The sequence below is a fragment of the Bos taurus genome, chromosome X (assembly GCF_002263795.3).
Source record: "Bos taurus isolate L1 Dominette 01449 registration number 42190680 breed Hereford chromosome X, ARS-UCD2.0, whole genome shotgun sequence".
Taxonomy (NCBI): Eukaryota; Metazoa; Chordata; class Mammalia; order Artiodactyla; family Bovidae; genus Bos; species Bos taurus.
Window position 1 is genome coordinate 50,702,034 of NC_037357.1, and position 72,089 is coordinate 50,774,122.

At 41.6% G+C, this 72,089-nt stretch overlaps 1 protein-coding gene and 1 pseudogene across 1 annotated transcript; both read right to left on the reverse strand.

Annotated features, from left to right (window-relative positions):
• Nucleotides 1-10,033: 10,033 nt before the first annotated feature.
• Nucleotides 10,034-23,012, reverse strand: ARMCX4 (armadillo repeat containing X-linked 4). Its single transcript, XM_003588124.6, has 6 exons — nucleotides 22,557-23,012; nucleotides 21,998-22,066; nucleotides 20,929-21,006; nucleotides 20,508-20,587; nucleotides 20,136-20,226; nucleotides 10,034-19,794 (listed from the first exon to the last, which is right to left on the reverse strand). Exon 6 carries the CDS (start codon nucleotides 19,647-19,649, stop codon nucleotides 12,696-12,698), a length of 6,954 nt encoding a protein of 2,317 aa, XP_003588172.1. The 5' UTR covers nucleotides 19,650-19,794; nucleotides 20,136-20,226; nucleotides 20,508-20,587; nucleotides 20,929-21,006; nucleotides 21,998-22,066; nucleotides 22,557-23,012; the 3' UTR covers nucleotides 10,034-12,695.
• A 34,804-nt stretch (nucleotides 23,013-57,816) lies between these two features.
• LOC100140043 (sodium/potassium-transporting ATPase subunit beta-3-like) lies at nucleotides 57,817-58,800 on the reverse strand (annotated as a pseudogene).
• Nucleotides 58,801-72,089: the final 13,289 nt, after the last annotated feature.

A 72,089-nucleotide genomic window follows, 5' to 3' on the forward strand; every position in this document is an offset into this window, starting at 1 on the left:
TATATAAACTCGCTGAAACATTGTTGCTTATGGTACAATACAACCAGAAAAATTACATTTAATAAAACCAGGTTCTGAAACTGAACATAGAATAAGACTCCAATTCTGTACCAAAAAAACTCAAGGACTTTTATGGGCTGAATGTGTGTCTTCCCAAAATTTATACTTTGAAAGCCTTACCCCCAGTATGGCTGTATTTGAAAATAGGTCCTCTAAATTGAAGCTCCAATACTTTAGCCACCTGATGCGAACAGTCGACTCATTGGAAAAGACCCTGATGCTGGTAAAGATTGAAGTCAGAAGGAGAAGAGGGTGACAGAAGATGAGATGATTGGATGGGATCATCAATTCACTGGACATGAATTTGGGTAAACTCTGGGAGATGGTGAGGGACAGAGAAGCCTGGCATGCTACAATCCATGGGGTCTTGAAGAGTTGGACACAACCTGGTGACTGAACAACAGATGAGTCCATAAGAATGGATCCCTTATCTTACAAGATTAGTGTCCTTATAAGAAGGGGTATGAGAAAGCTCACTCGCTCTCCACACACATGCACCAAGAAAAGGCCATGAGAGGTCAAAGTGAGAGGGCAGCTATCCACAAGCCAGGAGGAAAGCTCTCATGGAAACTAAATTTGCCAGCACCTAATCTTGGACATTCCAGGCTCTAGAACTGTGAGAAATAAATTTCTGTTGTTTAACCACCCAGTCTGACTCTGTGCAATCCTATGTACTGTAGCCCACCAGGCCCTTCTGTCCATTGGGATTCTCCAGGCAAGAATATTGGAGTGGGTTAAAACTGACTATAAGACTACTTAATTTTCCAAAACATCTAGGAATGTTATCCATTTCTATCTTAGCTTCAGTGCTACCCCAAGAGCTAGACACAAGTCCCCCCTAAACCCCATGCTTTCAAGGGTCTTGCATATCACACACACACACACACACACTTATTAAAGAACATATGGGTGCCTGTGTCACATGGGATCTGGTGCTCATTGGTGGTAGAGTGCAGCTTATAAGCCCAAACATCTGTACTTTGACTAACACTTTCAGGCTTCAGGAAAATGCTTCTCCACATCTGTTTCCCCGTCTCCTCTAAACAATAGGCAACTGTGTCCAAATGCCAAGAAGATTTGTGGGTTGTGCCACTGCTGACATAAGAGACAGACATTAGTTCAAATTACAGGGAAGATTTTAGCAGTGAACCACCTAAGAAAGAGAAAAAACAAGCTAACTTATCAGAGCCTTCTTTTCAGATACATGAATTCCATAGGTTTTTGCCTACAAACTTTCATATCCCAATAGTGTCCATTTTCTGGCTTGTATTTATTTTCTGGTTTGTGGTTGCAAAAATGAATGTAATAAAAACTACATAAAATGTAATAAAAATGAATGCACTATTTGCAACTGTTGCATATAGAAACTAAAGAATATTTCACAGTATTAAACAACAGATATTACTTTTGATTTGGGGATTTATGAAAAGAGAGAGAGAGATGCATGAATCACTGTCACAGATTGGATCCCCAGGAAACAAATTCTAAGGCAAAGATTAGTATAGGAGGTTTATTGGTGAGAGCTCCTGGCATAAACATTTAAGAAAGAAAAGGGAGAAAATAAGAAGGAATGAAAAGAGGAAAAAAATCAAATGTCAGTGCACCAATGCCTCAGCATATCCTGTAAGGAATTCTGAAGATAGGATGAAATTTAAAAGCCATCTCAAGTGGGGCAAGAAGACCAGGTCTTTATACACAGCATCAATGAGCCACTGCATGTGGGACATGCTGAGAATACAGTGTGATCTTGAACAAGACAATTCTCAGCTGATGCAATGCCTGAATGGGGCTAGCAGCCAAGGGCTCTCTGATGGCAGCATTCCTAACAACTGAAGTAATAAGGTCTTTATTGCTAAAGGAAACTCTGGGCAGGGCATTGCAGCATCCTCCAGAGTCCACTCCTTGTGCCTCCCAGATTTGCTTTATATAAGTTCCAGGATCAGGTCTTCCAGGGGTCTGGTGGGTCTTTATTCCTAGGGGAAACTTAGGAAAAACTATAGCCTCCACATTGCAGTTGGTCTCAAAGCTGAAAATGACCATCTTGCTCTCCCACTATCAATTATAGATCCCAATCACTCTTACGGTCTTGCTGGATTGTCTGGTGATATGATCCAGACCCTCATTCCTGATCATCATGACTTTTTCAGGCTGGAATTGCTTTCCTTGTTGATACTCACACACCAAGCCCACCAATCTATAAATAATGCTTGGTTTTTTTCTTCTCAGTCAGCTTGTCAAAAAAGATTCCCTATGAGGCCACAGGTACAAGGTGAGTGAAAGATGCTAGTGCAACAGTGGTGGATATCATGGAGGGTCTGCTTTAGTTGATTGTGCAAGTGTGCAGGGAAAGAGCAAATTTGCGAAAATGGGGTGGTCAGGCTCTCTCATCCCACAGCCTCTCGCTCTTGCCCCACATTTTGTAGATAATGATTATGTAACAGCTGAGATCACTTATAGCACTGTGCATGCATGTCACAAGGTACTCGCTTGGTCACGGATGTGTGTGGTTATGGTGCGTTATGTTATGTCTGCTGCTACGGCTGCTGTGCCAGGCAGAAGAGAATAAATGGTCTGTAGTTCTTATGGCTACTTGCATTTTCTTCCAGCCTCTTAGCTCACACCTTGCCTACCATGAGTTCAGTAAACAGTGCCCACAGTGAGATACAGCGAAACAACTGGCACTGTGAGCAGGGTCAGCAATACAAGGTGCTTAAACACTCCATTCCTGCTTGTGTATAAAACTGCCATCTTGTTACTGGGCCTGCCCATCCTTATACCTTGGAGGATCTGACAGAACTCAGTTGAAAATGAGCAGTTCTGGCTGTATGGCCACTTGCATAGTCACTTGATGTCCTATGGCTGGGTATTCCATCTCTATCAGGATATAGTAGCATATTAGGAGCTGTTTTTTTTTTTTTTTTAATACTTTTAAAATATACTTTTGAGTATGTAATTCTCCACTGCATGTGGCATGACTTTGTTGCAGAATCTGAGTTCTGGTATAAGTGGTGACCTTCCCATCAGAGCTTACCAAAAACTCCACATGGTATCTTCTGCCAACACAGACACTTCTAATCCTTCAGTTCTGCTGCTCAGTCATGTCTGACTCTTTGCGACCCCATGGACTGCAGTACACCAGGCTTCCCTGTCTATCACCAACTCCCGGAGTTTTCTCAAACTCATGTCCATTGAGTCAGTGATGCCATTCAACCCTCTCATCCTCTGTCATCCCCTTCTCATCCTGCCTTCCATCTTTCCCAGCATCAGGGTCTTTTCAAATGACTCAGTTCTTCAAATCAGGTGGCCAAAGTATAGGAGTTTCAGCTTCAGCATCAGTCCTTCCAATGAATATTCTGGACTGATTTCCTTTAGGATGGACTGGCTGGATCTCCTTGCAGTCCAAGGGACTCTCAAGAGTCTTCTCCAATGCCACAGTTCAAAAGCATCAATTCTTAGGCGCTCAGCTTTCTTTATAGTGCAACTCTCACATCCATACATGACTACTGGAAAAAGCAAAGTTTCGACTAGACAGACCTTTGTTGGAAAAGTAAAGTCTCTGCTTTTTAATATGATGTCTAGTTTGGTCATGACTCTTCTTCTAAGGAGGAAGTGTCTTAATTTCATGGCTACAGTCACCATCTGCAGTGATTTTGGAGCACAAAAAAGTAAAGTCTGTCACTGTTTCCATTGCTTACCCATCTATTTGCTGTGAAGTGATGGGACCAGATGCCATGATCTTAGTTTTCTGCATGTTGAGCTTTAAGCCAACTTTTTCACTCTCCTCTTTCACTTTCATCCAGAGGCTCTTTAGTTCTTTGTTTTCTGCCATAAGGGTGGTGTCATATGTATTTCATATGTCATATTTCTCCCTGCAATCTTGATTCCAGCTTGTGCTTCCTCCAGCCCAGCATTTCTCATGATGTACTCTGCATATAAGTTAAATAAGCAGGGTGACAATATACAGCCTTGTCTTACTCCTTTTCCTATTTGGAACCAGTCTGTTGTTCCATGTCCAATTCTAACTGTTGGTTCTTGACTTGTATACAGATTTCTCAGGAGGCTGGTCAGATGGTCTGGTATTCCTATCTCTTTCAGAAATTTCCACAGTTTGTTGTGATCCACACAGTCAAAGGCTTTGGGATAGTCAATAAAGCAGAAATAGATGTTTTTCTGGAACTCTCTTACTTTGTCGATGATCCAAAGGATGTTGGCAATTTGATCTCTGGCTCCTCTGCCTTTTCTAAATCCAGCTTGAACATCTGGAAGTTCACGGTTCACGTACTGTTGAAGCCTGGCTTGGAGGATTTTGAGCATTACTTTGCTAGCGTGTGAGATGAGTGCAATTGTGTGGTAGTTTGCACATTCTTTGGCATTGGCTTTCTTTGGGATTGGAATGAAAACTGACCTTTTCCAGTCCTGTGGCCACTGCTGACTTTTCCAAATTTGCTGGCATATTGAGTGCAACACTTTCACAGCATCATCTTTCAGGATTTGAAATAGCTCAGCTGGAGTTCCATCACCTCCACTAGCTTTGTTTGTAGTGATGTTTCCTAAGGCCTACTTGACTTCACATTCCAGGATGTCTGGCTCTAGGTGAGTGATCACACCATCGTGATTATCTGGGTCATGAAGATCTTTTTTGTATAGTTATTCTGTGTATTCTTGCCACCTCTTCTTAATATCTTCTGCTTCTGTTAGAATGAAAGCCACAATCACAGAAAACTAATCAATCTGATCACGTGGACCACAGCCTTGTCTAACTCAGTGAAACTATGAACCATGCTGTGTATGCCCACCCAAGATGGACAGGTCATGGTGGAGAGTTCTGACAAAAGGTGGTCCACTGGAGAAGGGAATGGCAAACCACTTCAGTATTCTTGCCTTGAAAACCCCATGAACTGTATGAGAAGGCAAAATGATAGGATACTGAAAGATGAACTCCCCAGGTCGGTAGGTGCCCAATATGCTACTGGAGATCAGTGGAGAAATAACTCCAGAAAGAATGAAGAGTTGGAGCCAAAGCAAAAACAATACCCAGTTGTGGATGTGACTGGTGATAGAAGCAAGGTCCGATGCTGTAAAAAGCAATATTGCATAGGAACCTGGAATGTTAGGGCCATGAATCAAGGCAAATTGGAAGTGGTCAAACAGGAGATGACAAGAGTGAATGTCAACATTTTAGGAATCAGCAAACTAAAATGGACTAGAATGGGTGAATTTAACTCAGATGAGCATTGTATCTACTACTGTGGGCAAGAATCCCTTAGAAGAAATGGAGTAGCCATCAGAGTCAACAAAAGAGTCTGAAATGCAGTACTTGGATGCAATCTCAAAAATGACAGAATGATCTCTGTTCATTTCCAAGGCAAACCATTCAATATCACAGGAATCCAAGTCTATGCCCCAACCAGTAATGCTGAAGAAGCTGAAGTTGAACGGTTCTATGAAGACCTACAAGACCTTCTAGAACAAACACCCAAAAAAGATGTCATTTTCATTATAGGGGACTGGAATGCAAAAGTAGGAAGTCAAGAAACACCTGGGGTAACAGGCAAATTTGGCCTTGGAATATGGAATAAAGCAGGGCAAAGGCTAATAGAGTTCTGCCAAGAGAATGCACTGGTCATAGTGAACACCCTCTTCCAACAACACAAGAGAAGACTCTACACATGGACATCACCAGATGGTCAACACTGAAATCAGATTGATTATATTCTAATACCTTAGAGTTTATTTTTCACATGGTCCAAGTGGCGGCTGTTTGAAACCCCTGGACCTGCTATAGGCTCTTCTTTTGTTCTAGGCCCCACTCAAAGTTGGCAGCTTTTCGTGTCACCCAATATATGGGTCAAAATAGTAAATTCCAGATGTAAATGTGCTGCTTCCAGAATCCAATAAAGCCTACAAGATGTTGACTTTCCTACTTCATGGGATGACCCAGACCATTCAGCATCTGAAAACTGCACCTAATGTAGCCAGACCCTGGATCTTTGTAAGGTTTACTTCCCATCCTCCTGAGTACACATGTCTTAGCCTCCAGTGTGCTAGCCATTTCTTGGCCATTTGGTCCAATTAACATGATATCATCAACATAGTGGGCTATTAACAGTATTATATTCAGGTAGTCCAGATCTCTTCAAATTATGTAATGACAGAGGACAGGGAGTTAGTAGAGTCTTGAGGAAAAACTATAAGTGTATACTGTTGCCATCTATGTGAATGTGAACTTTTAAGATGTTCCATTCTGATAGGGATAGGAAAAATAATTTTCCAAACCAATACCTGATTACTAGGTACCTAAGGCCATAATGGAGAAGGCAATGGCACTGCACTCCAGTACTCTTCCCTGGCAAATCCCATGGACGGAGGAGCCTGGTAGGCTGCAGTCCATGGGGTCACGAAGAGTCAGACACGACTGAGCGACTTCACTTTCACTTTTCACTTTCATGCATTGGAGAAGGAAATGGAAATCCACTCCAGTGTTCTTGCCTGGAGAATCCCAGGGACAGGGGAGCCTGGTGGGCTGTCGTCTATGGGGTCGCACAGAGTCAGACACGACTGAAGCGACTTAGCAGCAGCAGCAGCAGCAAGGCCATATTATTCTGTTCTAGCAAAGATATTGTATCTGACATGAGAGCTGCACTTGTGCCACTACTTGGTTGAGTTTGCAGTAGTCTATGTCATTTACTGGACTCTGTCCACATTTTGCAGGGGCCCAAACTGATTTAATGGAGATATGATGGGGACCACAGCCCAGAATTCTTTAGGTCTTTAAAGGTGGCACTGACTTCTGCAATCTTCTCAAAGATGCTATCTATATGTTTTCATTTACTGTCTTTGCCAAGGAAGAGCAAGGAAATTTCAAAGCTTCCACTTGACCTCATCTACAAATAGCTCTGACTCCACATGCCAAGAAGGGGTTTACCAGGTGGCTCAGTGGATAAAGAATTCACCTGCACTGCAGGGGACACAGGATACATGGGTTCGATCCCCAGGTTGGGACGACCTCCTGGAGGAGGGCATGGAAACCCACTCCAGTGTTCTTGCCTGGAGAATCCCATGGACAGGGGAGCCTGGCTGGCTACAGTCCATAGAGTCACAAAGAACTGGATATGAGTGAAGCAACTTAGTGGTCATGCCACATGCCAAGGAACCAATATGGGACTTGTACCAACTATCGTAATGTCTATTCCAATTATATATTCAGAAACCAAGAAAATAACCATTGAGTGAGTCTGTGGACACAGTGGAGCTACTGTAAACCCAACAGAGACCAAGAGCCTATCTAATTTCTGGCTCCCATCTGCCCCTGTTCTAACAAGTTGAGGCATGATGACACGTTAGTTCTCTGGATATCAATAGCAACTCACAGCCAGGGTCCATCAGCCCTCAAAATGTTTGGGTATTCCTCTTTCCTCAGCACACAGTTACCTTAGTAGAGGGAAGGACTGGATGAAAGGGAAGAACTGGGATGCCCAGGACTGGGTACCCCACTCCTTTAAACAGTGCACTCTGAATCAAAAACTGACTTAAGGCCACAGCTGTACAAGGAGGAATGTAATTCTTATTGAGGCACATTCCCTCAGGCTCCTGAGCATCTCTAATTTTTTTTTATTGCATGGATTGAATAAAACCTGTCAGATGTTTTTTTCCTAGAGTAATGTGTTATATTGACCACCACATTCTATTAACTGTCTTAACCATCTCAACAACCTCAGATATGCAGATGATACCACTCTAATGGTAGAATATGAAGAGGAACTAAAGAGCCTCTTGATGAGAGTGAAAGGAGAGTGAAAAGCTGGCTTGAATCTCAACATTGAAAAAACTAAAACCATAGCACCCACTTCCTGGTAATAGAAGGGGAAAAAGTGGAAGCAGTGACAGATTTTATTTTCTTGGGCTCCAAAACCACTGCGGACTGTAGCCATGAAATTAAGACACTTGTTTCTTGGAAGGAAAGCTACAATAAACCTAGACAGTGTGTTAAAAAGTAGAGACATCATTTTGTAGACAAAGGTCTGTATAGCCAAAGGTATGTTTTTTTCAATAGTCACGTATGGATGTGAGAGATGGACCATAAAGAAGGCTGAGCACCGAAAAATTGATGCTTTAGAATTGTGATGCTGGAGAAGACTCTTGAGAGTCCCTTGGACTGCAAGGAGATCAAACCAGTCAATCCTAAAGGAAGGACTGATGCTGAAGCTGCAGCTCCTATACTTTGGCCACCTGACTCGAAAAGCTTACTCATTAGAAAAGACCCTGATGCTGGGAAAGATTGAGGGCAAGAGAAGGAGGCGGCAGAGGATGAGATGGTTGGATAGCATCATTGACTCAATGGACATGAGTTTGAGCAAACTTTGGGAGATGGTGGAGGACAGAGGAGCCTGACATGCTGCAGTCCATGGGGTCGCAAACAGTTGGACACGACTGAGTGACTGAACAACAACATCTATCGATCCACTGAGAGCACTGTGTTTGTTCTAATAATCCTTTCCAAAGCTTTCTGCAGATCAGGCTTCCCTATTACGCTGACCCAGTGGTGCATTATGGTATTTGCATCCACCTGACTTCTGACAGTTGAGTACAGTTATCTTGCCTCTATTGTTTCAGGTACATCACCATTTCTATCAGTGCTTTTTGTCCTGTAACACCCTCTCCTACACTGAGCCCTGATCTGCACGAGCTAGCCACCACTGCACTTAGTGATGCTGGTACCCCTTTAACCAGTGCATTCCTTATAGCTTTAGAAAATTCTTGCAGCACATAGTCCTCTGGAGGGATTTCTGACTTTATTCTATTCCTGCTTCCCTGAGCCTTCTCCCACCATTGATGTTGTTGTTCGGTTGCTCTTTGTGACTCCATGGACTGCAGCACACCAGGCCTCCCTGTCCCTCACTATCTCCCGGAGTTTGCCCAGGTTCATGTCCATTGAGTCAGTGATGTTAACCAACCACCTCTGACCATCTACTATTGCAACTCTGGCATTTACATCTCACTTAAAGTGGGGAATTTTTTTTTTTTTTTTCATTCTTTGAGGAGTCATTCTAGTAGTGAGCTCATATTAATCCCCTAGGGTCTTTTCCAGGGTGTTAAATCCTGTATCTTGGGAAAGGACTCTCAAATCCATTCTCCCTTATTCAAATTTTTATTCTAGCTGCCCTGATCAAGGCCCTCAGAATTCAGTCCCGTGCTTACTCCCTCAGCACCTGCTAAGTCCGGCATGCTGGCTAGGTCCTGCTGCTCCTTCCTGAGGTATTCCCTTTCCTTCCTTATTAAGCCCAGCACATCACCAATGCAGTAACGTTTTGATTTAACCCTAGACATAGACCCAGTGACCAGGATGGGAGGTGGGGGAAGATTCTGCAGAAAATACACATTATCTTACCCGGGAAAGGGCTCTGCATATTCAAGCAAGGTGAAGCACTAACCCTTAAAAGGAAGGACCGGGACACTTCTGAATGCTCAAGGGGCTCAGGGAAAGCAGAGGAAGTAAGACATCTAGGGACATCAATCCAGATGTCCCCATTCCATGTGTCAGGGTCATATTCCCTCCTAACGAGGGCCCTGATCTTGGAATATCAATAACCACTCAATTTTCTGGCCTTCTTTATATTTAATATTCCTCACAAATTTCTCAAACATCTACCACACAGCACCAGTTAATAATGCATTCCCTTCCACCAATGCCATTCCAGTTCACTACCAGTGAAAGCTCTAACAACTCCTCTGCTAGATGTTCCACATGCCTATCTACTCCACCTACCACAAATGATGGAATCCTCATTGCCAGCCAGGCAGCAGGTGATCCATCTCCAAAATTTCATCACAGTGTATGCTTTTCTGAACCTCTTCTTGTACCAACTGTTGTAGGTTGGCTTCCTGGAGGGCAGACTCAGAGATAGGATTCAGCATGAAGGGTTTTTATTAAGGAATGTTCTTAGGATCAAAACCTGTAGAAAGGAAAATAAAGAAGAAGGATTGGACAGAGGGAGAAGTTAAGCTGTCTCATTGGGGGCAAGAAGATCATGTAGATCAGTCATTGAATGTGAAGTCCCCCAGAAAGGAGGTATGACCTTGGGGGAGGTGGCTTTCTAGCTGAGGCAATTCCTGAAGAGAGTTGACAGCTGAGGACTGTCTGCTGGAAACACTCCAAGCAACTGAAATAATAAACTCTTTATTCCTAAAGGAGGATTAGAGTAGCAGATTGCAGAATTCACTGCAAGTGTGACATCATTTTTTCCACTGGAAAGTTGGTGACCATCAAATGCTAGAATTGAGAAGAGCTTTACTTTCAAAACAGTTAATGAAATTTAAAATTTCAAACATTTATACTTATATTTACAACCTTACTTAAGCAGTGTTTATTTTAAATTTTTAATTTATACCTTCCAAATACTTAGAGATGAGTATGTGAACCTCTATGTATACTTTTGCTCTAGTTCCCCAAAATGCTATTGACAGGCCTGCTTAGCCTGAATTCATCCATTTCCCTCTTGGCAAATTATGCAAAAGTCCTGGTTTACATTAATACAAGAAAATACATAAAAGTGAAAACAGGTAAAATTATCCATTAATCTTACACTCATAGGGAACTATCCACATTCTCAAAATATACACACCAAATTTTATACATAGAGGTAATTTAAATATATGCTCTTTCTTCATAAAAGTTATAGAATATGCCTTTGCAGCCTATTTTCTCCATTACATATATATATATACACACACACACACACACAGAATTTTCCCATGTAAATAAGTGTAGTTGCCTACCATCACTTTCAAGAGTTGAATAATGTTTCACATCATTCATTATTAATAATGTGTAGACATACCTTAAGTGCCTATTTCAAGACACTTGGGTCATTCACAATTTTTCACTCTTCAAAACAGTGCAAAGATGCACAGCCTTGTACAAGACAATTATTTGATTATCTCCTGAGGATAAATTAGTATAAATGGAATTACTGGGTCAAAGAGCATGCACATCTTGAAAGCTTCTAAAACATGTATCCAGATGGATCTTGTACCAAGTATGCTCCCACTAGCACAGTTTGAAGGTGCCCCTCCTCCCACACTTCACCACACTTTGGGATGGAAGGGAGGTAGATCTCCAGTATGGATGTCATCAGCCACCTCAATGGTTCCATAAGGCCCTACCCCAACCAACCTTGTAAAAGAAAGTTGATAGAAGCACTAAAAAGCATTCTTTCTTCTATTATGCTCTGCGTGCTAAGTCACTTCGGTCGTGTCCAACTCTTTGCAACCCCATGAACTGTAGCCTGCCAGGCTCCTCTGTCCATGGGATTTTCCCCAGCAAGAATACTGGAGTGGGTCGCCATACTCTCTTCCAGGGAATCTTCCCGACCCAGGGATCGAACCCGTGTCTCCTGTGTCTCCTGCATTGGCAGGTGGCTTCTTTACCACTGAGCCACCACGGAGGCCCTTCTTCTATTATATTTTCTCATAATATCAAAATAATAACTACTGTATTCATTCCCACAGATACCAGAGTTGGACAAAAAAAGAGGATGTTTTTCTATCAAATGCCCTCAGGATCCTACAATAAAATTGTCCCTTTCTGTATGTTCCCAGGATAGGTTGCAGCACTTCTTCATTCAAAACATCTCTCACTTCCTTCCTCCCTTTACCACTCCCATGGTCACCAGTGAAATTTCACACCTCTAGTATTTATGCCTGAACTATGGTTATAACTTCCTTAAGTGATGCTTCAATTTCTAGTGGCTACTCCTGTCCCCACCCCAACTCTGACCCATTCTGCACACGTCAATCACATAATTTCTTTTTCATCCTGTCATTCCTCTGGTCATGAAAGGCTTGGTATCTCCCAGGGGTGGGTGGAGTAATTATATAGACAACTCAGTCTAGAAATCAGTCTAGAAATCCCTCCATGCATGGGACTCACCCCAACTGTTAGACCATATTTCCCATCACTCCCCTCCCCACACTTTGTATTCCAGGCAGGCCAGCCTCCTCTGTGGAGCAAAATTACCACCTCTATGCCTTTCTTCCCATCACTTCTCCCTTCTCCAATGCCCTTCTGCCCTGTTTTTAGCCCATCCTTCATGCCCAGCCTACTTAAGTGCCCCCTCCCCTGTAAAAGTTTCCCTGAACACTGTCGCCTACAGAAGTTTCTGTTGCCTTTAAGCACTAATAGGAAACAGTTGGCCGTGACCAGAGGCTCTAACATGCTGCTAGTACCTTTTTGTTTCCATACATCTTGCCTCTCCAAATAGATCACAGGTTCAAGGACAAAGATGTGGCTTTTTTTTTTTTTTCTGCTTAAAACACACAACTTTATTGATGACATAAAAATAAAGTCTCAAATGTATAAACGTAAGTCCACACAAAGGACCAAAGATTACTTATGAAGAATCAGTTCAGTTTCTGCTCATGAAGCATACCAAAAATATCTCAATCCAGACAAGGTAAAAATCAACACATGTATTTTCAGTACAAGATTGAATTCATTTGGTGTTCATAAAATGGTCCAGTTATCGACCATCATAAGCAACCTCACTTTAGAAATTATAATGCGATTTACAATGTGCATTACTTCCAAGCTGCAAAACCAAAATATTACTCAAATTTGTTTGGAAAACTACAATTAATCATAGTTTACTTAATAACAGCTCAACTCTTTCTTTCACCTCAGGGTCATTGTATTCTGCTGCTAAGATGCGAAGTTTCTTGGCACATGCTTTAGGTCGTTGGAATATGAAATAAAGGGAATTTTTACTGAACTTGTCTTGGGTAAATACTTTTGCTCTTCTTTTAAAATGGTAATTTATATTTTCAAATAGTGAAAGAGCATTAAGAATATTCTCCTTTGTCTCTTTCTTGCTAAAGATATTAATCAGTGATGCTGGTGCATTGGCAATGAGCAAGTCCTTTGTCATAGAGGGATTTTTAGAGAAATTTAAAAGCATTCCCAAAATATGGTCTTTAGTTTCTCCACTTCCCACAGTTAACAAACGAAGAAATTCTGAAATGTAATTTGTAACCATATGCTGATACTCACTGATAATAGTCAGGTGCTTTATCAATCTCAGTCCAGCCAGCTGCACATTTGAATTCAAGGGATAGGTGATGGTGTCTTCACATACTTGATTTAAGTATGTTTTAACCTTCCTATGGTTTTCAGCAGCCACTGAGATGTTATTCAGTGCATTTAAAGCTTTCTGCCTAACACTAGGGTAGGGGTTATTAAGCAAGCCTTCAATAATTGAGATTCTACCTGCATTACGAATTATTTCATGGGAAAATGGGTAATCACGACTGTTATATAGAGCATTATTGGCTATTTCATGAATAGAAGGATCTTCAGTCATCTCAATCATGCAAATGAGTTTCTCGAGCTCTCGTGGATCCATGTTATTTTCACGTTTACAACGGCAAACCCAGGGCTGAGTTTTCTCCCCAGACCTGATCTGCTTTCTGAGTTCATCTTCAGGTGGGAAGCAAGACTCATTTTGGTATGGAAATTTCATTTCTGTCCAGATCATGGCTCCTGCCCATGACCCCATTCCTGCCCCAGGGACCATGGACGGACATGAGACTCTTGACTCAGCTGTCTTTTTGGCTTTAGTCTTAGGCACAGATTTATCCTCACTTCTGTTTCTTTTACCATCCCAGGAACAAGACTTTGCATCGACTCCACCAGCAGCCTCCAGCTTGTCCTTGTTGCTGACCTTATGTCTAGCCCCACGCTCAAAACTGACATCTTTCTCACACTTAGATCTGAGTGCATTACTGTTCTCACTGTCAGCCCAAAACAAGGACCTTAAACTGATCTCCTCAATATCAGGGCTAGATGCTCTACTTAGCTCATCCTCATCTACATCTCCAGCCAAAGTCCAGGACCGCCCACTAGCCTCTGCCCCAGCCCCAAGCCTAGACCCTGTAGTGGCTACATCTCCATCCCACAGCCAAGACTCCTGCCTGGCCTCAGCTCCAGCCACAGCTCCAGACTCAGCTCCCAAACAGGAATCCATACAGACAGCCTCATCAGATTCCATCCAGGACCCAATATTGGCCTTGTTCTTGGCCCCAAATCTGGAATCAATGATGGCTTCTTTCCCAACTACTGAGCTGGATTTAATACTGGCTTCATTTTTATCCCCAGGACTAGATACAATACAAACTTTTTCCCCTCTCCAGAACCAAGACCCTGTGCTAGCCTCACTCCCAGCTCCAAACCAGGATCCCTCCCTGGCCTCCACCCCAGCACTTACCTGAGACTTTCTACTGGGCTGATCTCCAGGGCTTGTCCACGACCCTCCACTTGCCTGATGTTCAGGCCCCATGCTAGATGCTCTACCAGCCTCATTCACAGGCTTAGATCCAGTCTGGGATTTTCCACAAGCCTGATCCCCAGTGCCAACCCAGGAGCCTCCTCCACTGGCCTGATCCTCAAATCCAGATTTGTAACAGCTACTTCCTTGATCCCCAGTCACAATCCAGGACCTTTCACTGGCCTGACTCCCAGTGCCAGTCCAGGACCCACCACTGGCCTGGTCTGCAAGCCCTGGACTAGACCCTCCAATGGCCTGGTCCTGAGCACTGGACCAGAACACTCCACCACTGGCCTGATCCTCAAATCCAGGTTTGGAACAGCTACCAGCCTGAGCCCCAGCCCCAGCCCAAGACCCTCCACTGGCTGGACTCCCAGTATCAGCCCAGGACCCACCACTGGACTGGTTCATGGGCTCGAGCACAGGACCTCTAACCGCCTGGTCACCAGCCCCACCCCAGGACCCTCCTGCATTGGCCTGACTCCCACTGCAAGCATAGAACCATCCACTGGACTGATTCTCGGGCACTGGCCTGGATCCTCCACTGGCTTGGTCTCCAACAGCAGCCCAGGAATCTCCAACAGACTGGTCCCTTGGCCCCAGTATAGACCCTACACTAGCCTGACCTGCACTGTCAGCCCAAGATACTCTTCCAGATTTGGCCTGATCCTCATACCTAGGCTTTGCCTCACTGCCAGCCTGATGCCCACCAACCCAGGACCCTTCATTGGCCTGGTCCACAGCTCCAACCAAGAACCCTCCACTGGCTTGGTCCCCAGAGTTAGCCCAGGACCCTCCACTGGGCTGGTCCTCGGGTCCCAACCTAGACTGTCCATCAGCCTGACCACCAGCACGGGCCAAAGAACCTTCTTCACTGACCTGAACCTCAAATCCAGGCTTGGACCCACCACGAGACTGATCACCAGTCCCGGTCCAGGAACCCCCACTGGCCTGCTCCACAGTCCCAGCCAATAATCCTTCACTGGCCTGGTTCCCAGTGCCAGACCAGGACCCAACACTGGACTGGCCTACAATCCCTGGCCTAGCCCCTCCACTGGCCTGTTCTCCAGTTGTAATCCAGGACACACCACTGGACTGATTCACAGAAGCTAGCCCAGACCCTCCGCTGGCTTGGTTGGCAGTGACAGCCCAGGCCTTTCCACTGGACTGGTTTTCAGGCCCCAGCCCAGTCCCAGTCCAGGACACATTTTCACTGGCCTGAACCTCAAGTCTAGGCTTGGCCAGATCACTAGTCCCAACCCAGGTTGCACCGCCAGAGAGGTCACTAGTCAGAATCCAGGAACCTCCAGTAGCCTGGTCCACAGCCACAGCCCAGTACCCAATGTTAACCACATTCCCACCTGTAGCCTGAGCCCAGGAGGCTCCATTAGCCTGAATCCCAGCCCCATCCTGGGACCTTCCACCAGCCTGTGCCTCAGCCCCAGTCCAGGATGCTCCATTGGCCTGGTTCTCAACCACAGCCCAGGATACACCAATGGCCTCTCCCCCAGTCCAAGATACCTCACTGGTTTGGCCCCCAGCCCAGGAACTGTCACTCACCTGAGGTCCAGTCCAGGGCACCACAACAGCCTGGTTCCCAGTGCCAGCCCAAGAAGTCCCACTGGCCTGGTTCTCAGCTACAGTCCAGGACCCTCCAGCAGCCCTGTCTGTAGCCTCTACCCAGTAACCTCCATTGGCCTGTCCCCCAGCCCAGGACTGTTGACTGGCCTGACTCCCAGCCCAGAACCCTCCACTGGCCTGGTCCCCAGCTCCAGCCCAGGACTGAATACCAACCTCATTCTCACTCTTAGCCACACTCCAGGACTCAGTATTGGCTTCATTTTCATCATCAGCCCAGGATGTGCTATTCTCCCAGTATCCATCCCTAGCCTGAAACCTAAATTTGATCCATCGCTCTGAAGCAACCCAGTCCTCAACACCAATCCCATTCCAGTAGTAGTCGTGGACCTTAGACTGAGACTTTGTGCAGGCCTGAGTGCCTGCCCCACCTTCATTCTCTGAAGTGGGCGTGGCCTTAGCCTTGGGCTTTACAGAGACATCTCCCGTGGCTTCTGCCTCGCACTTGTGCTTAGCCTTGTCCTTTGCCCCCAACGAGGTCTTGCTCTGGGAATGGGCTAAAGATTGATGCTGGCCAGAGCCCACCATACCTGCTCCAGCCTCTCCCTTAGACTCAGTAATGCGATTGCCCCTGACCTTACTCCTGGCACCAAGCAAGGCCTCTCCCTGGGAACTGGCCACAGCCTGGGATGGAGCAGAGCCTGTTGTATCTGTTTGCAGCTGCAGAGAGTCCATTGCATGTGGCCCAGCACCTGCCTTAGACGCACCACTGGCACTGCCCCGAGCCTTCTTCTTAGTACCACACGAGGTCTCACCCTGGGAACTGGCTGTAGCCTGGGGCTGAACACAGCCCTTGGTATCTGGCTTAGACCCTGCCTTGGATGCAGTACTGGCACTATCCTGAGCCTTCTTCTTAGTACCACACGAGGTCTCACCCTGGGAACTGGCTGCAGCTTGTGGTTGAACACAGCCTCTGGTATCTGGTCCAGAGTCCACCTTAGACACAGTACTGGGATTGCCCCAGACCCTACTTCTGGCACTAGGCAAGGATTCACCTGGGGAATTAGACTCAGCTTGGGGCTGAGCAGAGCCCACGGGGTCTGCTCCAGCCTCTGCCTTGCACAAATTGTTGGGATTACCCCTGACATTATTCTTGGCACCAAGCAAGGCCTCACCCTGAGAACTGACCATACCTTGGGGCTGGGCAGTGTTTGTTGTATCTGTTTGAAGCTGGGCAGAACACGTTGCGTCTGGCCCAGTTCCTGCTGTAGACATGGCATTGGGATTCCCCTGGGTCTTATTCTTAGTAACAGGCAAGGCTTCACCCCAGGAATTGCCCACAGCCTGGAGCTGAGCAGGGCCTGTTGTATCTGTTGGAGTCTGAGCAGAGGCCTTTGCATCTGACCCAGCCCCTGCCTTAGACGCAGCATTGGGATTGCTCCGGACCTTATTCTTAGTACCAGGCGAGGCTTCACTCTGAGAACTGACCACAGCTTGGGGCTGAGTAGGGCCTGTGGTATCTGACCCAGCCCCTGCCTTAGACACAGCACCAGCATTGCCCCGAGCCTTCTTCTTGACACCAGGCAAGGCCTCACCCTGCGTACTGGTCACCGCCTGGGGCTGGGCAGAGCTCTTTGTATCCTGTCCAGTCCCTGCTTTAGACACAGCAGTGGCATTGCCCCGAGCCTTATTTTTGACACCACACAAAGCCTCACCCTGGGAACTGGCCACAGCCTGGAGCTGGGCAGGGCCTATTGCATCTGTCGGAGGCTGGGCCGAGGCCTTTGCATCTGGACCAGCCCCTGCCTTAGACACAGCACTGGCACTGCCCAGAGCCTTCTTCTTGACACCAGGCAAGGCTTCCCCCTGGGAACTGGCCACAGCCTGGGGCTGAGCAGAGCTCTTTGTATCTGACCCAGTCCCTGCCTTAGAAACAGCATCGGGATTGTCCTGGACCTTATTCTGGGCACCAGGTAAGACCTCGCCCTGGAAAATGGCCATATCCTGAGGTTCACCAGAGGCCCTCAGTTCTGCCTTAGCCCCTGGCCCAGAAATGGCATCGGGATCACCCTTGCCATCAATTCTGGAATCAGGGAAAACACCAGCTTGGGCCCTGACCCCAGCTTCAGGCTGTACACAGGTTTTCATCTCTATTCCAAGCCCTGCCTTACTCTTGCCTTTGGCTTTGCTCCTAGCTTTACGTCTGGTGGTAGGTGGAGCCTCAGCCTGGCTCTTGGTGGAAGTCTGAGACTGTGCCTTTTTGTCTGTCCCAGCTTCTTCTTTAGACTTGGTGTTGGCATCGTCTTGAGCCTTAACCCTGTCATCAGGCAGGGCATCAGCCTGGACACGGATCGTAGGCTGAGGCTCCATATAGGATTCAGTGTCTGTTCCAGCCCTCACCATGGATACAGGATAGGGGCTGCCTCTACCCTTAACCCAGGCATCAGGCGCAAATTCAATCTGAGTGTCGGCTACAACTAGAGGCTGTGTGGCAGCCGTCATGTCAGCTCCCATCATTGCCCTAGATATGACATTGGTATTTCCCCTGTCATCAACCCTGGCACCAGATACTGTCTCAGCCTGTTTCTTGGTCACAGTCTGAGATTGTGTAGAAACACTTGTATCTGCCCCAATCCCTGCTTCACACATGGCCTTGGTATTACCCCCAACATCAACTGCCACCCCAAGCATGGCCTCAGTATGGGCCTTGGCTACAACTTGAGACTGAACAGAAGCCCTCATATCTGCTGAAGACCCTGCCTGAGACATAGTTTTGCAATTCCCCTTGGCCTCAACCTCAGTACCAAGAACACTGTCAATCTGGATCTTGGCCACAGCCTGAGACAGTGAACAGGGCTTCATGACTGCTCCAGCTTCTGCCTCAGACACAAAATTAGGATTTCCCTGAGCATCAACTGAGGTACCAGACCAGACCTCAGACAGAGTCTTAGCCACACTCACAGTCTCTTCCAGGGCTCTTGACTTGGTGTCAGCCACACTTCTGATCTTGTTTATGGCGCCCGTCTTGGTCACTTCCCTGATTACTGCCAAGGCCTCATTCTGTGTCACCACCACTCTGTTCATTTCTATCTCTTTTTCAGCCAATATATGAGTTTCTGCTTTGGTCTGGGTCATTGCTTCTTTCTTGGTCTCTACCTTAGTACCAAGTGCCCAAGCTTTAGTTTTGGTCTGGGTCACTGCCTCTTTCTTGATTAGTTTCCCAGACCCAGAGTCAGTTTGGGTCACTGCCTCTTTCATGGCCACTTCACTGGCTTTGGCGTCAGTCAAAATCACTGCCTCTGTTATTATCACTGTTCCAGCCACCGTTCTGGCCTCAGATTGGGTCTCTGTCTTTGCTTCAGCCATTGCCTTGGCTTGAGAATAGGCTTTGCTTCTGTCTGTAGCAATGACCTTAGTCTCTACTTCAGCTCCAGACCTATCTCTTGCTCCAGTTTCTGCTCCGGTCTTGGGCTTGGGTCTAGTCTCAATTTCTGTCCCCACCATGGCTTCACACATGGCCAAGGTCTGGTTTTGTATCCCAGCCACAGTCTCCATCTTGACTTTGGACCCATTTCTGGCAAGTCGCCTCACACTCTGGGCTCTTCCCTTGGTTAATCTGTAAATGCAGTAGCAGGCACCAGCCCAGATCATCAGTCCTGCAGTAACCAAGCCCACTTCCTGAATGCGACCCATGTAATCACCCTTGACGAAGGCAAGAACAAGATACAGAAGGGCTCAATTAGACTGGGAAAAGAGGGTAGTAGGTCTGCATGTAAGCCTGCAAGGGTGCTGGTCTTCAGCCACTCAAAGGCCACCAGAGCTGCCACTGGAGATGGACCTAGAAGTGGAGGAAGGAAACTGGCTAAAGTTTCTCTTCTAATTCTGTGCATCACATAGACAGATACACAGAAGAATAAGAAAGTGTAAAAATGATGTGTTTTGTGGGAGAAGAGGATAATTAGCAAATTCTCTTTCCATCCCTTTTATCTCCTCTCCATTTTTCCCAGTGCCCAATAATTTCCCCCAGGGTACTTCCATACACATTTTCTTACATCAAATGAACAGTGGAAAGGATGGTGGTAGCACTGACTATGGATGGTAGACTGAAGCCCTCACACCCTGATTTTTACTGGACCTACTCTGGTCACCACTCCCACAGGTGCCCACCCTCATACCAACCTGTAATGATCAAGGCAGTTACCACCTCTTTCCTTCTCTTGATTGGAGGTATATCCTAAAGGAGATCTATAAACTCATGAGATCTGTGGACCTAGAGACAGACAGACAGATGGAGGAACAGACAGGAGTGAAGATTTTGTTTACCATGACATATATTATTAACAAACCCCTCTCTATCCTCTTAAATTCACCCCATGCCCTGTTATCACAATAAAGGTGAAGGTGTGGGGTAAGTGAAGGGATGGTGGGGAGAGTGCCTGGAAAAGGGGAAGGCTGAGTATCCTCCAGACTAGACACTGGATACCTCCAGATAGACACTCACCTCCAACAACCCACCTTAGATGTCTACCCAGGCAATCCCCATCCTCTTACCAGCATATACTGATCAGGAATAATTTCCTCCGTATTTCCTTGCTTCCAGTGATCTCAAGCTTTCAGGCCTGTAGACCCAGCTGTGGACAAGTAAACAAACAGGGACTAGAGATCAGATCCTTCACAGAATGGACAAGTACCCTGATCCCTGACTCCAATCCCTGCCTGTGAGAGCCCATGTCCAATTTGCTAATATGATCCATCCTCTCAAGTCCTCTCTCAGTCCCATTGCAGCCCATCCTTACCCCAATGTTCCTACCATTTCCTGCACTGATATCAGCAGGGAGGATGGCAACACTGGGGAAATCTGGCAGAGTGCAGAAGTGGAAGAACCCTCCACTGAGACTCTCTCTCAATCTCAGCCATCTTATATGCCCACCCTCTCTTGTTACCCCTATGCACTGCCCATCTTCACACCAACCTCCACAGTCCCAGGCCAGTCTCCCACTTTCCTTTGCTTTCAGTGGTAAAGAGCCCTACTGTTGCCCTATGGGAAGACCTAGGAACAAACAGAGAAAAAAAGAAAGGTAAATGTTGAGTACTTATGACATTTCAGCATCTAAAACATGGGTCCCAGTACCTTCCTTACTGGGCTTCCCTGGTGGCTTGGTGGCTCAGTGGTAAAGTATCTGCCTGCCAATGCCTGTCAATGCAGGAGACTTGGGTTCAATCCCTGGGTCAGGAAGATCCCCTGGAGAAGGAAATGGCAATCCACTCCAGTATTCTAGCTTGGGAAATCCCATGGACAGAGGAGTCTGGCTGGCTACAGCCCATGGGGTTGCAGAAGAGTCAGACACGACTTGGCGGCAAAACAATAACAATCTGGATTTAGACACCTGTTCTCTGGCAAACAAAACCTAGGGCTTCTCCAGCACTGAAACAGGCAGGGTAGAAAAGGGAGGCAGGTAAAAGGGGAGCAACAGAGGCGAATTATTCTAAAACCACCTGTAGGATTCTAGGGCTTCTCCCCAAAGTCTATCATTTCCTTCACCTGTGCCAACAGGTGGAAGAATCTGGAAAACTGGAAAACGGGGAGACAGATGGAGGCCCCTAGAGCCTATACTCTAAAATGACAGCCTACTGCCATCTACTTCTCCTTAAACCCATCTCTAGCAGTTCTCCAACAAAAGAGACAGGATGTGTGTTGGGGTCGGGGGCTTTTGCTTCTGCAAAATCTCCATCCCTCCCCCGCAAAGGTTATCTCAAAAAAAAAAAAAAAGTAGTTCTTTGAGACAGCAATTTGTGTTTTCGCTGTATTATCTGAGATGCAAAAAAAAAAAAGCATCCATAGAAAAGTTGCTGTCTTTATTGGTCTTCAACATACACTTTAAGTTAAAAAGCCCAAGCTTGGTAAGTTTGGTAAGTAAACACAGTTTAGAGAAAGTCCCCTATAGAGCCACCATCCAGATAGCGGCGCCTAAGTTCCTGTCATAGAGAATATTCATATAGCACTTCAACGGTTCACAGCGAGTGTCCGTACCCACACTAACCTCCGCAGATCCTGTGCAGTTTGCTCCTCTTCTTCCCTCGCCTCGCCACAAACACTGCCACACGAATCACTGTCGTCAGACAGGAGAGAGGAAAGGCACTGAGTGCTTGGACTAGCGCCCAGGACACAGATCCCAATACTCGCTTTTCTGGATTCAGGAACCCAGTTATCAAACGTCCCTCCGCACCTTGAGAGACGCCACTCGCACCAACCCCGCCGTCCAGTCACTAAGGCCCACCATTTTCTCTGCAAACGCCACCGTGGCGGCGTGTCCCTTCCACTGAAACTAGCAGGAAGCGGAGCGGACGTGTGCGATCAGTGATTAGAGTCAGAGAAGAAGGAACATCTCAATCTCTGCATTTCCCTCTTGAGACACTCCCCCCACCATCCGCCCTGTCAAAGCCCAGGGTTCCCCAGCACAGACTTAGGCAGGAGGAGCAAGGCTTGGGAGAATCGAGCGAAGGTTCCGGGAACTTGAGCCCGCTTTCTCCCCCATCCCCAGGCCAGCTTTGTGGTTGGCAGTCCGCTGCCGCCCTGGCTTCGGTGCGCGGGGCCCTTACCTGCTCCACTTGCCGCGGGGCCGGATGCCAGCCCGCCGTGTGCAGGGAAGCGGGGAGGTGGTACCCAGACTGGAGTGACGACTGCACCGAAGGCTGCGTCGCTCTGCAGCTCGCGGTCACGTGAGGGCCCCGCGTCACCGCCGAGCTCACCCTCCGATCTCCCCTCCCAGGGGCTGGTGGGGAGTTCAACAGGACCCTCCCCTCCACCTCCGCACGCACTGTCTCTCCCTCCACCGAGCTGTGCGCGAGGCCCCGTCACTCAGCTCGTTTCCCTCCAATCTGAGAGCCCACAAGTGGCATCATCTCCCTGCGGTTGGAGTTTGCCCTTTTCTTGTTGCCAGGGAGGGTCTGCATCCCCTCTTCCACCTCCAGGCCTTGGCTCCGGCCTTTTCTGCAGCTTCCCTGAGGACTGTCTCTAAGACAGTTTGCCCTAGGGTAGTTGCCGCACCTACAGGGGCCCGGAAAGGGGTGTCAGGAAGGGGAGTAGAGAGCGCAAGGAGAGGTTTAACTTTCTTTTGTTGTGCCCCCTTTTTTTTCCCGTTTTTACGTCACATTCATTGTTTTTGTAATGAGGAAATGGCGTCAAGCCATTTTCTTTTGACATTTACAAATTAGGTTGTAAAAATAACAAAAGACTCATTCATTTATGCCACATTAAGAATGCTTTCTAGTTGCTGTAAACTATCTCACAGATTTGAAAACTGACTAGTAATTATTAACATTTTAAATATAAAGTTTTCCTAAACGAAACCAGTAGGTTTTCAATGGGACCTATAAATTCGTCTTTGGAAGGACATTCAGCTGTCCAATCTTGGCAGTTTTGCACAAGTGGTTTACAACTTTTTGAAGTTCTAGCTTCATTGATGATCTTCCATCAGGTGTCTGAGAACTTCATAGATGACTCCTGGTTGATGAACCCAGTGTCTGAAAAAACAGTGACTTCCCAGATTAACCTGTTTTCCATTCAAGGAGTTTTATTGGGATTTTGCATAAGCCTGTAATCAAATGAGTCTCATCACACCCAGGAAAGGACCAACTGTGCTATCCCACTAATGGAAATGAGGCTCAACAGGTGAATTTTCATTAGGCCATGACAGTGGTGAGATAGCTCCACTGTCTGCCTTTCCTGCACTGTAGGTCCCCGAGTCACAGGAACATACACTTTTCAGCACCTTCCAGTAGAGATAGTGGGTAGGGCCTGTGGCCAAGGTAAAGGTCTATGGGCAATATCCTTGAAATCCATGTCCTTTTTCTCTCACAAAAGGCACAATTCACAGGATCCCAAACAGCATCGCCAGGAAAAAGAGGTTTTTTTCACCCTCTGCCTTCTGTTACAATTTCATTGTACCATCTATACAAGCCCCTCAAAATAATCCTATAAGGTAGGGACAAAGTCTGCAGAATTTAGTCCCCAGACATCCAGCTGTCTGGGCTGGGGAGTCCTACACTAAATATAAACTCCTCAGGCAACCTGTCTCTTAGAACATTGAAATCTGACACCCTAGAAGGAAGCTCCCTGGGTGAGGGCCCCCTGTGTAGGGGAGGCCTTTTCAGGAGGTGAACCAGGAAGCCCAGAGTGCCTTAGATCCACTAATGGCTTTTCAGAATTCAATCGACTGTGACCAATTTATGCTCTCCATCAGAGGGAAACATTTAGAAATTCATTATAAAGACATTTAAAACTTATGTAAAATTTTCAAAAACAAAGAAACAAAAAACCCAGGAGCATAATGTCAAACAGCTCATTTGCAATAATCTAAAAACTCTTACTGATCACTAATAACATGATAATCCAATAGAAAGTGTGCCAAAGACTCGAATGGATTTGTTTGCACAAAAGAAATACCAGTGACCGATAAACATACGAAAAAAAAGACTCAGCTTCAAAGAAATGCAAATCCAAACCACTACATGTTGCCCTATTTCAGCTATGAGTTTCAAAATTTAGAAATTTGATAATTTTGTTGACTGGTTTATGGGGAAATGGACACTTCCACACTCTGTTGGATGCAGATGCTGTGATGCAGCCTTTTTACTGAGAGCAATTTGGCAAAATCTGATATCCCACAGATTCCTTAAGCAATTCTTAGGAGTTTAGCCAGCCTGATAATAACACAGTTTCACAAAAGATACGTACAATAGGGTATCTCTTGCAGTGCTTGCAAAGGTTAAAAAAAATGAAACATAAAAAGTTCATCAATAAAAACCCCTATGTTATGAAAAAGGGCTGAAATATAGGACTGATATCATTAGGCTTTCAAGGCAAGTATACACAGACAAAAAAAGCACAAGCTTCAAAATCACAATGGGAGTAGGGAATGCAAGCAAGGAATCAAGTATTAAATTTAGAAGTTCTTTATGTCGGACAGTGTAGTAAAGTTATCTATATTTAGACTTTAATGAATTTTGTAATCTCCAGAGTGACCACTAAAATTACAGTGAAAAAAGTATAATTAACAAGGTAATAGAGAGGGAAAACAGAATTTAAAAATTACTAAGCAAGAGAAAAGAGGAAGAGCAATACAAAATAGGCAGAACAAATAATCAAATAATAAGATTATAGATTTAAGTGCAAATATGCCTCTAATTTACTGGTAAACAGCCTAAACATTCCAATCAAAAGACAAAACTTGTCAGACTGGATTTTTTAAAAATAACTATATGCTGTTTAGAAAAGATTCACCTTCAATATCAAGCCACAGAAGGCTGAAAGGGAAAAAATGGAAAAAGATATACCATGCAAATATTAACAAAAAAATCTGATGTAGCAATGGCAACATCAGATAAAGTAGATTTTAAAGCAAGGAGCATCAGTAAAGACAAAAAGAGACATTTCACAGCTGTTAACATTTTATTTTATAAGTATATATATTCATCTAGAGTTTTCCCTGTTCATTTATATATGTGTGTGTGTGTATACACATGTATTTGTTTTTTTTTTCTTTTTTTTTTAAATTTTATTTTATTTTTAAACTTTACATAATTGTATTAGTTTTGCCAAATATCAAAATGAATTTGAATTAAAAACTCATACATATCATCCCTTTACCTATTTTTACTTAAAAAATGTATTTCCACTGGAAACTTTTGGTTCTCTTATAGTTTGTAAAGGCAACACTGTACTCTATGATATGACAGTATCATGACTTCTTTAACCTATTCCCTATTGAATATTCAAGTTGTTTAGCATTATAAATAACACTGCAATGAGCATTTTTATGAATATATGTTTGTCCATTTGTTTTATCATTTTGGCAGAATGTTGTTCCAGAAATTAAATTCTTGGATTCAAAGGTATACACATTTTAAAAACGTTCTAATATGCATTCAACAAACTTTATTAGTTTATACTCCTGACAATTATGTAAGTGCTGGCAAAGGTTAAAAAAAAACTGAAGCAACATAAAAAGACCATGAAGAGGGAAAACTTTAAGTAAATTAGGTTAAATTTATGTAATAAGGCTGACAAAAAGATTGAGGTCTGCATATCCTGATGGAAAGATACTCAGGGAATGCCACTATTTGCTTATTTTCTGTTAAACCATCTGTTTATTTGTCACTGCGTGCAAATGCCACAAGAATACATTCTAGTACAACATTCAAACCCAGAAAAAGCATTAGTACTGCTTTAATGCCACTGTCCTCATCAAAGCACAGTTACCTCTCCAGTTTATAAACTTTTTAAAATGCTTTTCTACACATTACACATACATGTCTTATTAAAACATATAAATGAGTCTCTTCAGTAAGTGGTGCTGGAAAAACTGGACAGCTACATGTAAAAGAATGAAATGAGAACATTCTCTAACAACATACACAAAAATAAACTCAAAATTATTTAAAGACCTAAATGTAAGACCGGATGCTATAAAACTCCTACAGGAAAGCGTAAGCAGGGCACTCTTTGACATAAATCACAGCAATATCTTTTTGGGATCTGTCTCCTGGAGTAATGGAAATAAAAACAAAAATAAACAAATGAGACCTAATTGAACTTAAAAGCTCTTGACAGTAAAGGAAACCACGGACAAAATGGAGACAGCCTACAGAATGGGAGAAAATACTTGCAAATGAAGTGACCGATAAAGGATTAATCTCCAAAGTATACAAACGGCACTTGTAGCTCCACATCAAAAAAACAAACAACCCAATCACAAGAAGATCTAAATAGACATTTCTCCAAAGAAGTCCTTTTGGGTGGCCAAAAGGCACATGAAAAGATGCTCAACATCACTAATTGTTCAGTTCAGTTCAGTTGCTCAGTCATGTCTGACTCTTTGTGACCCCTTGGACTGCAGCACACCAGGCTTCTCTGTCCATCACCAACTCCCGGACCTTACTCAAACTCATGTTCATGGAGTTAGTGATGCCATCAAACCATCTCAACCTTTGTTGTCCCCTTTTCCTCCTGCCTTCAATCATTCTCAGCATCAGTCTTTTCCAATGAGTCAGTTTTTTGCATCAGGTGGCCAAAGTATTGGCGTTTCAGCTTCAGCATCAGTCCTTCCAATGAATATTCAGGACTGATTTCACTTAGGATTAACTAGTTGGATCTCCCCGCAGTCCAAGGACTCTCAAGAGTCTTATCCAATACTACAGTTCAAAAGCATCAATTCTTCAGTGCTCAGCTTTCTTCATAGTCCAACTCTTACATCCATACATGACTACTGGAAAAACCATAGCCTTGACTAGACAGACCTTTGTTGGCAAAGTAATGTCTCTGCTTTTTAATATGCTGTCTTGGTTGGTCATAACTTTCCTTCCAAGGAGCAAGTGTCTTTTAATTTCATGGCTGCAGTCACCATCTGCAGTAATTTTGGGGTCCAAAAAAATAAAGTCTGCCACTGTTTCCACTGTTTCCCCATCTATTGGCCATGAATTGATGGGACTGGATGCCATGATCTTAGTTTTCTGAATGTTGAGCTTTTAGCCAACCTCTTCACTTTCCTCTTTCACTGTCATCAAGAGGCTCTTTAGTTCTTCGCTTTCTGCCATAAGGGTGGTGTCATCTGCATATCTGAGGTTATTGATATTTCTCCTGGAAATCTTGATTCCAACTTGTGCTTCATCCACACCAGCATTTCACATGATGTACTCTGCATATAACTTAAATAAGCAGGGTGACAATATATAGCCTTGATGTATTCCTTTCTCGATTTGGAACCAGTCTGTTGTTCCATGTCTAGTTCTAACTGTTGCTTACAGATAGATTCCTGTATACAGATTTCTCAGGAGGCAGTTTAGATGGTCTGGTATTCCCATCTCTTAAAGAATTTTCCAGTTTATTGTGATCCACACAGTCAAAGGCTTTGGCATAGTTAATAATGCAGTAGTAGATGTTTTTCTGGAATTCTCTTGTTTTTTCGATTATCCAAGAGATGTTGGCAAGAGAAATGCAAATCAAAGCTACAATGAGGTATCATCTCACACCAATCAGAATGGCCATCATCAAAAAAATCTATAAATAATAAAATGCTGGAGAGGGTGTGGAGAAAAGCAAACCCTCCCACAACTGTTGGTGGGAAAGTAAATTCATACAACCATTATGGAGAGCAGTATGGAGGTTCCTTATAAACTAAAAATAGAGCTACCATGGGATCTTGCAATCCCACTTCTGGGCATCTATCCAGAGAAAAATCATAATTTGAAAATTTAATGCACCCCAATATTCATTGCAGCACTATTTACAATAGCCAGGACATGGAAGCAACCTAAATGCTCATTGACAGAGGAATGGATAAGAAGATGTGGTACATATCTACAATGGACTATTAGCCATGAAATAGAACGAAATAACGTCATTTGCAGAACACGGATGGACCAGAGATTATCATACCGAGTGAAGTAAGTCAGACAGAGAAAACAAATCTATGATACCGCTTATATGCAAAATCTAAAAAAATAATATAAATGAATTTATCAACAAAACAAAAATAGATGGACTTCCCTGACAGTCCAGCAGTTAAGACTCCACGCTTCCAATGCAGGGGGCATGAGTTTGATCCCTATTCAGGGAACTGAGATCCCACATGCCATGTGGCATGGCCAAAAAATAAAACACAACAAAAACATATTTTTAAAAAACATAGAGTAGTTACAGATTGCCGGGAGCCGGCATATTGCATATTGAGTGCATATTGCATATTGAGTGCAGCACTTTTCAGGATCTGGAATAGCTCAACTGGAATTCTATCACTGCCGGTAGCCAGCGTGAGGAACTCCGCCCATGACAAAGGTCATGAGGAAGGAGGCTCGGCATACGCAAAGGCGGGATCAAGCCTCAGGAGTCTCCCTGGAAATTCTCGAGCAATCTACCCCCAAAACCAGAGTCTGCCTACTTTCTGCTTTGTGCTGTCACCTACACCTCTGACTTTACGGGGGGCTGTCCCCCACTACCTCTCTCTGAAAAAAGAGTTAGCTTACAGCTCCAGTTAATAATTCTTGGGTGTGACAGTGTTTCAACCTACAAACTCCTTTGGAAGTCCTCTAGCCTGCCTGAATAGGTTTTTTCCGGCAACATGTGATTGTTCAGAGCCTCCCAACTGTGAGAGGCAGGAGATGTTCTAAACTGTCTAAACACAGATTCCTTTGAGTAGTTAAAAGATTGATTAGAAATTGTATTGGTGAAGGGTTTTTCACTTGTTGGGCCAATGTTTGCTGCTAAGTCTCCATATCCCTTACCTACTGTGTCCTTGGCGGTGTATTGATTGATATAATGGGTGTATAGAAATGTAAGCAGTCGCCTCAATGTTTGTAATCTTGGACCCTTGAGTTAATTCTTTTCTTGATTGAGCCCACCTCACCTTTGCCCTATAGGAATGCAACTTTCTCCAATGCTTTTTGGAGGCTGGCGCCTGACTTTAAAATAATCACCTTTAGAGAAAAATAAGTTTCTTAAAATGTTAACAGGCTTCCTGGCCAGAAGATGATGTAAATCACCTAAACTTTTGCATATGATAAGTTTGAAAGCCTGACTTCGATAAGGATCAGGAACTGCTGTCTTTGCATGCCTCTACCCCTTCCCCCATTATCCTCTATGCACAACTTAAGGTATAAAACTGCTTTGGAAAATAAAGTATCTCCTTTTGTTCACCGGAATTTGGTGTCCCCATGTCGTTCTTTCTTTCACCTTCTAGCTGAATTTTTCCTCTGAGGCAGGGAAGCTTGTCAAGCCTACTAATTTTGCCTGGGCTTCTAAGATCCGACCCGGGAGGCCTTAGTGTCTCCTCTCCTTCGGGAGAACGGGAGGACGCCTGCGGCCTTCGTAGGTGACATTAATTCCCTGCTTTGGAATTTTATTCAGTCTCTTTTCTTCAGTGAATTTTCCTACTGAGCTATCCTTATTTCAGCCTCTTTTCTTCACTGAATTTTACTGAGCTATCCTCATTCTATTACTCTTTATATCCTTAATTAACGTTTAATTAAGCAATTGTTTCCTGATCTTCGCCTACGCGGTCTCTCCTTCGAATACCCTGGTTCAGCCGGGGCTGGTCCCCGGCAACAGATATAGAAAACAAACTTATGGTTACCAGGGGGAAAGAGGGGAGAGGGATAAATTGGGAGATTGGGGTTGATATATACACCGTACTATATATAAAATAAGTAACTAATAAGGATGTACTGTATAGCACAGGGAACTCTTCTCAATACTCTGTAATGATGTACATGGGGAAAGAATTCCAAAGAGAGTGGATATATGTATATGGATGACTGATTCACTTTGCTGTACAGCAGAAACTAACACAACCTAGTAAATCAAATATATTTCAATAATTTTTTCAAAGTTTACAAATAATAAATGTTGGAGACAGTGTAGAGAAAAAGGAACACTCTTACACTATTGACGTTGCTTAAAAAAAACAAGAAATAGAATCAGCATATGATTGAGCAGTTCCACTCCTGGACATATACCTGGAAAAATCTATAATTCAAAAAGATATATGCACCCTAATATTCAGAGCAGCATTATTTACAACAGCCAAGACATGGCAGCAACATAAGTGTCCATTGCCAGATGAATGGACAAAGAAGATGTGGTACAGATACACAATGCAATAGTACTCAATAGTAGAAAATGAATGAAATATTGCCATTTGCAGCAATATGGATGGACCCAGAGATTATCCTACTAAGTGAAGTAAATCAGATAAAGACAAATATCATATGATATCACTTATATGTGGAATCTTAAAAAAATGGTACGAATGAACTCATTTACAAAACAGACTCACAGATATAGAAAACAAACTTATGGTTACCAAAGGGATGTAGAGGGATAAATTAGGAGTTTGGGATTAAAACATGCATACTACTACTTACAAAATGGCTTCCCATGTGGCTCAGTGGTAAAGAATCTGCCTGCCAAACAGGAAATGAGTTTGATCCCTAGGTTGGGAAGATCCCCTGAAGACAGAAATAGCAACCTACTCCAGTGTTCTTGCCTGGAGAATCCCATGGACAGAGAAGCCTGGTGGGCTACAGTCCATGGGGTCACAAAAGAGTCAGACATGACTTAGTGATTAAGCAACCACAACAATATATGAAATAGATAACAATCATATCTTCTGTATAGCACAGGGAACTATACTCAATATCTTGTAATAACTAACAATGGGAAAGAATCTAAAAAAGAACATATATATCTCAATTTGCTATACACCTGAAACTAACACAACATTGTAAATCAACTATATTTCAATAAAAAAAAATATATATATATATATATCGGAGAAGGCAGTGGCACCCCACTCCAGTACTCTTGCCTGGAAAATCCCATGGATGGAGGAGCCTGGTGTGCTGCCATCTATGGGATCGCACAGAGTCAGACACGACTGAGCGGCTTCACTTTCCCTTCTCACTTTCATGCATTGGAGAAGGAAATGGCAACCCACTCCAGTGTTCTTGCCTGGAGAATCCCAGGGACGGGGAAGCCTGGTGGGCTGCCGTCTATGGGGTCGCACAGAGTCGGACACAACTGAAGCGACTTAGCAGCAGTAGCAGTATGTATGTGTGTATATATATATATATATATATATATATATATTTGGGATCATATTTAAAATGCTGTTTCACAAGCCCTTTTGTGTGTGTGTGTGTGCCATGAGGCTTTGATCCTAGTTTCCTGACCAGGAATTGAACCCACACCATAACCAATACAATATTGTAAAGTTAAAAAATAAAATAAAATTTAAAAAAAAAAAAAACAGTGAATGCACAGATTTCTAAACACTGGACTGCCAAGGAATTCCCCGATTTCTTTTTTTTCCACTTAAAATTATATCTCAGAGAGTTTATACATATAATGTACATGAACCAGTACATATAATATTGCTTTATTCTTTTTAACTGCTGCATACTTTTCCACAGCTTGTTTACATTGTTGCTTATTTACTTCCACCTTCATCCCCCCATTAATGTACATGAAATTGTTCTGAGTCTGGAGCTAATAAAAATAAGGTAACAATGAACAACCTGGTATGTACAGCTTTGCCCACAGGTGGTCTTGCTTTAGGACATTCTACTACAAAAAAAAAATTATTCAACTAAGGGTAAGAGATTTTAATACATCTGACACTGGCAAAAGAAAGATGTGAGATTTTATATATTTAGTGAATATACCACCAAAGTGCCCTCCAGAAAGACTAGGCAGTTTACACTCCCCTCAAGCACATGACAGAACCACTTTCTCCATGTTCTCGTGCACACTGTAAATTAGTAATTATTGGCAATATAAGATGTTTAAAAAAGTAAGAGATTATTCTTTTAACTCACATTTTATATGTAGTAGTATGCATGTTTTAATCCCAAACTCCTAATTTCTCCCGCTACACCCCTTTGATAACCATGTTTGTTTTCTATATCTGAGTCTATTTTGTAAATGAGTTCATTTGTACCATTTTTTTTGTTCCACACATAAGCAATATCATAGATTGTTTTTCTCTGTGTTACTTACTTCACCCAGTATGATAATCTCTAGGTCCATCCATGTTATTGCAAATGACATTATTTTATCCTATTATGTGGCTGAGTAATATTCCATTGTAGATATGTACCACATCTTCTTTGTCTATTCATTTGCCTATGGACATTTAGGATGCTTTCATCCTAAATGAATAGTCCTGGCTATTGTAAACAGCACTGCAATGAACATTGGGGTGCATTTTTCCTTTCAGTACATGCTTGGGACTGGAATTTCTGGGTCATATTTAGAATCCCCATGGACAGAGGAGCCTGGAGGGCTTAGTCCATGGGGTTGCAAAGAGTCAGATATGATTGAGCGACTAAGCACACACACGGTGGCTCTGTTTTTTAGTTTTCTTTAAGGAACCCATGCTCACCCTCTCCACCATTTATTGTTGGTAGATGTTTTTGATGGTGGCCATTCTGACCAGTGTGAGATAATACCTCATTGTAGCTTTGATTTGCATTTCTCTAACAATTAGTGATGTTGGGCATCTTTTCATGTGCCTTTTGGAAACCCAAAAGGACTTCTTTGGAGAAATGTTTATTTAGATTTTCTTGTGATTGAGTTGTTTGTTTTTTTGATATGGAGCTACAAGTGCCGTTTGTATACTTTGGAGATTAATCCTTGGTCGGTCACTTCATTTGCAAGTATTTTCTCCCATTCTGTAGGCTGTCTCCATTTTGTCCGTGGTTTCCTTTACTGTCAAGAGCTTTTAAGTTCAATTAGGTCTCATTTGTTTGTCTTTGTTTTTATTTCCATTACTCCAGGAGACAGATCCCAAAAAGATATTGCTGTGATTTATGTCAAAGAGTGCCCTGCTTACGCTTTCCTGTAGGAGTTTTATAGCATCCGGTCTTACATTTAGGTCTTTAAATAATTTTGAGTTTATTTTTGTGTATGTTGTTAGAGAATGTTCTCATTTCATTCTTTTACATGTAGCTGTCCAGTTTTTCCAGCACCACTTACTGAAGAGACTCATTTATATGTTTTAATAAGACATGTATGTGTAATGTGTAGAAAAGCATTTTAAAAAGTTTATAAACTGGAGAGGTAACTGTGCTTTGATGAGGACAGTGGCATTAAAGCAGTACTAATGCTTTTTCTGGGTTTGAATGTTGTACTAGAATGTATTCTTGTGGCATTTGCACGCAGTGACACATAAATAGATAGTTTAACAGAAAATAAGCAAATAGTGGCATTCCCTAAGTGTCTTTCCATCGGGATATGCAGACCTCAATCTTTTTGTCAGCCTTATTACATAAATTTAACCTAATTTACTTAAAGTTTTCCCTCTTCATGGTCTTTTTATGTTGCTTCAGTTTTTTTTTAACCTTTGCCAGCACTTACATAATTGTCAGGAGTATAAACTAATAAAGTTTGTTGAATGCATATTAGAACGTTTTTAAAATGTGTATACTTTTGAATCCAAGAATTTAATTTCTGGAACAACATTCTGCCAAAATGATAAAACAAATGGACAAACATATATTCATAAAAATGCTCATTGCAGTGTTATTTATAATGCTAAACAACTTGAATATTCAATAGGGAATAGGTTAAAGAAGTCATGATACTGTCATATCATAGAGTACAGTGTTGCCTTTACAAACTATAAGAGAACCAAAAGTTTCCAGTGGAAATACATTTTTTAAGTAAAAATAGGTAAAGGGATGATATGTATGAGTTTTTAGTTCAAATACATGTGTATACACACACACATGTATATAAATGAACAGGGAAAACTCTAGATGGATATATATACTTATAAAATAAAATGTTAACAGCTATGAAATGTCTCTTTTTGTCTTTACTGACGCTCCTTGCTTTAAAATCTACTTTATCTGATATTGCCATTGCTACATCAGATTTCTCTTGTTAATATTTGCATGGTATATGTTTTTCCATTTTTCCACTTTCAGCCTTCTGTGGCTTGATACTGAAAGTGAATCTCTTCTAAGCAGCAAATCATAACTTTTAAAAAAACCCACTGACAAGTTTTGTCTTTTGATAGGAATATTTAGTATGTTTACCAATAAATGAGTGGTATATTTGGGCTTAAATCACCATCTCATTATTTGTTCTGTCTATTTTGTATTGCTCTTTCTCTTCTCTCTTGCTCTTTTTTGGATTGCTTAATATTTTTTAAATTCTGTTTTCCCTCTCTATTACCTTGTTGATGATACATTTTTACTGTTATTTTAGTGGTCACCATAGAGATTACAAAATTCATCCTAGACACTATTAAAATCTAATATAGATAATTTTACCACACTGTCTGACATAAAGTGCTTCTAAATTTGATACTTGATTCCTTGTTTGCATTCCCTACTCCCATCTGTGATTTCCGAGCTTGTGCTTTTTTGTCTGTGTATACCTGCCTTGAAAGCCTAATGGTATTGAGAGGGTAACAGGCAGGATGGCTAGGGGTCTCCAAAGGGAGCAAATAGGTTGCAAGTGTCAGCCATTTTTCATCTCTCTTAAGCGGCAGGAGGAAACAAACTGCAAGTGTCAGATTATTTTCCTTCTCTATACAAAATTTAAAGGTTTCTTTTAAAATTCTGTGTTGCCATGATGACACCTGATTCCACCTGACTTAACTTTTCTCAAACCTTGAGCTAACCAATGTGTTTTTCTTATGGAAATGTTTTTCTTAAGCTACATTAATGAACTATGTATTTACCCTAGACTCTGTCTTTCTTCAAATCCATTCCATTTAAGAGATTCAGAACCTATAATGGCTCAACAAACCAGTGTTTTACTCATACAATTATTCTCTTAATCTATGCTAATGAAACTATATATTTGCTTAGAAAAGTGCCTTTCTTCAAGATTCAAGTCAATCATTTTATGGCCCCGAGCAACTCACCTTGTGCCAATGTTATTTCAAAATGCATGTTGTGGGAGAGGGGCCTGGTGCCAGTCTCTGAGTTTTGAGATATTTCCTTTTTTGACTTAGCAGCCTTCTAGTAGCTGTGCGGCTCTGGAGCAGGGAGCGGCCAAGAGGAGATATACTATATCCAAGGTCAGTTGCAGCGGCTATGAGGGGATACCCCATGTCCAAGGTAAGGAGCAGTGGCTGCACTTTGCTGGAGCAGCCGTGAAGAGATACCCCATGTCCAAGGTAAGAGAAAACCCAGTAAGAGAGTAGGCACTGAAAGAGGGCATCAGAGGGCAGACACACTGAAACCACGATCACAGAAAACTAACCAATCTAATCACATGGACCACAGCCTTGTCTAACTCAATGAAACTAAGCCATGCTGTGTGGGGCCACCCAAGACGGACGGGTCTTGGTGGAGAGTTCTGACAAAATGTGGTCCACTGGAGAAAAGAATGGCAAACCATTTCAGTATTCTTGCCTTGAGAACCCCATGAACAGTATGAAAAGACAAAAAGATAGGACACTGAAAGATGAACTCCCCAGGTCAGTAGGTCCCCAATATGCTACTGGAGATCAGTGGAGAAATAACTCCAGAAAGAATGAAGAGATGGAGCCAAAGCAAAAACAACACCCAGTTGTGGATGTGACTGGTGATAGAACCAAGGTCCGATGCTGTAAAGAGCAATATTGCATGGGAACCTGGAATGTTAGGTCCATGAATCAAGGCAAATTGGAAGTGGTCAAACAGGAGATGACAAGAGTGAATGTCAACATTTTAGGAATCAGCAAACTAAAATGGACTGGAATGGGTGAATTTAACTCCGATGACCATTGTATCTACTACTGTGGGCAAGAATCCCTTAGGAGAAATGGAGTAGCCATCAGAGTCAACAAAAGAGTCTGAAATGCAGTACTTGGATGCAATCTCAAAAATGACAGAATGATTTCTGTTCATTTCCAAGGCAAACCATTCAATATCACAGTAATCCAAGTCTATGCCCTGACCAGTAATGCTGAAGAAGCTGAAGTTGAATGGTTCTATGAAGACCTACAAGACCTTTTAGAACTACACCCAAAAAAGATGTCCTTTTCATTATAGGGGACTGGAATGCAAAAGTAGGAAGTTAAGAAATACCTGGAGTAACAGGCAAATTTGGTCTTGGAGTGAAGAATGAAGCAGGGCAAAGGCTAATAGAGTTTTGCCAAGAGAACACACTGGTCATAGAAAACACCCTCTTCGAACAACAGAAGAGAAGACTACACATGGACATCACCATGTGATGGCTATCACCAAAATCATACTGATTTTGATGATAACACCAAAATCAGACTGATTACATTCTTTGCAGCCAATGATGGAGAAACTCTATACAATCAGCAAAAACAAGACCAGGAGCTGACTGTGTCTCAGATCAACTCCTTATTGCCAAATTCAGACTTAAATTGAAGAAAGTAGGGAAAACCACTACACCATTCAGGTATGACCTAAATCAAATCCCTTATGATTATACAGTGAAAGTGAGAAATAGATTTAAGGGACTAGATCTGATAGACAGAGTGCCTGATGAACTATGGACAGAGGTTGGTGACATTGTACAGGAGACAGGGATCAAGACCATCCCCAAGAAAAAGAAATGCAAAAAAGCAAAATGGCTGTCTGAAGGAGGCCTTACAAATAGCTGTGAAAAGAGAACCAAAAACCAGAGGAGAAAAGGAAAGATACACCCATTTGAATGCAGAGTTCCAAAGAATAGCAAGGAGAGATAAGAAATCCTTCCTCAGTGATCAGTGCAAAGAATTAGAGGAAAACAATAGAATGGGAAAGATTAGAGATCTAATATTAGAGATACCAAAGGAACATTTCATGCAAAGATGGGCACAATAAAGGACAGAAATATTATGGACCTAACAGAAGCAGAGTATATTAAGAAGAGGTGGCAAGAATACACAGAAGAACTATACAAAAAAGATCTTCAAGACCCAGATAATCATGATGGTGTGATCACTCACCTAGAGCCAGACATCCTGGAATGTGCAGTCAAGTGGGCCTTAGGAAGCATCACTACAAACAAAGCTAGTGGAGGTGATGGCATTCCAGTTGAGCTATTTCAAATCCTGAAAGATGATGCTGTGAAAGTGCTGCACTCAATATGCCAGCAAATTTGGAAAACTCAACAGTGGCCACAGGACTGGAAAAGGTCAGTTTTCATTCCAATCCCAAAGAAAGCCAATGTCAAAGAATGCTCAAACCACCACACAATTACACTCATCTCACACGCTAGTAAAGTAATGCTCAAAATTCTCCAAGCCAGGCTTCAGCAATACGTTAACCGTGAACTTCCAGATGTTCAAGCTGGATTTAGAAAAGGCAGAGGAACCAGAGATCAAATTGCCAACATCTGCTGGATCATGGAAAAAGCAGGAGAGTTCCAGAAAAACATCTACTACTGCATTATTGACTATGCCAAAACCTTTGACTGTGTGGATCAGCACAAACTGTGGAAAATTCTGAAAGAGATGGGAATACCAGACCATCTGACCTGCCTCTTGAGAAATCTGAATTCAGGTCAGGAAGCAACAGTTAGAACTGGACATGAAACAGCAAACTGGTTCCAAATAGGATAAGGAGTACGTCAAGGCTGTATATTGTCACCCTGCTTATTTAACTTATATGCAGAGTACATCATGAGAAATGCTGGGCTGGATGAAGCACAAGCTAGAATCAAGATTGCTGGGAGAAATATCAATAACCTCAGATATGCAGATGACACCACCCTTATGGCAGAAGTGAAGAAGAACTAAAGAGCCTTTTGATGAAAATGAAAGAGGAGAGTGAAAAAGTTGGCTTAAAGCTCAACATTCAGAAAACTAAGATCATGGCACCTGATCCCATCACTTCATGGCAAATAAATGGGGAAACAGTGGCTGACTTTATTTTGGGGGGCTCCAAAATTACTGCAGACGGTGACTGCAGCCATGAAATTAAAAGACACTTGCTCTTTGGAAGGAAAGTTATGACCAACCAAGACAGCATATTAAAAAGCAGAGACATTACTTTGCCAACAAAGGTCTGTCTAGTCAAGGCTATGGTTTTTCCAGTAGTCATGTGTGGATGTGAGAGTTGGACTATAAAGAAAGCTGAGTGCCAAAGAATTGATGCTTTCGAACTGTGGTGTTGGAGAAGACACTTGAGAGTCCTTGGACTGCAAGGAGATCCAATCAGTCCATCCTAAAGGAGCTCAGTCCTGAGTGTTCATTGGAAAGACTGATGTTGAAGCTGAAACTCCAATACTTTGGCCACCTGATGCGAAGAGCTGACTCATTTGAAAAGACCCTGATGCTGGGAAAGATTGAAGGCAGGAGGAGAAGGGGACGACAGAGGATGAGATGGTTGTATGGCATCACCAACTCAATGGACATGAGTTTGAGTAAACTCTGGGAGTTGTTGTTGGACAGGGAGGCCTGACGTGCTGTGGTCCATGGTGTCACAAAGAGTCGGACACGACTGAGCGACTGAACAGAACTGAGTAGCTATATAACATCTGGCTAAAGACTAGCAAGGAGCACTTTTTCTGCCCTCTTCTGATGTCTGTGTCAGAAGCTTTGTCTATCTCTTTTATACTTTAATAAAACTTTATCACACAAAAGCTCTGAGCAATCAAGCCTCATCACTGGCCCTGGATTGAATTCCTGTCCTCCGGAGGCCAAGAATTCCGGCATCCTTCATGGCTCAGCAACAACCTTTCAATATCAGTCCTGCATTTCAACCCTTATCACAGTGTAGGGGTTTTCATTTCCCTTTCCTCATCTCATCATGAAAGGTTGTTGCTGAACGACACAAAGAGGCCGGGATTCTTGGTCTCTGGAGGAGAAGGATTCAATCCGGGGCCAGAGACGAGGCTTGATCACTCAGAGCTTTTGTGTAATAAAGTTTTATTAAAGTATAAAGGAGATAGAGAAAGCTTCTGACCTAGGCATCAGAAGGGGGCAGAAAGAGTACCCCCCTGCTAGTCTTCAGCTGGATGTTATATAATCACTAGCAGTCTGTTCATGAAAGAAAGGAATGTCTTAAAACTCAGAATGGCACCAGGCCCCTCATCCATAAGATGCATTTTGGGATAATCTTGACACCAGACAACTCATCCCAGGCCATAAAATGATTAACTTGAACCTTGTAGAAGGGCAGATCACCATACAAATAGTTTCATTTACATAGATTAGGGGAACAATATCTGAGTATAACATACTGGTTTATCAAGTAGGTTCTGAGCCATTAGGCAGAACCAACTTAAGACAGAGTTTGAGGTAAATGCGTAGTACATTAACATAGCTTAAGACAAACATTTCCATAAGAAAAATGTATTGGTTAACTCTAGGTTTTCAAATAGTTAACTTCAGGTGAAACCAAGTGTCATTATGGCAACACAGCATCTTAAGAGAAAACTCCTTTTAAATTTGTATAGAGAGGAAAAAAATATCACTAGTTTATTTCCTCCTGCCACTTAAGAGAGATAAAAATGTCTGACACTTGCAGCCTATTTCCTCCATTTGGAGACCCCTGGCCTTCCTGCCTGTTACCCTCTCAATCAAGAGAAGTTGATGAAATTGTACTGATATAAATGTGTTACTCCCAAGCAGCTATATCACAGTCAGATCTTGATCCCTCGAATTCCATCATCTAAAAGGGGAAATAATGTGGTAAAATTGGCAAGTTGTACATATCAAGTCAGGGGAAGAACCCAGACTGGATTCAGGAAACCTGGAAATGTTTTTACCCCATCTTGACCTATCTTCATTTATAGTGTTATTCACTCGCTCAGTCATGTCCAACTCTTTGTGACCCCATGGACTGCATCACACCAGGCTCCTCTTTCCTCCACTATCTCCCAGAGTTTGCTTAAATCCATGTCCATTGAGTCAGTGATCTTATCTACAAAACTCATTGGATTTCCAAGATGGCAGAGGAATAGATGGACGTGGAATACATATCTCTCCATGGATACATCAGGAATACACCTTCAGACACAGAAGTGTTTGCAGAACACCAGCTGAGAGCAGGCAGGTGCACCTGACCACCAGAAAAGAATATATAGAACCACACAAAACTCAGTAGGCCAAAGAAACTAGGGGGAAAAATAGGAGTGTTAGTAGGACTGGATCTGCCCTTGGAGCGTGGGGGAACTGAAACAGGGGTCCAATCCCCACATTGGGAGAATTGTCTGGGTCAGAGAAGAAACAATTGAGGCTGAAAGTTAAACAGCTGATTTGTGATAGCCTAAATGGAATGAGAATCACACAGACAATTCTTGCCGCAGCCATACATACCCCAGTCAGGGATGTGGGTCCCCTAGAAGGCACAGAGGCTGGGAGCTGTAGCATAGGGATTGTGGAGCAATTCCAGGGCAAGAGCTGCTGTTGACTGCTGGGAGATGGCCCGAGGGGATATGAGGCAGGAGACTGTTGTGGGAAATGCCTGTGGAGGAAAGCCAGGCAGCCATGGAAGCAAAGTGATACTACTGAGTCATATGTAGGGGGAGGGAGCCTTCACCATAGCCTCTCTCTCCCCACATGTCAGCACTTGCAGCTGAACAATAGAGAGGCTGGCCCTTCAAACACCTGACATGCGGAACAACAGAGTAAGACCCTAGCCAGGGGGGCCCCTTTATGTGCCAGATGCACTGAACAATAGAGAAGGACCCCAGGCAAGGGAACCCTCTAAGTGCCTGAACAGGCAGAGTAATGCAGAAAGACTAGCCAAAGAGGCCTTCTGATCGCCAGCAGCCAGTGTGTGTGTTAGTCGCTCAGTCGTGTCCAACTCTTTGCAACCCCACGGACTGTAGCCTGCCAGACTCCTCTGTCCATGGGATTCTCCAGGTACGAAATACTGGAGTGGATTGCCATTCCCTTCTCCTGAATTGCAGGTGAATTCTTTACCAGCTGAGCCACGAAGGAAGCTCTGAGACTAAAAAAAAAAGACTCTGATAGGGCCATAACTCCTGTGGCTGAGGCAGTCCATGTCCCTGCACACTTGGTCCCGGCAGGATCCCCAAGACCCAAGGAGCTGTGCCACCTTCACACTCAACCTTCACTGGACCAGAGCTGCCACCTGAAAAAAACAACCTTGCATCTATGCACACAGGGTTGCTTTGGTTGTGTCCAACTCTGCAACCCTGTGGACTGTGGCCTGCCAGGCTTCCCTGTCAGAGGGTTTCTCCAGGCAAGAATACTGGAGTGGGTTGCCATACCCTTCTATATTTCTTGCTGCCCTAGCCTCCAACTCCCCTGAGTGCCTGGTGCTGCCAGAGCCCCTGTAACCCAAGCAACTGTACCACCTCCACACCTGGCCCTCACTGGGGCAGACCCAAGTCCTCCAGGGCAGCCTCAGGAGCAAATCCCAGTGGATGACCCACATGCAAAGGTGAAAATAAAATCACAATTGAAACCCAGGGGCAGTGTGGCTAAGAAAGAGGACCCAAAATCTTCCCACCAGCTGTACAAGCTGCAAATTAAATCCACACAATCAACTAGGAAGACTCTGTGTCTATGGAATATATAAAATGACATTGAGAGCTCCCACAAAAAAAAAAATGCACCAGTTCTACCAGCTGTGAACATTGGAGGCAAGAACACAGAGTAGGACCAGATTCGAGTCTGAGCTGCCCCCACAGCAGGTCCAGAGACCAGTGCAGTGTTGGAGGGCATCCTAGGGCGGTGAGGTGGACTGTGACTCCCAGTGAGGAAAAGGACACTGACAGCAGAGACCCAAGGAAAACATTTATTATTCTTATATTTTGACTTGTTCTGTAGTTTCATTTGGATTTTTTTCATTTATTTTTTTCTTTTTTTTCCCCCAGTCTGTTTTAGTTGTTGATTTTACTAGCACTATGAAATATATTTAAGCTTTTGAGATATTTTTTCAAGCACAGATTTTATTTCTGTTATAAACTCTGCCTCTGCATAGGCCTTTTGCAGTTCTGTAGAGTTTTCCCTTTTTTTCCTATTTTTTAATTTTAATTTTTAAATTTTTAAAGCATTCATTTTTCTACATTTATTCCTTTGTTTGCTTTTCCTACTGTTCATTTTCCCTTGTAGTTAATCTTTAATATATATAAATCTCTATCTACCTCTATTTAACTTTGCAATTCTATTCTTTCTTTCTTTTATTTCTTTTTCTCACCATATTTGTTAGTTTTGTTTTTGTTGCTTTATTCCCCAGCTCATACCTTGCCTTAGATTCATTTTCCAGTTTGTGCTTTAGTTAGTTTTGTTCTTAACTAGTTGATATTATTTTTGGTTTCCTTTGTTCACCAGGTCAATCTACTGTACTTTATTTTTGTTGGACTGTTTTGATTTTGCTTATGGGTGTATATGTATGTGTGTATATTCCATTATATTAATGAGCATTTGACTAATTTTGTGATTGCCATTTGTCTGGGGTTCGTCTTTGGTTTCTCATTTTGGGTATTTGTTTAATCCCATTTAATGCCATAACAAACCACCTGTGGAATCTTCGTTCCTGGTCAGAGATGAAGCCCTGAGCCTTTGGAGTGGGAGTGCTGACCTCAAGACCCTAGACTATTGGAGAACTCCTAACCCTAAGGAGTATCAAATAGTGAGAACTCCCACAAAGGCAACCACTTGTATACAAGACCCAGTATCACCCAACTACCAGTAGCACCCTGTGCAGGATGCTTCATCCAAAGAATAAAGACAAAATATGAACCCAATCATCAGCAGACAGAATTACCACCTCATTCAGCCCTGCCCATCAGAGGGGAAAAAAAAAACACCTCCCCTCTTCCCACCAGAACACAAGCACGAGTTACACTCTACATGAAGCTTACACAAACCACTGGACCAAACTTACAAGAGCAGAAACCAAAAGAAAGAAGGAATTCAATCTTGAAGTCTGGGAAAAGGAGACCTCAAACACAATAAGTTAAAAAAATAATAAAAAGGCAGAGAAATACTGCACAAATGAAGGAACAAACTAGAAACATACAAGTCTAAATAAATGAAGAGCAAATAGGCAACCTCCCTGAAAAAGAATTCAGAATAATGATAGTAATGTTGATTCAAAACCTTGAAAATAAAATGTAAAAAAAATAAATAAATAAATAAAAAATAAAAAGAAAAAAAAATAAAATGGAGAAAATGCAAGAATCAGTTAACAAAGACCTAGAAGAATTAAAGAATAAACATACACAAGAGAAAAACAGCACAATTACTGAAATTAAAAATACTCTAGAAGGAATCAATAGCAGAATATCTGAAGCAGAAGAAGGGATCAGTGAGCTGGAAGATAAAATGGTGGAAATAACTGCTGAAGAGCAGAATAAAGTAAAAAGAATGAAAAGAACTGAGGATAGTCTTAGAGATCTCTGGGACAATATTAAATGTACCAACATTTGAATTATAAGGATCCCAGAAGAAGAAAAGAAAAATAAAGGATACAAGAAAACTTTTGAAGAAATTATAGTTAAAAATTTCCCCAAAATGGAAACGGAAATAGTCAATCAAGTCCAAGAGGCACAAAAAGTCCCATACAGGATAAACCCAGGGAGAAACATGCCAAGACACATACTAATCAAACTAACAACAATTAAACACAAAGAAAGAATATTAAAAGCAGCAAGGGAAAAGCAACAAGTAATGTACAAGGAAAACCCCATATGCTTAACAGCTGATCTTTCAGCAGAAACTCTGCAGGCCAGAAGGGAATGACAGGATATATTTAAAGTACTGAAAGGGAAAAAATCTACAACTAAGATTACTCTACCCAGCAAGGATCTCATTCAAAATTGATGGAGAAATCAAAAGCTTTTCAGACAAGCAAAAGTTAAGAGAATTCAGTACCACCAAACCAGCTTTACAACAAATGTTACAGAGACTTATGTAGTCAGGAAATACAAGAGAAGAAAAAGATCTACAAAAACAAACCTTAAACAATTTTAAAAAATGGCACTAGGAACATATATATCAATAATTACTTTAAATCTAAATGGATTAAATGCTCCAACCAAAAGACACAGACTGGCTCAATGGATACAAAAACATGACCCATGTATACACTGTCTATGAGAAACCCACTTCTGACCTAAAGACACATATAGACTGAAAGTGAGAGGATGGAAAAATATATTCCATGCAAATGGAAGTCAAAAGAAAGCTGGAGTAGCAATCCTCATATCAGAAAAAGTAGACCTTAAAATAAAGAAGATTATAAGAGATAAGGAAGGGTACTACATAAAGATCAAGGGATCAATCCAAGAGGAAGACATAACAATTTTATGTAAATATCTATGCACCCAACATAGGAGTACCTCAATGCATAAGATAAAAACTAACAGACATAAATGGAGAAACTGACGGTAACACAATAATAGTAGGAGACTTTAACACCCCACTTACACCAATGGACAGATCATCAAAACAGAAAATTAATATGGAAACACAAGTCTTAAATGATACATTAGACAAGATGGATCTCATTGAAATTTTCAGGACATTCCATCCAAATACAGAAGAATACACCTTCTTCTCAAGTGTACATGGAACATTCTCCAGGATAGACCACATCTTGGGTCACAGATCAAACCTCAGCAAATTTAAGAAATTTGAAATCATATCAAACATCTTTTCTGACCACAATGCTATGAGACTAGATATCAATTACAAGAAAGAAAACTAAAAAATTCAAGCACATGGAGATTAAACAATACACTTCTAAATAATAAATGGGTTAGTGAAGAAATCAAAAGGGAAATAAAAAAATTCCTAGGAACAAATGACAATGAAAACATGACAACTCAAAACCTATGGGATGCAAGAAAAGCAGTTCTAAGAGGCAAATTTATAGCAATACAATCCTACCTCAGAAACAAGAAAAACATCAAATAGACAACCTAACTTTACACCGGAAACAACAGGAAAAAGAAGAACAAGCTCCCCCCAGATTACCAAAAGGAAAGAAATCATAAACACCGGAGCAGAAATAAATGGAAAAGAAATGAAATTAACAATAGTAAAGATTAATAGAGATTTCCCTGGTGGTACAGTGGCTAAGACTCCACACTCCCAATGCAGAGAGCCTGGGTTCATTCCCCAGTCAGGGAACTAATCCCACATGCTTGCAACTAAGAGCTGGTGCAGCCAAATAAATAGATAAATATATTTTAAAAAAAGATTAATAAAACTAAAAGCTAGTTCTTTGAGAAGATAAACAAAATTGACAAACCTTTATTCAGACTCATCAGAGAAAAAGAGAGGAGAATCAAATCAACAAAATTAGAAATGAATAAAGAGAGGTTACAACAGACAACACAGAAATACAATGGATGATAAGAGACTAATATATGGCAATAGAATTGATAACCAGGAAGAAATGGACAGATTCTTAGAAAAGTTCAATCTTCCAAGACTGAACCAGAATGAAATAGAAATTATTAACAGCCCAATTACAAGCACTGAAGTTGAAACTGATCAAAAATCTCCCAAAAAACAAAAGCCAGATGGTTTCACAGATGAATTCCATCAAACATCTAGAGAAGAACTAATACCTATCCTTCTAAAATTCTTTCAAAAAACTGCAGAGAAAGGAACACTTTCAAACTCATTCGACAAGGCCACTATCACCCTGATACCAAAACCAAAGACAAAAAAAAAAACCTACAAGCCAATATCACTGATGAACATAGATGCAAAAATACTCAGCAAAATTCTAGCAAACAGATTCAACAACACATTAAAAAGCTCATACACCATGATCAAGTTGTGTTTATTCCAGGGATGCAAGGATTCTTCAATATATGGAAATCAATCAATGTGACACACCATATTAACAAATTGAAAGATAAAAACCATATGATCATCTCAATAGATGCAGAAAAAACCTTTGACAAAATTCAGCACCCATTTATGATTAAAACTCCTCAAAAAATGGGCATAGGAGGAATCTACCTCAACATAGTAAAGGCCATATATGATAATCCCACAGCAAACATTATTCTCAATGTTGAAAAACTGAAAACGTTCCCCTTAAGATCAGGAACAAGACAAGGGTATCCATTCTCACCACTATTATTCAAAATAGTTCTGAAAGTCCTAGCTACAGCAATCAGAGAAGAAAAAGAAATAAAATGAATCCAGATCAGAAAAGAAGAAATAAAACTATCACTGTTTGCAGATGACATGCTACTGTACATAGAAAACCCTAAAGATAATATCAGAAAATTAGTAGAGCTAATCAGTTAATTTATCAAAGTTGCAGGATACAAAATCAATACACAGAAATCACTTGCATTTTGATACACTAACAATGAAAAATCAGAAAGAGAAATTAAGGAATCAATCCCATTCACCATTGCAACAAAAAGAATTAAATATTGAAGAATAAACTTACCTGAGGAGACAAAAAAAATGTACACAGAAAATTATAAGACACTGATGAAAAAAATCAAAGATGACATAAACATATGGAGAGCTATTCCATGTTCCTGAGTAGGAAGAATAAATATTGTGAAAATGACTATACTACCAAATGCAGTCTACATATTCAATGTGAATCCTATCAAATTACCAATGGATTTTTCACAGAACTAGAACAAAAAATTTCACAATTCATATGGAAACATGAAAGAACCCAAATAGCCAAAGCACTCTTGAAAAACAAGAGTGGACCTGGAGAAATCAACCTTCCTTATTTCAGGTTATACTACAAAGCTACAGTCATCAAGACTGTATGGTACTGGCACAAAAACAGGAATATAGACCAATGGAACAAGATAGAAAGCCCATAAATAAACCGATGCACCTATGGGTACCTTATTTTTGGCAAAGAATATACAATGGAGCAAAGATAGCCTCTTCAATAAATGGTGCTGGGAAAGCTGGACAGCTACATGTGAAAGAATGAAATTAGAACACTTCCTAACACCATACACAAAGATAAACTCAAAATGGATTAAAGACCTAAATATAAGACCAGAAACTGTAAAACTGATGGAGGAAAACATAGGCAGAACACTCGATGACATAAATCAAAACAAGATCCTCTATGATACACCTCCTAAAGTAATGGAAATAGAAACAAAAATAAACAAGTGGGACCTAATTAAACTTAACAACTTTTGCACAGCAAAGGAAACTATAAGCAAGGTGAAAAGACAGCCCTCAGAGTGGGAGAAAATAATAGCAAATGAAACAACTGACAAAGGATTGTTTCCAAAATATACAAGCAGCTCATACAACTCCCTGACAGAAAAACAAACAACCCAATCAAAAAGTGGGAAAAGACCTAAACAGACATTTCTCCAAAGAAGACATACAGATGACTAACAAGCACATGAAAAGATACTCAATACTGCTCATTATTAGAGAAATGCAAATCAAAACCACATCACCTCACACCAGTTAGAATGGCCCCCATCAAAAAGCTTACAAACAATAAATGCTGGAGAAAGTGTGGAGAAAAGAGAACCCTCTTGTACTGTTCATGGGAAATGTAAATTGGTACAGCTTCTATGGAAGACAGTATGGACATTCCTTTAAAAATTAGGAATAAAACCACCATATGACACTGCAATCCCACTCTGAGGCACATACCCTGAGGTAACCAAAGTTGAAAAAGACATGTATCCCATTGTTCATTGCAGTACTATTTACTAGAACATGGAACAACCTAGATGTCCATCGACAGATGAATAGATAAAGAAGTTGTGGTACATATATGCAATGGAATATTATACAGCCATAAAAAGGAATGCATTTGAGTCCGTTCTAATACGATGGATGAACCTAGAACCTATTATACAGAGTGAAGTAAGTCAAAAAAGTGTGTTAGTCACTCTTTGCGACCCCATGGACTGTAGCCCAACCAGGCTCCTCTATCCATGGGATTCTCCAAACAAGAATACTGGAATGGGTTGCCATTCCCTTCTCCAAAGTCAGAAAGAAAGATAAATATCATATACTAATGCATGTATACAGGATCTAGAAAGATGGCACCAAAGAATTTATTTGCAGGGCAGCAAGGGAGAAACAGACATAGAGAACAGACTTATGGACACAGAGAGGGGGAGGAGAGGGTGAGATGTATGGAGAGAGTAACATGGAAACTTACATAATCATATGTAAAATATATAGCCAATGGGAATTTGTTGTATGTCTCATGGAATTCAAACAGGGGCTCTGTATCAACCTAGATGGGTGGGATGGGGAGGGAGATGGGAGGGAGGTTCAAGAGGGAGGGCACATATGTACACCTATGGTTGATTCATGTTGATGTTCCACAGAAAACAACAAAATTCTGTAAAGCAATTATCCTTCAATTTAAAAATTAATAAAAATTAAAAAAAAAAACACCTCATTCTTTGCCACCCCCTTCTCCTTTTGCCTTCAGTCTTTTTTAGCATCGTGGTCTTTTCCAATGAGTCATCTTTTCAAATCAGATAACCAAAGTATTGGAGCCTCAGCATCAGTCCTTCCAATGAATATTCAGGGTTGATTTCCTTTAGGATTGACTGGTTTGATCTTCTGCAGTCCAAGGGACTCTCAAGAGTCTTCTCCAACACCACAGTTTGAAAACATCAATTCTTTGGTGCTCAGCCTTCTTTATGGTCCAACTCTCACATCCATACATGATACTGGAAAAACCATAGCTTTGGCTATGTGGACCTTTGTTGGCAAAGTGATGTCTCTGCTTTTTAATATGCTGTCTAGGTTCATCATAGCTTTATTTTCAAGGAACAGGCACCTTTTATTTCATGGCTGCAATCCTCCATGATTTTGGAGCCCAAGCAATCCATTACTGCTTCTACTTTTCCCCCTTTTATTTGTCATGAAGTGATGGGACCAGATGCCATGATCTAAGTTTTTTTAATGTTGAGTTTCAAGCCAGCTTTTTTACTCTCCTCTTTCACCCTCATCAAGAGGTTCTTTAGTTCCTCTTCACTTTATGCCATTAGAGTGGTATCATATGGATATCTAAGGTTGTTGATATTTCTCTCAGCAGTCTTGATTCCAGCTTGTGACTCATCCAGCCCAGCATTTTCTATGATGTACTCTGCAGATAAGTTAAATAAGCAAGGTGACCAATATATAGCCTTGTTGTACTCCTTTCCTAACTTTGAACCATGGAACATTGTCCCATGTCCAGTTCTGTTACTTCTTGTCCTGCATACAAGGTTCTCAGGAGACAGGTAAAGTGGTCTGGTACTCCCATCTCTTTAAGAATTTCCCACAGTTTGTTTTGATCCACACAGTCAAAGGTTTTCTCATAGTCAACGAAACAGAAGTAGATGTTTTTCTGGAACTCCCTTGCTTTCTCTATAATCCAATGAAGGTTGGCAATTTGATCTCTGGTTCCTCTGCCTCTTCAAAATCCAGCTTATACATCTGGAAGTTCTCCATTCAAGTACTGCTGAAGCCCAGCTTGAAGGTCACTTGATATTCTTGGCTCTACCACTAGATGTCAGCAAATCCTAGAAAAGGATGGGCCTTTCAGGGTGTGGGATTGGGGCGTGTTTATTCCTATTTTCTTTCTGTTCTAATGTATTATCCAAATGTTCTACTGAAAGAGTATCGCTTAAATTCTAGGGAAAATAAAATTAATATTACTCATACAGGCACTTACTAGTGGTGTGCACCATATCCTCTTTGTTATAGAGCAAAATAATACCATTCATTACCACTTTCAAGCTATCGGTCGATATCTTCTGTAAAGTGTTAGTTGCTTAGTTGTCCATCTCTTTTTGATCCCATGGACTGTAGCCCTCCAGGTTCCGCTGTCCACGGAATTCTCCAGGCAAGAATACTGGAGTGGTTGCCATGCCCTCCTCCAGGGGATCTTCCCAACCCAGGGACTGAACCCATGTCTTCTGCATTCTGGGCAGATTCTTTACTGTCTGAGCCATCAAGGAAGCCAAACCCAACATCTTTCCCAAAGACAGTACTGGTTCTCACTCTCCCAAGACTCAGTTTCCACATCTTTAAAATGAGGATAGCAATTCTCCCCCAGAGGGTTCATCGCAGTATGTAATGCTGCCATGTAGGTGCTAGAGCCAGTTCAGTTCAGTTGCTCAGTCATGTCCGACTCTTTGAGACCCCATAGACTGCAGCACACCAGGCCTCCCTGTATATCACCAACTCCCGAAGTTCACTCAAACTCACATCCATTGAGTCAGTGATGCCATCCAACCATCTCATCCTCTGTCGTCCCCTTCTCCTCCTGCCCCCAATCCCTCCCAGCATCACGGTCTTTTCCAATGAGTCAGTTCTTCGCATCAGGTGGCCAAAGTATTGGGGTTATAGCTTCAACAACAGTCCTTCCAATGAATATTTAGGACTGATTTCCTTTAGGATGGACTGACTGGATCTCCTTGCAGTCCAAGGGACTCTCAAGACTCTTATCCAACACCACAGTTCAAAAGCATCAATTCTTCGATGCTCAGCTTTCTTTATAGTCCAACGCTCACATCCATACATGACTACTGGAAAAACCATAGCCTTGACTAGACGGACCTTGGTTGGCAAAGTAATGTCTCTGCTTTTTAATATGCTATCTATGTTGGTCATAACTTTCCTTCCAAGGAGTAAGCATCTTTTAATTTCATGGCTGCAGTCACCATCTGCAGTGATTTTGGAGCCCAAGAAAATAAACTCTGCCACTGTTTCCACTGTTTCTCCATCTACTTGCCATGAAGTGATGGGACCAGATGCCATGATCTTAGTTTTCTGAATGTTGAGTTTTAAGCCAACTTTTTCACTTTCTTCTTTCATTTTCATCAAGAGGCTCTTTAGTTCTTCTTCGCTTTCTGCCATAAGGGTGGTGTCATCTGCATATCTGAGGTTATTGATATTTCTCCCAGCAATCTTGATTCCAGCTTGTGCTTCCTCCAGCCCAGTGTTTCTCATGATGTACTCTGCATGTAAGTTAAATAAGCATGGTGACAATATACAGCCTTGATGTACTCCTTTTCCTATTTGGAACCAGTCTTAGAGATACCAAGATTAGAGATACCAAGGAAACATTTCATGCAAAGATGGGCTCGATAAAGGACAGAAATGGTATGAACCTAACAGAAGCAGAAGATATTAAGAAGAGGTGGCAAGAATACACAGAGGAATACACAAAAAAGATCTTCAGGACCCAGATAATCACAATGGTGTGATCATTCACCTAGAGCCAGACATCCTGGAAATGGGCCTTAGGAGGCATCACTACAAACAAAGCTAGTGGAGGTGATGGAATTCCAGTTGAGCTATTCCAAATCCTGAAAGATGATGCTGTGAAAGTGCTGCACTCAATATGCCAGCAAATTTGGAAAATTCAGCAGTGGCCACAGGACTGGAAAAAGTCAGTTCTCATTCCAATCCGTAACAAAGCCAGTGCCAAAGAACGTTCAAACTATCACACAATTGCACTCATCTCACACGTTAGCAAAGTAATGCTCAAAATTCTCCAAGCCAGGCTTCAACAGTATGTGAACTGTGAACTTCCAGATGTTCAAGCTGGATTTAGAAAAGGCAGAGGAACCAGAGACCAAATTGCCAACATCTGCTGGATCATTGAAAAAGCAAGAGAGTTCCAGAAAACCATCTATTTCTGCTTTATTGACTATGCCAAAGCCTTTGACTGTGTGGATCATAATAAACTGTGGAAAATTCTGAAAGAGATGGGAATACCAGACCACCTGACCTGCCTCTTGAGAAATCTGTATGCAGGTCAGGAAGCAACTGTTGGAACTGGGCATGGAACAACAGACTGGTTCCAAATAGGAAAAGCAGAATGTCAAGGCTGTGTATTGTCACCGTGCTAGAGCCAAGTTCTGTTCAAATCAATCCCCACCCAGTTCAAGAGATACACAGTGAACACAGGAGTCCTTTAGGGAGTATCCCACAGTGCAGTTTTCTCAGAACACAGAGCGGTTGGGAGACAAAACTGGAAACCTAGTCTGGATTCATGGGATGGAGAGTACAAGCTGGGGAAGGGAGTTTGAAGTTCTCTTTGTAGATACTAAATTGCTTCTGAGAGCGTTTGTGTAATGATATCAGGGTCCACTTCAGGGAAACTACTATGGGAAGCTATATGTAAAGTGGCCTGGGGAGAGGCAGGTGGATGGTTTAGGAAGCCATTACGGTGCTATGATACCTGGGGGCTTAAACTACCTGCTTTTTACCCAGGAGACCCTCTCTACAGTGTGGACAGGTCAGCAGACCTTGATGAAAACAGGGGTGGGGGGGAGGGGCAGGGCAAGAGAGGTTGATAGATCTATGAATAACACATATATGAAACTAAATTGATATTCTTTTGGTCTTTTAATATAAAAAATCTTTCAAGCCCAATTTCAAGCATATATACAATAAGTATATGAACTGCTTAATAAGCACTTTTAAAAATAACATTTTGTTTACTCTAAAAAATGCCTTTTCGTTATAAAAACAGAAAAATATGAAGGTAGATGCCACCTAGTAATCAGAATCAGAGTTGCAATTCTGAATATCTGGGCTTTGAGATCGAGAGGAAGGGAGGAAAGAATGGAGGGACTTGGCCTTGGCCTTGGCCTTGGCCTCAGCTATGTCTTTCCAGAATTTACCACCCACTGGCAGCAATCTCTCTGAATATAAGACATTTAGAGTTCTCTAAGCCCTAAAACTAGACATCAACCTCCTGTGTGAGTGCAAGAGAAAGCTGCATGTGTGAAGATGTTTGAGCCATAGAAACAAATACATACACAGATATACTATCAAATCAGATGCTTTAATCTACTATTTTCTTAACAAACCAGAATGTCGTGAACACATTTCCAAAATAAAACCTATGTGTACATAATTTTTGTCAGTTGGGTTACATATTTTGGTTCTTTATTAATTTTTATCTTAATAAATTTTCCTGAGTATAAATTTCAAACAGTATAAAAATGTATATGTGTAAATTGAAATCATCCTGTAGTCTCATCTGCCTGAACCTCAGTCCTTGACCCAAAGATATTCACTGAAAATAGATGGATGACTATTCTTCAGGTGTATTTCTCTGTATATAATTTATTAATGCATAATTACATATAATCAAATATTTACATTAAAATATACTAAAATGCACATATTCTTCAAAATTATAATTGTGTTATGTATATTCTGCATTTTGCCTACTTCACTAATATTATTTCTATGATTTGCTAATGTTTATTGGGGCCTCCCTGGTGGCTCACATGGTAAAGAATCCGCCTGCAATGCAGGAAGGAACAGTGAAAGTGTTAGTCACAGAGTCGTGTCCAACTCTTTGTGGTCCCATGGACTGTAGCCCACCAGCCTCTTCTGTCTATGGAATTCTCCAGGCTAGAATGCCAGAGTGGTAGCCATTCCCTTCTCCATGGGATCTTCCCAACCCAGGGATCAAACCAGGGTCTTCCACATTGCAGGCAGATTCTTTACAATCTGAGCCACCATCAGGAACCTGGGCACAATTATTGGTTCTTTGGTGAATTTTCTGTTGACATCATTGACTCGCCTGTCTGTTGATTAGTAAGTCTACCTAACATACCAGAAATATAAATTCCATAGAGTTTGAAAATATTTTCTCTCTACTTTTCTCATAACTGTTACTTTTTTCCTACCATTCTGGGTGTTTTAAATTCTTCAATATTATTAAAATTATACAGTTATGTAATATAAAATTATTCAAAATAAAGTTTATTTTAAAAATAAATAGTAAATCACACCTATTAGTATAGCTATTACATTTCTTAAAACAGAAAATAACATGTGTTGGTGGAGAAATTGGAACTTTGTGCATCACTGGTGGGAATGTAAAATGGTGCAGCTATTGTAACAGTTTGGAAGTTCCTCAAAAAATGAAAAATAGAATTACAATATGATCTAGAAATCCCACTTAAAGGTATACACCCAAAAGAAGTTAAAGCAGGGACTTGAACAAATATCTGTGCACTAATATTCATAGCAATATTATTCACACCTACAAGACTTACTCCTCACCAAATTTTAATCAGGTTCCTCTGAACCTTTGTCTCAACTAGATCTCAACCTTTGAACTCTTGTTCATCTTTGAATAGCCTAATTTTTAGCAAAAATCCTGCTAGGTCAACTTAGCAAGAATCCCCTCCCTCAATATCTGATCAACATGGCCTACCTTCAGCAACAACACTAGCCAGGTCGGTTTAATCAGAATCTGCCCCACCCCCACCCCCAATCCTTATCCCTGATGTTTCTGCTTTGGTTTTCCATCCACTGACTCCCCAGTCTGCTCCTTAGCTATGAACCCGTGTTTTCCCATGTTGTACTGAGAACTGAGCTCAGTTATAATCTGAGGTCTCTTTACTCTTATTACAATAGTTTCTGAATAAAATCTGTTCTAACACTTTAACTACTGTTAACTAAATACAGCTCTGGTTTTAACAACAGTAGCCAAAAAAGGGAAACAACTCAAATGCCTACCAGTGTATGACTATCTTACAGTGGAATCTTATGCATGTGTGCTAAGTTGCTTCAGTCGTGTCCAACTCTTTGTGACCCCATGGACTGTAGTCCTCTAGGCTCCTTTGTCCATGGGATTCTCCACGCAAGAATACTGGAGTGGGTTGCCATGCCCTCCTCCAGGGGATCATCCCAATCCAGGAATCAAACTCGTGTCTCCTGTAGCTCCTGTGCTGCAGGCAGATTGTTTTACCTCTGAGCCACCAGGGAGGCCCCATAGTGAAATATTATTCAGCCTTAAAAAGAACTGAAAATCTGATATATGCCAAATGAAAGAAGACACACACACACACACCCCAAATACTGTATGAGTCCACTTCCATGAGGCACCTGGAGTATTCAAATTCATAGACAGAAAGTAGGACAGTGATTGCCAAGGCTGACGGAAACAGGAAATTATTGTTTAATGAGCACAGAACAAGATGAAAAGAGTTCTGGAGATGGATGGTGATGATGGTTGTACAATAATCTGAATGTACTAGATACCACTAAACTGTATTTTAAAAGGATTATAATGGTAAATATTATGTGTATTTTACAAATAAATAATGCAGTCCATTGTAATAGAAATTGTGCAATACCCTGGAGAGTATCAAGCTCCAGCCCCTAGGGAGATTAGAGCACTCAGAGCCCTGGCAGCTTCAGAACACACAGGAAAAGCTTTACAGTGATTCAAGGCTTCAGTATTTATCTCTGTTAACCCAGCCCACACTCAAGTATAAGGATTACTCATTCACATGCATGAAAACTGGGAGGCGTGGCTCATTAGTGCCATCTTTTTTTTTCACTGTATATATATTATCTTTACCACTGAGGCACCAGAGAAGCCCACCTCTATCCAGAGTCACTATCAAATCTTGTTTTATTTTGAAAATGGTTAACCTAAGTAAGTAGTTCTTTCTCACATTCATGGCCCTTTAATATGTCTTCTTCCTAGGTTCTATGTACTGGACTAGTGGATATATGGGGCTTCCCTGGTGGCTCAGTGGTAAAGAATCCACCTGCAATGCATCCCTGAGTCAGGAAGATCCCCTGGAGAAGGAAATGGCAACCCACTCCAGTATTCTTGCCTGGAGAATTCCATGGACAGAGGAGCTTGGTGGGCTACAGTCCACAGGGCCGAAAAGAGTTGGACATGACTTAGTGACTAAACAACAACAGTGGATATATGATGCTTCACTTCTACAGACATCATAAGCCAGAGGGGAAGAGGATGGGTAAATGTGAAAGGGATTAAGAGGTACAAACGTATAGCTATAAAATAAATAAATTACTTGAATGTAGTGTACACATTGGAGGAGGAAATGGCAACCCACTCCAGTATTCTTGCCTGGAGAATCCCATGGACAGAGTAGCCTATTGGGCTACAGTCCATGGGGTCACCAAGAGTCAGACATGACTGAGTGACTAAAACAACAACAACAGTGTACACATAGGGAATATAGTCAATAACATTGTTATAAGTTTGTATGGTGACCAACGATAACTGGCCTTATGGTGGTGATCACGTCGTAACATTTAAACTATTGAATCACTATGTTGTGGTGCACCTGAAACTAATATAACATTATACATTAATAACTCAACTTTTATAGAAAACATAGGTTTGCTTTTTTTAATTTTATTTTATTTAACTTTACAATATTGTATTGGTTTTGCCATATATCAACATGAATCTGCCACAGGTATACATGTGTTCCCCATCCTGAACCCTCCTCCCTCCTCCCTCCCCATCCCATCCCTCTGGGTCATCCCAGTGCACCAGCCCCAAGCATCCAGTATCATGCATCGAACCTGGACTGGCGACTCGTTTCATATATGATATTATTCATGTTTCAGTGCCATTCTCCCAAATCATCCCACCCTCTCCCTCTCCCACAGAGTCCAAAAGACTGTTCTATACATCTGTGTCTCTTTTGCTATCTCACATACAGGGTTATTGTTACCATCTTTCTAAATTCCATATATATGCGTTAGTATTTTGAAAATAACCTAGACTGGAAGAAACAATCATATCAAATTCATAGAAGGAGATGAAATACAGAATCAAAATGATGATCTTTTTATAGTTGCTCTCATCTCAGGGCTCATTTTTAAATAGGCTCTTCATAATTTATATTTTTTTATTAGAGTCCACAATCTGCTAAGTAAAAGCAGCAATAAGATATTTCATAAAGTATCATACAATTTACATCTTATGAACTTATTTTCATAAAAAATTAAGTGCATATTCATACTGGCTAACCTAAAAATGATATGACTCATCTATGCTCTAAAATAATGTATAAGAGATTTAGTTCCATCACTAAAAATAATCCCCTCACTACATTTTTTACATATTTTACAGCAAAAAGATTGTGCTCTTAATAAAAAAGATCCACAGACTAATTTAGAATGTAAAAAATAATTTTATAAAAAGCCCAAGAAAATCTTTCAAGTCCACTTTTATTCTCCTTTTTCCTCTTCGCATACAAAACTTCTCCACACACTGCATTTCTTACAACTATAAAGTCATTTGATGTTGGTCAGGTACCATTTTCTCTCCTAAAACTTTGCTGGCATCAAAATATGACAGTTAACCAGTGTTAAATCTATAAAATATTTATATAGGGCAGCACATTAAGCTTTAGATGCTTGGCAATTAAACCACATAAAAATTGGACAAGACCCCCATTCTATATGTTCAGAATCAGGTGTTCACAGTCCCTATCGGCTGCCTGTATAAAGCTAAACAGGCAGCAGAGTCAACCGGCAGTTACTTTGAAAGACATAGAACACTATGATCTGGAAGCACATTATGAAGTGACCATAGTGTCATGTAGCACCCCCACCTTTGTCCAAGGTGATCTCATAATTCTAGAATGGCAGGTCCAGCTGATACAAAACAAAGACAGACAACACAACATTTAGTCTGTGGAGACACCCTAACTCATCACTATGCACACACTGATTCTGAACACAATTCGTCCTGAAAACTTGTCAAGAACACGCTGATGTTTTAGATTGAGTAAAATCCATCTGCCTTGCACTTCACTGTAACTTTTTTGACAGTACTCCATGGGTCAAAGGTAATCTAGATGGCAACTAATGACTGTAGATGCCTCATATGCAGTTTTTTTCTCATAATATGGAAAATATTTTAATTCCATTGGGAAGATAAGTTAATACAGTTGCTATGTTTTCATCCTTCAAAATATATTCTATAGTTGATTCTCTTTGAAGCTTTAATCCAATTACTTTGCTCATTTTCACATGAATACAAGGGTTTCCTCTGATATAGCCAAACTCAGGATCATCCACAGCACTGCATGCTTGAAGTAAGGCAATAAGAAACATGACATACAACATAAATTGGACTTCTCTGTTCAAAAGGCACTTCATCAGGGCAAACTGTGAGATTCTTTCATTTTTCCAAGTCATATGGCTTTAGGTCTTCAATGTACCCTTTATAGGAGTCTGGATCAGACAAACTAAATGAATATTCCAACACAGTCACTGATTTTGGAAAAAAAATGTAAGTCCTGGACTATCTGGTCATGGTATTTTGGAAACTCATGGTTCAGATTCTGCTACAGCCCACATTGTGAATGAGAAACATGCAGCCAGGAACCCATGGGTAAAAAAAGAGCAAGATCAAACCTTTTTAAAGGGTCTTTTCACTGCTCAAATACAAGAGCATTTTCGTGTATGATGTACTTGTATGACTAACTCACTACTGTACATTCAGGCAAATCACATACTCAAGACTCCTCTGACTGGTTGGGGTGGCAGTGTGAGTCACAAGCCAGCTGCAGGAGTGGAAATTTTCTCTTTCTGGGAGTGGGGCAGGGTCTGGCTTCCTTGAACTGCTTAGTGCCTCCACAAGGACCTCTCAGGACAAAGGCGGGCTGCGTACAAAGGAAGCCCATGGTGCTCTGGTCACAGGCTCCGGGCTCCAGGAAAGGGTCCCCCAGCTTCCCGGCGCCACTCAGGAAGGGAGGCTCAGGTTCACTGGAGCTGTCTTAGAGGCTGCCTACCGCAACATCATTTGCTCATCTCTCTATATTTTGGTTCCTGAGAATGCTTTCATATATCATGAGAATTAACCCTAAATAATTTCCAAGTATTTAACCATTTCAGACAAGCTTTGCTGGGATGTTGTTGTTTGTCATAGACTGCTTTAAATTTTTCACTAATAGAATCCTTTAAAAGTAATACAGCTGGGCTTCCCTGGTGGCTCAGTGGTAAAGAATCCACCTGCCAATGAAGGAGTTATGGGTTCCATCTCTAGTTCCAGGAAGATCTCACATGCCTCTGAGCAACTAAGCCCATGCACCACAACTACTGGGCCTGTTCTCTGGAGCCCAGGAACCACAACTATGGAAGCTGGAGCACCCCAGAGACTGTGGGAGAAGGCTCTGCAGTGAGAAGAGAAGCTGCACCAGTGAGAAGCCCATGCGCCACAACTAAAGTAGCCCCCTCTTTCTACAGCTAGAGAAAGCCTGCACGCAGCAATGAAGATCCACTGCAACCAAAATAAACAAATGCAATTATTTTTTAATTAAATAAGTAAATAATTTTTAAAGTAATACAGTTCACTATAAAAAATAACAGAAAAGCATTATCCTGGCCACCATTGGTTGCCCAGCGAGATTAGAGTACTCAGAGCTTGTAGCGTTGGGACACAGTGAGAAAGCTTTAGAGTAATTCCAGGTTTCTGGAATTACTGATTTGCTGAGCAGGCATTTATAAGACAGTTTCCTTGATTTACTTAACCTCTCCTAATTTCCCATAGCCTGGTCTGAATTAAGGGTTTAATAAGAAGTAGCTTGACAAAGAGCTCTTAAGATCAATGGAAATCTTGGGAGCCTGGGGCTTAATCCTGCACCTACAGGGCTCCCCACATGGTGAAATCACAATGCTATACAAACTGTTCCGTGGACCAGTGACTGGTCCCCTCACACTTTAGGAGAGTGAAATAGTGTCAGCCACTCTCTGAGTCTGTGGCCCCAATCATGGGCCTGGGCACACTGCACACTGTGTCGCCTTTGTTGTGACCCCGGGCCACATATCTCCACAGTCCTCTCAGCTCACGGTGATTTTCCAGGTACTCATAAAAGGTAAATGTCACTTTTGTTTATTATTATTCTCATCAGTAGTTCTCCAGCTGTGATCCCCAGACCAGCAGCGTCAGCATCACCTAGGAACTTGTTAGAATATTCTTGGCCCTCAACCAGAGTTGAGTGTTTATACAACCTACAGATGACACAAGGTAGTTTGACAACCACTGCTCTAAATCTAGAAATGGCTGCTAAAATTGTATATGTTATCACCTCTCTGAACCTCAGTCTTCTCAGTGGATACGACAAAATCCCCCACTTTACCACAGTGGTGTGAGGAATAAAAGGGAAATCCTTTGCAAATGGTATCTGTTGACACTTCTGTGTTTTAAGACAAATTACCTCCTGGAGCTGGGAAAATAATAGAAAATCCTTATACTATTTCCTTTTTTAAAAATGCTGCAACTGTCCTAAAAAAATACAGTCTTTAAAAAATGTGCTTTCTTTTCCTCCTGACTTTATCTTCCAGGAGACTATAATAGTGAGAAGATCTATTTTTAAATGTCTTGCACACAATAGGACTTCAACAAACATTAGTCCTGGCCTGCCCTGCTTTCTCTCTCACATAAAACTAACGTAGAATAAGCTACATTGACATAAACTACATAGAATATAGATATCAGAGACAGCATCTGGAAATGTAAGCAATAAGTAAAGTATACATAAATCTGCATAATGTATGAAACTTTGGTGTAAGTGTATTCATTGTAGGAGGAGTCCTAAGAGAAGAAAATACTCTGGCCATTTCCTTTTATTCCAGGTGGTTACTTGGCCATGTTAGTTTAGCTCAAGTTTAACACTGGAGAGGAATCATTTCTGCCTGATCAGTGTGGCTAGAGGTTTCACTTGAGCCATAGGCCTAATACAAACATTGCCATCTTGCCTAGAACATTGTCTGCAACATACCACCCTCTCAGTACATAAGAATGAATGAATGAATTAATGACAGTGACTCTTGAGCTCAGTCTCTGGATGATCACCCATCTCTTCATACAGAAGGCTGCAATCATGACCTCTGGTAAATGGAAAGAAGCGGGAGTTTTTAAAATATTTTTTAAAATTATTTTTGGCCTCTTGACATGTGGCATCTTAATTCCCAGACCAGGGATTGAACCCATGCCCCCTTCAGAGGAAGCATAGAAATCTTAACCACTGGACCACCAGGGAAGCCCATGAAGCAGGTTTTGACGACCTCTGTGTATCAGGCTTTGTTCTAGGTGTTCGAGATACATTAGTGAACAAAACAAAATGTTTTCCCTCTATTCAGCTTACATACTAAATTCTAAAGGTGTAGAGGATGAAGCAGACAATATACACCATAATGTCAGGTAATGATAAGTGCTATGAATGTGTATGTGGTTATGAGGCTTAGCAAATAGAATTATCATTCTGTCAGCAGATTAGAGAAATGACTGATGCCAGTTCTGAGGTATTTAATGTACAAGGTAAGTCTAGAATATCTTGTCATATCATTTAGCAAAGAAAGTAAAAGTGAAAGGGAAGTCGCTCAGGTTGTGTCCGACTCTTTGCGACCCCATGGACTGTAGCCTATCAGGGTCCTCTGTCCATGGGATTCTCCAGGCAAGAATACTGGAGTGGTTTGCCATTTCCTTCTCCAGGAGATCTTCCCAACCCAGGGATCGAACCCAGGTCTTCTGCATTGCAGGTGGGCACTTTATCATCTGAGCCACCAGGGAAGCCCATCATTTAGCAAAGAAGCTGTCAAAGATTACTGGGGAAAAAAAATAAAAGAATACAGAAGTCATGTCAAAAGGACACAAGATATAACCTGACAAGTCTTCCACTGCCTACGATAGAACTTGAGCATAGAAAAAGACCGTAAGAGGGACTTCTCTGGTGGTCCAGTGGCTAAGACACCACACTCCTGATGCAAGGGACCTGGGTTTGGTCTTTGGTCAAGGAACTAGACCCCATATGCTGCAACTAAAAATTTCACACCCTGCATGCCACAACTAAGACCCAGCACAGTCAAATAAATAAATATTTTTAAAAGACTGTAAGAGATTGAAACACATTGAATATATTTTCTAAACTGTCAAGACACTTCTCAGAAAAAAAAAATGACTTCAATATATGAAAGAATATTCAAGTTCACTCATAATAAGAAAAGTATAAATTAAAACTAAAATGAGATACAATCTCTCACTTATCAGATTGGCAAAAAGTCAGAGGTTTGACCACATAGTCTTTGGTGATGCTGTGAACAGGAACTCTCATGCTTTGATCATGGGAATGTAAAATAGTACCACCCCAGTGAAGGAAAGAAAGTGAAAGAAAGTGAAGTCGCTCAGTTGTGTCTGACTCTTTGCGACCCCATGGACTGTAGCCTATCAGGGTCCTCTGTCCATGGGATTCTCCAGGCAAGAATACTGGAGTGGGTTGCCATTTCCTTCTCCAGGGGATCTTCCCAACTCAGGGATCAAACCCGGGTCTCCTGCATTGCAGGCGGGCGCTTTATCATCTGAGCCACCAGGGAAGCCCAGTGGAGGGGAAGTTGTCAAATCTTGCAAAATTACATACGGCATTTTCCCCTTTACCCAGTAATCCCACTTCAAGGAATGTATCCCAAGGATACACTGGCAAAAATACAATAAGGAACATGAGTAGACTATTCACTGCAGTTCTATATATAATGGCAGAAAGTTACCTAAAAAATTCATCAGTAAATGACTGAGAGTATTATGTAGCTGTAAGAAGAATGAGGAATATGTACTCTATATTCTACTTTGGAATTGACACCTTGGTATATTGTTAAGGTGGGAAAAAAATAAGTGGAGAAAAGCAAGTATTACTATAATACGCTACCATTTATCTAAAAAGGAAGAGAGGGATAAGTACTGTCGTCTAAAAAAGATGTACGACTTGAGAGTTGTGAGTTAAGTTTTACTTGGGGCAAAATGAGGACTGCAGCCTGGAGGCAGCATTTCAGATAGCTCCGAGAGACTGCTCCAAAGCAGCAGTGGGGGAAAGTCAATATATAATGTTATGGTGAAGGGGGAGTTCAATACCACGAAGTATTCATTTTACAAAAGGATTTTTGTTACTCATGAGGGTATGATAGCACCATTAAGGGATTTAGTGCTTCTCTAGATATGAGGAGATGTAAGGATTGACATCATAAAATCTGTTCCTAAAAACTTCCAACTATCTAAAGACCTGTCCCACCAAATTCCCTGGAGCACAGAGTGCCTCACTCCACCCTGAACTCCCTCAGGGATTGTTGAAGGTCAACAGCTATAGCAGCACAGGGTTCAATCTCTGTAGAGGCAGATGGCAAATGCCTTTGTTGCTCAGTCATTGGCAATGCTCTTCAGTTCAGCCAGTTCAGTTGCTCAGTCATGTCCGACTCTTTGCAATCCCATGAACCGCAGTATGCCAGGTCTTCATGTCCATCACCAACTCCTGGAGTCCACCCAAACCCATGTCCATTGAGTTGGTGATGCCATCCAACCATCTCATCCTCTGTCATCCCCTTCTCCTCCTGCCCTCAATCTTTCCCAGCATCAGGGTCTTTTCAAATAAGTCAGCTCTTTGCATCAGGTGTCCAAAGTATTGGAGCTTCAGCTTCAGCATCAGTCCTTCCAATGAACACCCAGGACTGATCTCTTTTAGGATGGACTGGTTGGATCTCCTTGCAGTCCAAGGGACTCTCAAGAGTCTTCTCCAACACCACAGTTCAAAAGCATCAATTCTTCGGCGCTCAGCTTTCTTCACAGTCCAACTCTCACATCCATACATGACCACTGGAAACACCATAGCCTTGACTAGATGGACCTTTTTTGGCAAAGTAATGTCTCTGCTTTTGAATATGCTATCTAGGTTGGTCATAACTTTCCTTCCAAGGAGTAAGCGTCTTTTAATTTCATGGCTGCAATCACTGTCCGCAGTGATTTGGGAGCCCAACAAAATAAAGTCTGACTGTTTCCCCTCTTTCCCCATCTATTTCCCATGAAGTGATGGGACCAGATGCCATGATCTTCGTTTTCTGAATGTTGAGCTTTAAGCAAACTTTTTCACTCTCCTCTTTCACTTTGATCAAGAGGCTTTTTAGCTCCTCTTCACTTTGTGCCATAAGAGTGGTGTCATCTGCGTATCTGAGGTTATTGATATTTCTCCCAGCAATCTTGATTCCAGCTTGTGCTTCTTGCAGCCCAGCATTTCTCATGATGTACTCTGCATATAAGTTAAATAAACAGGGTGACAATATACAGCCTTGACATACTCCTTTTCCTATTTGGAACCAGTCTGTTGTTCCATGTCCAGTTCTAACTGTTGCTTCCTGACCTGCATACAGGTTTCTCAAGAGGCAGGTCAGGTGGTCTGGTATTCCCATCTCTTTCAGAATTTTCCACAGTTTATTGTGATCCACACAGTCAAAGGCTTTGGCAATGCTCTTGGTAAGTGCCAATTTGTGGTTGACAGTAAGTAGACGACAGAGATAGACAATGATAGATAGATAGATTCCTGATATTAAATTAAAATGATGGGCAGACTTCTCATCCAATTTCATCTGGTTCTCCCATTGCTCCCATCTTGGGCCCCTGGAGTTCAGGCTATGGAATTGGCAGCAGCAAAGTACCCCAGCTTTGCTAAGACCCCTAGGCACCCAGCCATACATCTTCCCCATTGAAGCCACCATCTAGATTTCTAAGAGGGTCAATTTAGCTGAAGAGGCAATAAGGAAAGAGGCCAAGAGGAGATTCACAGATTATAGCCAAACCTGTCCCTTCCAATGTTGAAACTAAGCCAAAAACAAAAGGCAACAAGAAAGAATAAAGCTTCAGGAAAAATGTGCAAGCAAGAGGCAAAGGAGGAGAAAAATGGAAATCTACTAGGACTGGGGTGGTTAACCAAGACACTAAAGACTGCAGGAAAGAAGAAACAACAAAAAAAGGAGAGCATGGCCTCTGATGCAGCAGGATATAAAGAAGTCAAGTCATTCTGGCAGACTTAAACCAAGTCTTATCGGTGGTCCCAGCACCTTCTTCCTTCAACAATATGGAGAGAAGGTTGTTTTTTTTTTTTTTTTTTAATCACCTATTTAAAATATGCAAATATTTGGTAGTTTCAGATACATATTTTTTAATATAAATTTATTTATTTTAATTAAAGAAGTAAGAAATTCCACTTCATCTTATTTAAAAAGCATGTTCAGATAAGTATAAATGCTTCTTTTTGTAGGTGAAGTCATGAACTGGCTGTTTGTTTTTCTGTAAAGCCATAAATTAGTGAGATATTGAATTAAAGGAAGCTTTGACTGCCTGTGTGTCAGCTTAGCATTCCATAGACTGAAGGCAAGGGTAGTGTTTACATCCTGTTACACAAAGTCTATCTAAATGGTAATTTAGGGCCACAATCAGGCAGTTAACTTGTCATAAATAATTAAAACCATTTATTTATGTTGTTTCATCGATTATTGTATCAGAAAGCAAAGAAAGCTGTCAAAGACAATTTGGATAATGTCAAAAGCATTCGGGAATTAACTTGAAAAGGGCCACAATGCCAATTAGAATATAATTAAGAATTGCCGAGGTCCAGCCCCGTCTGATCCAGGGTATTCGAAGGGGAGACGGTGTCGGCGACTATTTATTTATTTATTCATCAAAGATATAAAGAATAATAGAATGAGGATAGCTCAGTAGGAAAATTCAGTGGAGAAAAGAAGCTGAGTAGCTTGGTTTACGCGGAAAATCAATATAACCCGTGACACCAGGTTAGCTCTGACCACGGAGGCCGCAGGCACCCTCTCGAATAGCGGAAGGTGCCCCACCTTAGACACCTTCTCGAGTGGGTCTTAGAAGCCCAGGCAAATAAATGGTCTCAGAGGATATCCGCGCTCCAGATGGAGACTCAGCTGGAAGTTAAGGGGAAGAATGACATGGGGAGACCAAGCTTTGGTGAGCAAGGCCCGTAGCTTTGTTTTCAACAGGGGCTTTTATACCGAAAGTTACACATAGAGGATAATAGGGGATGCAAAGTCAGCAGTTTTTGATCCTTATCAAAAACCAGGGTTTCTTTCCTGCAGATTTATCGTATACAAATGGTTTAGGTGATTTATATCATCTTCTGGCCAGAAGGCCTATTAACATTTTATGACTCTTGACAAAGACTTATCAACAAAGACTTATTTTCTCCAAGAGTAATTATTTTAAGGTTTGGCGCCATCTTCCGAATTTTATCTTCCAAAGATAAAATTGCATTCCTATAGGGCGGATGTGTAATGGGTTTACAACAAAGGAAAGAATTTATTACCTTAAGGGTCTAAACTTACTAACACCAAGGCCACTACTTATTTTTTCTACATACCAACTATATTAATTAATACACATTCAAGGATACAATTCAGGGGATGTGAAAACTTGGCAACAAGCATTGGCTCATCAATGAAATCTTTTACTAGTTTTATTCTGACAGTTTCTAACTCTCTGAGAGGCTCTAAGCTATTTAAATATCTTAGCTTCCAGTGCCTCTCGAGGCTGGGAGACTGTAAACAATCGTATGCATAGCTGTAGGAGTCCGGGTAAATTTGTCAGGCGAGTTAGAGAGCCATCTGCGGGGTTTGGATTTAAACACTCCTAATTGCCCAGGAACTTTATTAATTGGAGCTGTAAGTTAACTCTTTGACAGAGAGAGCAAGATGGTGGTGGGGGACAGCCCCCAGTAAAGTCAGAGGTGAGAGCACAAAGCAATAAAGTAGGCAGACTCTGGTTTTTTGGGGGGTAGATGCTCAAGAATATCTGGGGGGACTCCTGAGGCTCGGTCCCGCCTTTGCGTAAGCCGAGCTTCCTTCCTCATGACCTTTGTCACGAGTGGAATGCCTCACCGGCTCCCGGCAAAGAATAAAAACTGCAGTCACCTCATGAATTGAAACACATCAAAAATGTTAAAAACCAATGAGGTGATAACGATTCAAAAAAATATATCCATTGGTCACCTTTACAGGATGCTGCTAAGAGAATCCAAGCTGCCCCTCAGAGTGATAAAATAGTTTTCGAGAGGAATTTTTCCTTTATAGACATATCCCAACTAGTAAATGAACACCATCTTATAAACCCCTAATGAAATAATGAATCTGGGTAATGATTATCAATGGCCACTAATATCCTAGAAAAGAGACTCAGCCAGATATTCTGTACCTCGCGATGGAAACATACACAAAATTTATGAAATATTCCTGCTCCCCAAAAATCAATCTTGAATCAGATCAAAGCTCTAGTCTACCAGCTTACAGGAAGTATAAGGAACAAAAGAATATGCTAATCAACATTTCAGAGATATGATCAGCAAAATCCAAAATGTGAGAAACTTTACAGGATAAACAACCTTTTTCTTCAACAAATAAATTGAAATAATAATTTTAAAATAAAAATAGAGACAGGGAACCAATAAATTGAGAGACCTATGAGACATCAATGAAATACAACATATGGAGCTTATTTGATTCCTGTTTCAAACAAACTATAAAAGAAAAATTAGTCATTCAGGAAAATTGGAATATTAAATAGAAATATAATATTAAGAAATATTGTTAATTGTTTTATGTTATTCATATCCAACGATTTCTTTAAAGTCTATACTGTTTGGATGGATTAAATATGATTGACTATAAATTGATAATTACTGAAGTTGGTTGGTGAGAATATGGTAATCCATTACTACTTTTATGTATATATGTTTGAAAAGATCCATAAGAAAAAATATGAAGCATACATCTATAGTGTCCCTACTATAAATAAATTCATGTCCTTACTAAGAGTTGAACTCATCCTGAACATAATAGCACCATTGCTCTAGTTTGGTAGAAATGCAATAACAAGGTCAGAAAAAGAAGTATAATTAAATGAATTATGAAGGTCAAGCACAGCAAGTAAAAAAAAAAAAAAAAAAAAACATAAGCTAAACCCTTTGGCCATCCATAGGCACTAAAGATATTAACACGATAAAAGGAATACTAGAACTTTTCGGGCTTCCCTAGTAGCTCAGATGGTAAAGAATCTGTCTGCAATGCCGGAGACCTGGGCTTGCTCCCTGGGTGGGGAAGATCCCTGGAGAAGGGAATGGTTCCTCACTCCAGTATTCTTGCCTGGAGAATTCCATGGACAGAGGAGTCAGCTGTGGTGTTGGAGAAAACTCTTGAGAGTCCCTTGGACTGCAGGGAGATCAAACCACTCAATCCTAAAGGAAATAAACCCTGAATATTCATTGGAAGGACCGATGCTGAAGCTGAAGCTCCAATAATTTGGCCACCTGATGCCGACTCCTTGGAATAGACCCTGATGCTGGGAAAGATTGAAAGCAGGAGGAGAAAGGGACAACAAAGGATGAGATAGTTGAATGGCACCACTGACTCAATGGACATAAGTTTGAGCAACTTCCAGGAGATGGTGAAAGACAGGGAAGCCTAGCATGCTGCAGTCCTGCAGTGGGGTCACAAAGAGTAGGACACAACTGAGTGACTGAACAACAACAGAACATTTCAGATATTTTTGCAATTGTATTTGGAGATTTACCAGATGCATTGGTAAGAGAATGATGACAGCAAGTTAATTCTTCTAAAAACCAAATTTGATCATCTGTAGTCTCTACCATCACCCCTAGTCTCCTCCTCTGCCTTTCTTCTCTCAGTAACAGCTGCCGTTGTCTCATCTTGAACCAGTCATTCAAGCCAAAAACCTGAGAATCATTGACTCCTTCTCCCTCATTCTCCACATCCAATTCTTTACCAAGAGCTGTTAATTTGCAAATAATTGTAAAATACTTCTACTTCTCTCCATCTCTACTTCTATAATCCTAGCAAATGCCACCATAATTTTTCATCCACACTACTGCAATGGCCTCTCAATTCTTTTAGCCATCCCTCCACTCTTGCCCCCTCCAATCAATTCTCAGCAGTGCAGCTAGAATGTTTGCAAAATGTAAATCCTGTCAGGCTCATTTCCCTGCCTAAATCCCTTCTATGTCTTCTGCTGTGTCTTGAGATAAATACCAGAATCTTAAACATAGTATGGCTTCCCAGATGGCTCAGTGGTAAAGAATCTGCCTGCAATGCAGGAGACACAGGAAATGTGGGTTTGATCCCTGGGTCAGAAAGCCCCCTGGAGGAGGGCATGGCAACCCACTCCAGTATTCTTGCTGGGAAAATCCCATGGACAGAGGAGCTTGGTGAACTATAGTCCATGGGGTTGCAAAAAGTTGGACGTGACTGAGCACGCATGCAAACATAGTATATAAGGCCCTGCATAATCTGGTTCCTATTACCTCTCCAGCCTCATCTCCCACCATTTTACCTCCCACTCTCTGCAGTCCAGTCACAATGACTTTCTGTTCTTCAACTGCATCACACTCCATCTATGTCAAAGTCTTCATGCATATGGTTACCTCTGCCTGGAACTCTTGCTCACACCCTACTTTCTGACCCTATTCTTCTGGATAACTCTTATTTATCTTTCAGATGGCAACCTAATATCTCTTTCTAGAAGTCCTCTAATCCTAACTCCTCTACTCCCAGATAAGGTAAACTACCCTTCCTATGTGTTAGCGGAGTACTTCTCCCATCATAGCCTTTATCACATTGCATTACAATTATTTTTGAATTTAAATAAAGTTTAATATAATTTTCTCCCGTTAGACTCTAAGCTCTATTAGGGAAATACTCAAGTATAACTTGTTCACTATTTTATTTCCAGCATTTAGAGCATTGAATGGTAAAATTTACTAAAAAAAAATTGTTAAAACAAAAGACAAATATGTCCTTTGTTGTTTTGAGGGGTTCCCTGTTCTGAAAGTGACACAACTGCTTTATTATTAATAATGAAGAGAATGGGGATATTGGTTTAAAAAACACCAGAAGTGCCTAAGTGTTACAATATTTTCATGTCCTGATGGTCCACCTATCCACAGACTGTGAGGCATTCTATCGATAAGGTCTATGCTAAGAGTAAGTTTACCCATTATGAGTGTCTGCTGTTTAAGGCCAATTGTACTCTGCATCCATTCCTGTCCAGTATCTTAGAGACTTTGCTACATCACTAATCTCTCTCTAATAGATCATAGTACATGCCCAGCGACCCCACAAACTATAGCCCTCCAGGCTCCTCTGTCCATGGGATTATACTGGAAAAAATACTGGAGTGAGTTGCCATTTCCTTCTCCAGGGTATCTTCCTGACCCAGGGATTGAACCCGGGTCTCCTGTGTCTCCTGCATTGGCAGGAAGATTTTTACCACTGAGCCACCTGGGAAGCCCAATAGATCATAGTAGCATCTAAGAATGCTCTAGTATCACTTACCTTTGAAAGCCCTCCCTTGACCCATATTCTTCTCCACTCAATTTCTCAAAGTTCTTGAGAGCAAAATTTTTCTAAAGAATTATCTATTTTCATTGATTCCTCTTCCTAATCTCCCATTCACTGTTCAGTGCACTCTGGAATGGCTCCTGTCTATATCACACCACTGAGCCTGCTCTTGTCAAGGGTACTGAAGACCTCTATGTTGCCAAATACGATGGACATATCTCTGTTGTCTTCTTACTTGATGCCCTAAGAGCTGATGAAGCCCTTTTTGAAACAGTTACCTCTCTTGAATTCTGGGATATCACTGACTACTAATTTACCTCTTATCTCACTTGTCCTTATCAGTCTCCTTTGCTGGATTCTTCTATATGTTGGGGTTCCTCAGGGATCTTTTCTTGACCCTCTTCTTATGTCCCACTCTATATATTTTCCTTTAAAGTCATTCTCATGATACTGCTACTGCTAAGTCACTTCAGTTGTGTCTGACTCTGTGCGACCCCATAGATGGCAGCCCATCAGGCTCCCCCATCCCTGGGATTCTCCAGGCAAGAACACTGGAGTGGGTTGCCATTTCCTTCTCCAATGCATGAAAGTGAAAAGTGAAAGTGAAGTCGCTCAGTCGTGTCCAACTCTCAGCGACCCCATGGACTGCAGCCTACCAGGCTCCTTTGTCCGTGGGATTTTCCAGGCAAGAGTACTGGAGTGGGGTGCCATTGCCTTCTCCTTCTCATGATACTGGTGACTCCCAAAACCATAACTCCAGCCCAGTCCTCTCTGCTGAGCTTTAAATTCATATACCTGACTGCCTACTGGACATCTCCACTTAATGTTCTCTGAGTACTTCAAATTCAAACATGTCTTATGGTAGAGTCATTATCTTCTTTCCAAATGTGTGCTCCTTTTCAAATGTTACCTATCTCATGGGCACTACCAACCAATCACTTGCAGAAGCTAGAAAACCGAAGTAATTCTTGATTTATTCTTCTCCTTTATCCCTAATCCGCCACAAAACTATTTCTATAGCATTAATATTTTTTGACTCTCTCCAAATATCTTTTCCCCATCCCCAGAACCAGAAGCCGTAAGAATTAAATAATATTGTGGTACTCTCATTTCTACTATAATTCAATAGTACGAAACTCACATGTATGTCAAAATTAAAATAGCTTCTGACAAAGACTCCCTCCTTGACCAAACTTTAATTAGGCTTCCCTGAGCTCTCTTCTCGACTAAGACTCAACCCCAGCCTACCTTTAGCAAAGAATCCTGTTAAGATAGTTTGCAAAGAATATCCATACCCTTGATGTCTCCTCTTAGTAATTTTCTATCCAGTGACCCCCCTCACTGTGCTCATAGGCTATAAATCCCCAGTTGTCATTGTTGTATTTGGAGTTTAGATCAGTCTCTCTCTCTTACTGCAATAGTCTTTCCTCTCTTGCAATAATTTTGAATAAAGTCTTCCTTACCATTTTAACAAGTGTTAAATAATTTTTAACATTCGTTCAAAATTTATTGATTGCAAGCTTAATAACTTCATCATAACTAATTTTTTCTTTTTCTTGGTTCTCCTACATTGCTAGTGTCCTAAATATGTACTTAGTCCGCCTACTAGGAAATTTAACACTATTCACTCCTACACTTAAATTCAGACTATCAACACTTAATTCCAAAGCAACATATTTCCTATGACATTGATTAATTTGTATTTGCTGTTTCTTCTACCTGGAATCCCTTGGTCTGTCCTGTGCATTTGATAGACTAGCTTCAGCTTTCCTTTAAATCTCTT

Excerpts from the sequence above, each read along its gene's own strand:
- ARMCX4 (XM_003588124.6), bottom strand. The coding sequence starts at position 19,649 with ATGGGTCGCATTCAGGAAGTGGGCTTGGTTACTGCAGGACTGATGATC.